The sequence below is a fragment of the Homalodisca vitripennis genome, chromosome 1 (genome assembly GCF_021130785.1).
Source record: "Homalodisca vitripennis isolate AUS2020 chromosome 1, UT_GWSS_2.1, whole genome shotgun sequence".
NCBI lineage: Eukaryota > Metazoa > Arthropoda > Insecta > Hemiptera > Cicadellidae > Homalodisca > Homalodisca vitripennis.
In genome coordinates this window covers 30,137,525-30,209,613 of record NC_060207.1, presented here as the reverse complement: position 1 = coordinate 30,209,613, position 72,089 = coordinate 30,137,525, and the positions used below count along the sequence as shown (strand labels likewise).

Below are 72,089 nucleotides of genomic sequence, written 5' to 3'. Positions count from 1 at the left end.
CTGTCATTAATTAGTGTTCAATGAGAGACAAACCTTTAAATTCTATGGTTAAAAAATTTGTGATCTAGTTTTAGGATTCTGTAAAGTCGGCCTTTTTACAGCACTCTTGGGGTCCTTAATAATTAAATATAGTATTCAATGTATTCTAGAAAAGACTGAATAAAAAATAAAAAAGAAGACCGTTCATCAATATACTATTAAAAAAGAAAAGACCCTGCATCGATATACAATAAATAAAGTACCCTTCATTCTATCTGATATTTAACCTCTTCAGTTGGACTAAATGTCAAAATGTGTAAGAAAATGTATGATGAAAGCAGAGGTAAAGTTGAGTTTCATTAAGTACTAAGAGACAAGAAGAATTTAATAAGATACTTTTAAATTCGGATGGCCTTAATAAAAATAATAGATGTTATAATTTTAAACTCTGTACATTATCATATTAAAAATATTATTTTTTACAAACAATTGACCAAAACTTGATTTAAAATTAATTAGAATTAGGTACGATTTGGCAAAAAAAATGTATCAGAAATGAGATTTTCTTAAAATAAAATTATTTCCATCAGGTTTATTTCTTAGCTACAATCAGACATTTTTTTGAGCAATGGTTTTCAGAAGTCGTGTTCAATGTTAGTGACAAATTCATTTTTGAAGTTCAATTAAATATTACACTCAACTAAAAATTAAGAGAGGCACAAAATATAATCCAATTACTTTATGTATATTATATTAATTTGTTACAATACACGAGAAAACTTCCAGTCTTGGGATCCCACGACAATTAAAGATAATGTAGGATATGAACAGTTATATGTCTATTTATTCTTTAGTATGCGTTAAATATTATTATCATTTCAATTAACAGTTGTTACCTGGCGTTGACTGAGAGGGCACATAACTGAGCCATTCCAAAGCCAGTGGGATTGTGGGTAGCATCACATCATGGTGGACATAGAGATCTCCTCCCTCCTCATTGTACACTGAAACATAACCTTATTATGACTTAGCACACAAAAAGGTTAGTAATATTTACTTGTCTGTAAATGCCAAGAATTCATAAAGTTTACTGTGTGCACTAATTTAAGTGGAGTAAAGAAAAATCATAAAACCTACTAACCTTTTTTCATTTTTTAGTAATAACAGTGTTTTCTTTGTTTGTTACGAAATGATTCATTGTACTTCAAAGTTAACATAATTAATAATGATGTTCATTGACTATTAAAAATCCCAGTTTACACTAATTGAGAGATTTTAATAATCTCCAGGTATCTGTATGATTATATTGACTAGTTTGAAGTCTTACTTTCCTATACTTTACATTTCCTATATTTTATTTTGGTAATGATAATGGTTTTCTATGATCAATACCATAGTGGCATATACATGAACTTTTATGAGGAATTGCCATAAATACATTAATTATATCCGTGTCTACGAGGCAAGTTTTTAAATAATTACCGTTTTGATAAATAAAAAATCAAATATAATTTTAGTAACAATTTTATTTCTTTATCTCTATTTGTATATTATCATCATAGAAGATTGCCACCTCATGTAACACTATAATTTAGATGTTATTGTCGTCGTAGCGGTGCCAACCTTCCAAGATTTTTCTCCTGATGAAAAAAATAATAATCACTGGCCACTAAATTAGAGCTGTTTGGGGATTACCAAATTGTTCCTAGCAAACTTGCTGTGAAGATATCTTGAGTTTTGCCAAATGTAGATGAACATTCAATATGTTTCTCAACAAAAATGTTATAGAGAATACTTCTTGAAACTTGAGAAACTCTACTGACAATGAATAAATTATGAAAGACTATCATTCACTTTCTGCACGAGGACCGTTTTTGAGGACCGTCCACTCCTTTTCTCATCATAAACATTCATTCTTTAGGCCACCTTTTAAAGTTCTTACCCATTTGAATACCATTCCATCACTCATTATACTTTGTCTATACACTTAACAGTTCGGACAGTGATTTTTAACTGCTTTCACGCCTTTAGTGCCATGAAAAATAATAACAGCACATACTTCACAGTCAGTGGAATTCTCAATTAATGGGAACATTTGAAATAGGCATTAACAGATGTAAAAACAATAGATTTTTTTCATTATTGCGTCTGTGGCTTACTAAAAGTTGTAGGTAGACAGCGTGCAAGTGCAGAACAGTGACCGCATTGCTACAGCAGTGGAATTTCATAACGGTACTTCAAAAACACCCCTTGTATTAAAGGTAAAGCTCACTCACCCCTAATTCTCCAACTTCCCAATATCTCATGACTTAAATAAAAGCACTTTAATGAAGATCAAACACCCATAGGGGTTGAGATAAGGTTGCAATAAAAGTACATTACAAAGGCTGGAAGTAGATGCTTTTTGACCAAAGTAGGTTTTTGAGGCTCATATAGTGTACATTTTCTTGATCACGGAAACAAGGCAAACTCAACTCTGCCACCAGAAATATAATTCATTCGAACCAGAAACTGGTGCAAAAACTGATGTCAGTTGAAATTTTGCTTAACCTCCGATTCTCTTAACCATGAAAACTGAAATAATATGTACTTGATACATGCCTACTTTCATTTGAAAAAATATCATAGGGCACTATCATAAATATTTTCACCAAGAAACTGACTTAGGTTGTGAAAGTTGTATGTGAAGCCACGAGTTGTAAATAAGAGAAAAAACTTGTTTAGAAATATGAGTAAACATTGAGCTACAAGTTATCTCATAATAATAGACAGGCCCTTCTAGTTTAGGCAATATTTCAAATTGTTTTACTATTGCTGGCAATTTTTTTAATGAGAATTAATATATTACAAGTAATGTGCCACAAACAAGAATACAAATTCTCTTTGAAATGTAAAAACTATTTAATAAGAAAGTTATTGATCTTCTAATACAAAACTACTATATATCTTACCATACACTTCCAGGATACTTATATCCCCATAAACATGACCAACTGCAATCAGATTGTCTGTTGGTTTTATTTCATCATCTTCTTTATCAGAATCATCTTCATCCTCATCCTCTTCCTCTTCAGCTTGTGATTCCGTCTCAGACTCATCAGACTCTTCATCCAACGACATCATATTTCCAATTCCAATTAGGGATTGTACCTCTGTTATAAACACCAGTAATAATGAATCTAAATACTGTAGTACTTTATACAAAAAAACAGTTATTTTTAAACACATAATACTAATTATCAATTAATATTTAAACATGATAAATAATAATGAAACAAAAAGTTATATTATATTTAGCTACACAATGAATGTATAAAACCTCACCATCTTCTTTATCATAATCTTCCATGTTGAACTGATCACCAGCGTCAGAGACTCCAGGTTCACCTTCATCTTGTGTACTAGTTCTAATGCTTTCAGCAGTTGTTCTGTGTAAATAAAATATAAGAAAAAATCAACAGCCAACATACAACAATTAAAATAACTTCAGTGTAAAACTGCAGTTAACATAAACAACATTCAAAAGTTTAGCTAATTTAAGGTGTAATATAATAAATACTAATCAATTTAGAGTAAGTTGTTACTAGACCTTAAATTGTCAGAACAATACATATTGAATAAAAATCTACTCTCTCTTCTCCTTTCAATAGACCTACTCTCAAAAATTGTATTTTAATATTACATTATCATAAAATCGGTACTATATTATGTGACACACTATTAACATGTATTATTGAAAGTGAATATTAGTTTTATTCTGCCAAGAAAACTTTCCGCAATCAGCACTCTCAAATTTTATTATGTTTTATTATTACTATATAATTATTTACTTGTATTATTGGATTACCAATATTAAATATATAACAGAGATAGCTTTGTTAATAACAATTCTGTGGCCATTTTATAGAGCATAGCAAATTATTTCATTCAGAAATACCAATATGCAACTCACATAAACATAAAATAATGTTTACATTTAATTCAGACTTAGCAGCCTAAAAATACAGCTGCATTTGCAAACTTAAACAAAACATTACAAAATTAGACTTTATTTTAAAACTATAAGCAATTTTACAAGTCAGACTTAATCATTCATAAACCAAAATATAACACTCATATAAATATAAAATCTTTTTAAAAAATAATTCAGTCTTGGAAGTTTATAAATTAAAATTCACTTATTAATTATTATAATGTGAATGTATGTTATCATTTTTTTCAAACATCCCGAAAACAAGACATTGGTAGTGATGGGTTTCAGACAAATAAGATAATATTGAATTTTCAAGGTTATAAGTAGTGTAGAAATGCATATCCAGTGATAAAAATATCATCTGAGAAGTTAAAAGAATGTGTTTGAGTTGAATCTTTCCATAAAGTAGATAATATTTTGTACTACTGAGTAAATTGTGCCAAACCTAAACATGCATAGAGTTGGTGTAACTGGAAGGTATAAACCAAGCTGTCTTGACAGAACAACTGTACACAAAGCTTGATTACCCTGTGAGTAGTGTATACTACAATGCAATTGCATAAGGAAAAAACATAGTTATGAGTGTATAAAGTCAAAAAATAAAGGAAATGGTACTTACAAGACTCTATCCTTTGCTTTATTGACAAGGCCTTTGAGTTCTTTCTTTGTTAATTTAACCTAAAACACACATAATATGCAATAAACTACATGATAATTGTATAACATAATAATTAAAGAATTGAATTGAAATCAATCATAATTTATTTCCAAATGTGGTACATGCAAACAGTGTAAAGAATAAAATTCAAATTCCTTAACACTTTTAGGTAAAGTCCGGTCTGTGTGACCGGCAGGGGATATTTACAGTGATGAGTTGGGAGCACTGCGGCGGCCGATCCCTCTCACCCCCCCAGTACCTTCCCGCCTCACCCCCACCATGACGATAGACCGGTTTCCAGCCAGTTCGGCTTCAGCGCTTGACAGTAATAAACAATAGTGGAAAAGTTTTGCGGTCTCAGAGACCGATACTTTACGTACTTGTTTTTTTGTTCCCGGTCTCTCGTACCGTTCTTTACTGTAGTGTTCCTAAATAAATTTTTATATGTGTTTATTGTATTTGAATAAACTTATATTTTGTTGTTGATTTATTGATTTTTATGAACAATGGACGAACAAAGCATAACAACACAACCATCAACGTCAAGTGGACGCCCGCAAAGGTCCGTAGTGAACACTAATCGTGGAAGTGCCAATCGTTATTGTGATAAAGATCAATCCACAAACAATGCCGTTAGTACACAAGACCCGAACTATGTCAATCGTATAAGGAGTATGGTTTTTGAAGAATCTTCAGACAGTGACTTGGACTATGATGATGTCGATGATTCGGATGCGGATCCAGATTATGTTCTGCCTAATGATGACAACCTCGACAGCAGCGAAGAGGACTGTTCAGAAGTAAGTGATGATGAACTTGAACGTTTTAGGCCTGGACCATCAGCGTAAGTTGCCTGCTTACGTTTTTGGTAGATTACGGGAAAATGAGGTAGGTCCTCCTTATTTTTGGTCCACTGCAGAGCCACCTCGGAACGTAAGAACTCCAGCCCGAAATATTATCAGAGGAGGTCTACCTGGCCTTACTGCTCATGCTAGACTGTGTACTGAACCTAAACCAAAAGCTGTATGGAACTTATTATTCGATAGTAGCATAGTTGGCCAGATTGTATCTTTTACAAACTAAAAACTGGCCTCAGTTAGAGGTTCCCCCGGACCTACAACAGAACAGTCTAACTACCGGGACACAAACGTCATAGAGATGAATGCCTATTTAGGGTTGTTGCTTTTGTACAGCATTACTAAAGCTAGTCATGAAAAAATGGAATCTCTGTTCTCAAAAGACGTAACAAATAGACCTATTTTCACTGCCACATTGTCTTTGATACGCTATAAAGTTTTGACATCCTGTCTGCGTTTTGACGACGCTAACACAAGGGAGGAGCGCAAAGCTGCAGACAAGTCTGCTGCAATAGCACAGCTTTTTCCACCCTTCTTTCAAACGTTCAGAGATCATAGACCCTCTCAGAACATGTCACAATTGACGAGATGTTGGTTCCATTTAGGGGACGCTGTGGTTTCAAGGTTTATATGCCGAAAAAACCGAAGAAGTACGGAATGAAAATAATGTGTTTGTGTGATGCTAAGACATCATACCTTTACAATGCATACATTTACACAGGGGTAGGATCAGATGGTATAGGACTGACAGACCACCAATAAGACTTCCTGTTGAAACCTACACAGAGCGTTGTTCGATTATGCAAGCCAATTGAACGTACTAACAGAAACGTTACTGATGATACTTCAGTTCAATTGAAACCGTTGACGAACTGAACAAAATAGGACTGACTTATGTACCATGAAAAAAAACAAACTGATCATTCCCGAGGAGTTCCTTCCAGACAGCACAAGACCTGCGGGTTCTTCTGATCATGCCTTCAACAGAAACACTACTCTCATTTCTTTTGTCCCCAAAAAAAACAAAGCAGTTGTGTTGATATCCTCTATGCACCACACTGCAGAAATTGGTTCGAAAAATGGCAAACCAGAAATTGTTTCTTTCTACAATGAAACCAAGTGTGGTGTGGACTTAATGGATATGAAGTGTGCCATATACAGTTCCAATAGAAGAACTAGAAGATGGCCTCTTGCAGTTTTTTTTTCGAATGTTGGGTGTGTGCAGCGTAAACTCCTACATTATGTTTTTGAGCTACCGAAACAACCCTATGATTAACAGATTTGAATCAGGCAGTTGGCCTCATACCGCATTTGCAATCACGCCTCACAGTCCCCACGCTTCCACGGGACTTGAAAGAAACCATAAAAAAGATCCTCCCACAGGAAAACGAGGAAGCAGTCATGCAAGATGATGTAGTTCCCAACGACAAACTTCCAAAATGGAAAACCTGCAGCACCTGTCTGTATAAAAAAAAAAGACTGGATACCAATGCATCAAACCGGTGTGCCTCGAGTGTAGCCGAAAGGTTTGCCTTGCCTGTGCACCAGAATGCGTCTAAAGAAGACTCGTGAGAGACAGCTCCAATTTCCCCTTGTTATTCAATATACCAAGTATAGTCATTATTCATAATGTGTTTATTATTGAAGTTTTCCTTTCTCTAAATACTCTACTTATGAATTATATTAGTCTTATACTGAATAAATACATGTTATAAAAATTTTGGAGTCTTTATTATATGAAAACCAAAGTACAATATAGGTTACAGAAGTGTAAAACTACTATTTATGTAAAAATATACAATAAAAACATTAGCGGTCTCTGAGACCGGAACTTTACCTTAACGTAAAAAATTTTGCCTTTACCTATAAGTGTTAAAAAACTAAATTAAGTAGTAATTATAAGTTTAGTTAATAACATACATGTATGGAATCAATTTATATAACCATTTGTACATTCGTTAATATTTGCTGTTTAATTATTTTAAAAAGTATTAATAAAAAATATTAGTGACCTAAGAAATAAGCCTACATGGGCCTATAGAAAACCTGTGCACAGGCTTGAGCTGCTTCCATGAAATTGTGGACAGATTGTAATTTGTGGTTGTCATTATTAAATATAAAATCACGCCATAAAATCACGCCACACACACGCACGTACACACACAAACACTTCATTAATTATTGTACTAATGACAATTAATTAAGAGTAATAAAATCTAGAATGGTGTATTTCCAAAATCAATAAAAAAGAAATGAGAGAGTATCAACTTATATACAGTGATTGCTTGCATAGGATTAAAGTGAATACAGTAAAATGAAATAAATAAATTATACTGAGAACTACATAAACCATTCATAATTGTTGGTAGTGAGAGGTTAGATAAGAAGGGACAGCCAATGTTAGAAGTTAGTACCTTCTATATTCAGCTGTAATAATTGATTCAGCCTCATCAATACTGATAAGAGGCAACCTTTCATTTGAGCGTTTCTTACACGTAAATATAGATGGTGAAACAAAAATGTGATTATTAGGAAAATATTGACAAAGATTTCTAAATAGAAGATAGGATATGAAGAAAGAGTTAGTAAATTACATGGATTTACTAATTTGCATTGATACAACTCCAATATTCTGTGCGTATTGAGGACACAATAAGAGAATGTGAAGTTGTTGAGAAGATTGTTGAAAAGTTGTTATAAATGGGTGATTGTTTTTATAAAGATTTTACGGATTGACAGAATAGCGGATTCTTGATATAAGGTGCCAGTAGTATATCTCCTACATTTTTTTTTTAATCTGCTTTTAAGATTGCATTCTGAACCACCTGCAGTGGCTGCAAAAGTGTTTTGTATGCTCCATCCCAGGCTATTATTCCAAATGAAAACAATGACTGGGCGTAGGCAAAATAGGCAAGTTTAATTTCTTTTTCGTTTAAAATTTCACTTAATTGCTTGACTCCAATTATGTATTTCCTTGTCCTTCTCTTCACATATCTAATATGACAAGACCATTTTAAACGCTTGTAAACAATGACACCCAAATATTTATAAGACGAGACATCTTCAATACCTTCATAAGAACAAACAACTTTGCTGTTGTGAAAGTATTGAAAATGTTTGTTTGAAGATTATATTTTTATTTAAATAAGTTTTTAAATATTTCATGATTAATGGTTTTATACTGTTTGATTTATTTTATTTGTATTAATCCCTTATGAATTTTGTTTATGTTGTGAATAATAATAAATATTTGAAATGAATGCCCCTTCTTTTCTTTCCATGTACAGCTTCTATTAAACCTAACAACTATGTGCCTTCAACTAATCTCCTTTAAAATACAACAAAACCAACATTAACCTAGACCTACATATCAGAAAAACTATAATATTTATAGCTTGTCCATATAGCAGTGAACAACTGCTTTTATGAAATGGAGACCAGGTGCACTTTCCTGCAGTACAAAAAATTAAAAAGATGGTCTGCTAGACAGTTTGCGGTAATTGTGAAGTTAACGGCCAACCCGACAAAATAAGAGTTTCACATTATTAACCTATTACTATTGTTCTCCTCTACAAAACAATATAAGGTTTAAGTGGGTGGAAATGTCAAATAATGAAGTTATAAAACATTAAAAGAGGGATTACTTTTTTACACTAAGTAATATTTCATTGTTCTACGGGCGTCACGTGGTATTGTTATGATCGTAATTCAACCTCCTATTCCTATCTTTGGATGGTGCATACGTAAAACAACAATAACGCTGATGTCAGGGGAAGTTTACCCAAATAAAAAATGTTTTTCTTAATTTAGACCTTCTAAAAGTTCATAACAGCCTGATACAAATGCCTCCGGCCATCACCACGAGTTAATGAGCCGTGACTGAGTAATACAAGTAGACCCCATAGTTGTATAGTCTGAACGGACCAGTAGATGGTACACATAACTAAAATGTTCTGATCATAGAAGACTCAGATAAGTTATTAGGAGCAGATAACGGTACTTTGGGATTATACCGACCACACCATTATGAAGAACACAAAAATATAAATTTATAGAAACAATCATGATAGGACGAAAAAACAACTCTTTAAATACAAAATTACAACGATTATCAGATTCCGTTATATGCCCCCAACGCTTAAACTTTTTTCAATGAACTTAGAACATTATAAAACGATGTAGTTGAGTAACAGAACTAACATTCCATCTATCAACAAGCATTTCCAGGTATTGTGATCGGTATTGTTGTCGCTGTTATCTTATCTTTCTCGAGAATCCCGATTACGGCAGGCCGCGCGGCATCACATGATTATTTAAGTTTTTTTACACGTTACATAATTGCCTTTCCATTACAATTCAATTTATATTTCTGATCAGCCCCTATAAAATTTGATATTTTACTGATAAGTACTATCTCGATGATGTTTTTCTTTCGTTGACATCAGCGCGGACGGTGCCGAAGCCCGCGCTGATGACTGGAGGCACTCGCATTTTGGGTGGCGGAGTGTGATCAAGAATAAAAACAAGTTTTGTGTGTTTTTTTCAATAAAGAGTTTAGTTTTTGTTTGGTAATGTTTGTTTTTTTTTTATTTTTGTGTTTGGAGAAATGTAGGGGTGAAACACGGAAGTACAACAAAGCGACGCACCAGCTGAACGAGCGACGAGACTCTGCAATCACGTTATCTACTAGACCGCTCGACTTTGACCTCTGTCTGAGGATGGGGAGGGGTTTGCGATAAGACAATTCCTGTTCTATATTGACGAAATATTGTTCTACGCTAATCTAGTAATCAGTAGAAGCAAAATGTCAAATAACGATTCATGTCTGGGTGTGGTCGGTATAATCCCGAAGTACCCAGATAACTCTAAATATTATAGATGACACACAAATCATACAAGCAGAGTACATAAATGGGTAATTCTAAGCAATATATGGGTCAACCTCGATTTTTCTCATATTACAATATAATGTTCCAATAGTCAATTAGAAAAGGAAATGACTAGAATTTCTTGCCGGAAAGCAGTTATAGGGAGCAGGCAACCGCCAGACGGTCATATATTGTTTAGAGTTACCTATTAGTGATCAGGAGCACTGACGTGATCTGGGCTTCAAATTTGGAACAACTAGAGTTAATTTTTTTTTCTAAAAGAGCAAGCAGCGCGAAGCGCTGCGCAGCAGGCAGGCATCGTGCGTGATCCTTTTTTTTACTAAAAATTTCTGATAAATTGTTATTGCATATTACAATATAATGTAGGTAATGTATGTAAAACAATTTTAAACACATAATTACATGCTGGAAAGCAAAGTAAACCAATATAATCCGCCCAATACAAAATCTCCGTAAAAATCTGGTAAAGGAATCTGTGTCATACCTTTGGCCTGAATCAATTCAGTATATACGAAGATCACGCACGATGCTTGCCCGCTGCCTGCTCTTTTAGAAAAAATTTAACTCGAGTAGTTCCAAATTTGAAGCCTAGATCACGTCAGTGCCCCTGATCACTAATAGGTAATTCTCGCGGTTGCCTGCTCCCTATAACTGCTTTCCAGCAAGAAATTCTAGTCATTTCCTTTTCTAATTGACTATTGGAACATTATATTGTAATATGAGTTGCCTGCTCCCTATAACTGCTTTCCGGCAAGAAATTCTAGTCATTTCCTTTTCTAATTGACTATTGGAACATTATATTGTAATATGAGAAAAATCGAGGTTGACCCATATATTGCTTAGAATTACCCATAAATGTAACCACAAATTTAAATTTACATTTCAATTATTTAAAAATAAAGTTATTTGTGATTTCCAGCCCTAAAACCATATATTTTTTTTCAGGAGAATGGGCAGAAGAATAATGTGAAACTCGTGATTTGCAGAGTCTGCCATTAACCCCATAGATACTGAACTTTCCAATCCTCAAACTTAACTAGACCGCTCGCAAAGAATTGACTGGTGCAATTGTTTGAAAAATTGCACCAGTCAATGGATTGTGTTTTTGGAATTTAACTATAATATTTAAAAACCCATAATCAGTTAAACTTTGACTGCTACAAGTCTTAAGTTTAAATCATGTCTTTAATTTTAATAAATTGTAAAATCGAATTATTTACTTGAGACAAACAATCCCAACATTCAATAAAAACAAACAAATAACGATTGTAGGTCGCTTATTATACTCTATCCAAAAGTACTCCAATATGCCACATATGCACCCATGCCACTTCTAGGGTTAAAAAGTGAAATGACTGGCACTACTTAATGTCAAGTACTTTCATCCTTTAGTTAAACAGACCTCACAATTAATCGTTATGTCAGTGAGCTAACTAATCACCTTCTTAATGAATTAGAAAAACAATAGAATTGTTAATTATTAATAGTACAGGAACAGCAAGTTAGTCATGTGCAAGAATAATCATAGACTAAATAATCATGCAACATAACGATACAAGTATTTTAGCTTACAACTTCCGGCTTGGCTTTCGCAATTCCACGTTTTATCCATTTAGCACAGGGTATAAAATTTTTATCCATTGTAACGTTTTTTCAAAAGATAAACAATCTAACATAACCTACTGCACGTCAAGTAAGAGTACACCATCAGCATGCCTGGCAGCAGACGACAACACAACCACGTGTTTTGTTACTCGAACAATGTCCAACAAAATACTGCATTATCGTTTTTTCATATGAATAAACGACAGGCTTTGGGATAATCTACGCTACTTCAAAGTAGTGTGCTAATTTTATTGTAATGATAATTTTTTTAACCTACTGTAAATAAAAATTAATTTGGTGTTGCGAAGAAGGAAACTGACTATAGTATAATGTATGACTATAATAGTCATATTACGATCATTCGACAGCTTGTCTTTAAGTTGGCAATATGTTGATTTTTCAGTTAGTTATCCATTGTAATTCATAAGATTGGATACTGAAACTTACGTGTAGTGAACCACCTGGTTTCTGAAAATGTCAAAAATATAATTATACTAATTCTGAAACACAATAAGCTCTCAATTTACAAATAGAAACATCTGAAAACCTCTGGGCTTTATCAGCGCCATACTTTTGGAAACTTTCAGATGCCATCCCTACTCTAGTTGTCAACTGCTATTTTTCTGACTCAGATGTCGGGTACGAAATTTACATACCAGTGGTTACAGATTTACTGTGAATCTTAACTCTGATTCAACAAACTTACTAGCCTTTTCGGTGTTGTTTGTGCATAATATGCCAATTTCTTTCTAGGGGTTTCTACAAGACAAACCCATAAGTATCTCAGGCTCATGAGCCTAATGTAACACCTGCTTAATCTCTGTATCATGATGGGGTAACATCGGTCGATCTAAGCTTGAAGAAAATGTCAATTCAATACAATATTCAACGGGTTTTTAACAAATTTTAAATCTCTCTGTCCCAAAAAGTCCAGCAAATAGGTACTTTAATACAACTGCCTATTAATAACCGTCATCGTAAAATTAAAATGAATAATTTTTATGATTGAACTGGGAATGCCAATGGCTTGGTTCATCATAATCTATGCTCATAATGCATAAAATGGATAAAATGTTGATATCTGAAAACTATTTCACAAACATAAATTACTTTAAATTTCTAATTTTGTTTTGTTTATAGAACTAATTATCACGATAATATCTCTCACGGTAGAATTTCTGTGCTTATTAAGAAGACTATAAGACATCACGAGCTTCCAAAATTGTAGCAAAATATTATTCGAGCTATTTCTTCTATGCCTTCCTAGATTTAACATTTATTTCAGAACTTTGGTTTAATCAGTTTTTAACTCTACATTCTCTATTCATAGCAAGAGGCGATTACAATCATAGGCGCATCTAGGATGACCTAATAGGGAGGGGGGGTTGTCACTACAAATTTTCTGTACCTCCCAGTTAAAATGGGGCACTAGAATACCCCTTCCACAACACCAGGAATATGTTAAATGTTAATAATATTAAACATTTTAAGTTTGACAGCCATCTGAGAGCATATTATTATTATTACATGCTTTACAAAAACAGCTATAACATATCCGAAAACTTACCCTTTTGGAGACCGCCCGATAACACAAAAGAATTTCGAGAAAATGAAGCTGTATTACTGGGAATAACAGAGGCTCGGGGAAATGGCTATTTCTTAAGAAATACGAAACTCATCTTCTACCTTTTACTTAGAATTTATACATTCTAATATGGGCTTCCAAAACACATATATTTGATTGTAAAATATGGGCATGTATTTGTATTGCTTAAATAATATGTATTTTAAATAAATAAATAAATATATATGTGTATATATATATATACACACACATTAAATTGTGCAAATGGCAATAGCCTTATTTAATTTCAATAAACATTGAATCACAAAAAGTACTTGCTCCGCCGGGAGTCGAACCCGGATCTCTCACTTGCAGGGTGAATACGCTAAAATGACACCACAGAGCGCTTACTTAACAATAATTGAATCGGGAAAAGTATATTTATATATATTTTAATTTAAAATCATATTGGGATATAAATTGACATGTGAAAATATGAAACGCTAATCATTCAATTACCAGGATGTATTATAAACAACTTTTTGATAATTTCTTATGAGTTCTATTAGTGACATTATTTACTCAAAAATATAGAATTATTCAAATGTTGGACATTCCTTTACTATTTTATATCATATCGGTAATGAGTTGTGATGTAACGTTGATATTAAAAGTGTAATGGATATATGATTGTACATTAAAGGGATAGAGTGTCCGTCTCTCTTCCTTTTACTCCATGATCTGTGTTGTTGGTCACCCTGTTTTTATTTATTCTATTGATGTCACACGGTTGATGGTGGTTGGTGGTTATTGGTTATGTGTTTGTTGTCTTTGCTTAGGTCTCGCACGTTTATTGAATGTTTACGTAGTGTTTGTTAAAGGTTATGTTATTCTTATAGCTGTGTTAAAGCTTTGTTTTTAGTGATATGTGTATGAAATAGCGAGTATTTTTTCAGATTATACTTTATTTATTGTGAAATTAAAATGTTCCGTCGACAAGCACGTTTACGTCGAGAATACTTATACAGGAAATCCATTGAAGATAGGCACAGAAAAATTCAAGAAAAAAAGGAACGAATAAAACGCAGCCTAGAGCAAGGAACGACTATCGAAACAACGTTGAGGAAAGAAGCAGTCAATATTGTCCATAAGTTAGATTGGGAGGACAGTGGACCTAAATTAGCTGTTGCACTTGGCTCTGAAGAAGGAGGTGGAGGTTCTCAAGAAGATGATGAATATAGATGGGCTGGGGTTGAAGACCCAAAAATCATGATTACAACTTCTCGTGACCCTTCTTCGAGATTAAAAATGTTTGTAAAGGAATTGCGCCTAATCTTTCCAAACTCACAGAGAATGAATAGGGGTAACTATGAAATGAAACAACTTATAAATGCGTGTCGGGCCAATGATGTGACTGACTTTATTGTTGTTCATGAACATCGAGGTGTTCCAAACTCCTTAGTAGTTTGTCACCTACCTTATGGCCCTACAGCTTACTTTACAATGGCTGACGTTACCATGCGACATGATATACCAGATATAGGCACGATGTCTGAACAATATCCTCACTTGATTTTCCACAACTTTACAACCAAACTTGGTGTGAGAACATCTAATATTTTAAAGTATTTGTTTCCTGTTCCCAAAGAAGAAAGTAAAAGAGTGATAACTTTTGCAAATCATGATGACTACATATCCTTCAGACATCATACGTACAAAAAGGTAAACTTAATTTACAACTTTTTATTTTGTTGGTGATAGGTTTTAGCATATAATTTCAGAGAAATTTTTTGTAAAGTAATAAGACTGGATCTGTAAAAAAGGAATGTATTGATCCAATCAGCATGTCTGCATACTGTTTAATCCTTGCAGGTCATTAAATCTTCTGTAGTGGCATAGTATTTGGGTACCACCACTCGAATGATCGTAATTATCAAATCATCAATATTCATTAGTAAACAATCCTCGCTACAACTACGTTTACCAAATTACGTTATATTTTAATTATGTTGTATTTCAAATTACAGTATAAAAAGTAATAACGTTATGGTGAATAAAAAATAATCTAGGATATGTGTTTATAAAATATAACAAACAAAACAATTTAAATGTGATGTGAACTTATATTTGGGTACTATCTTGAGAGATGTTTTTCCTTTTTTGCCAGCAATGCAGGTGGTGCCGCCACCAAAGCTTGCACTGATGGCCAAAATCATTTCCAATTGGTACTGTACCAATCTTAGATCATGTCCTAAATCTTACAATGTGATCTGAGTTGGGAAAATATCAATTAGAAATACCCCTGGCCACCAGCGGAAGTTTTGGTGTGCCACCCCACATTTTTGGTGAAACAAGAAAAATATCTTTCGAGATAGTAACCAAATTCAAGCTCAGATCAAGTGAGCATGTGTTAAGGTTATTTGTAACTTTTTATGTTTATAATACATACGAATATATAGCCTAATAACAAATATATATAATATATCTATATATGAAATATGCGCTTTATATTATATTAAATAATACAAAGTTTATTTATACTAAGTTTGGAGAATTACAATTACTTAACAGAGTAAACAAACATGTCTGACAGCATTTACAATTTTCTAATTGATGATTCGATATTATCTATCACTCGAGTGTTAGATGATTATTATACTGCAGCTTAATATTTTAAGCCTACTGGTAGTATTATTTTGTATAATTATTTGAGCCTTTCTAAACACTAAATGTAACACTTACAAAATTGTCAGTTGGTTTTCCTGAAAATAGACATTTTAACACGTATGTTTTAGGAAAAAATTTATCATAATCGACAACTTTCATATAAGGGAGGTCATGGTACCCCTTTCAAAGGAGAATTGCTCAACATGTCCATGAGCCCAATGAGTCCTCTTAATGGCCTCCTCCATACTTGTACATTTGTACAATATTGTTTTTATGGAACTAGTACAAGTATTTATATCCCTAATTGACATGTCTTTTTGTGGGGTTTCTAAGCTCCCCAAAGTAAGTTTGGAAGTTAAAACATTTTTGGTTGATTTGGTCAAAAACAGACATTGAAACAAGTTTTTTAAGAACACCTGTTAATCAAGTTACTGAATTAGCAGGTCAGCCAGCGAAAATCTTCATATTTGGCGATTTCAATTTACCCTATTATGATATGGCTACAGCACCATCTGGTATTCCCCGTCAGGCCGGAGAACATCTCCATGACATGGCATCACATCACTCACTTTGCCAGATTAATCACGTAAGAAACCATAGGGGTGTGACCCTTGACTTGATTTTTTCCTCCGAACAAGACTTACTCTCTGCCGAATCATGCTATTGGTTGATTCCACCAGACATCCATCATCCTCTTCTTATTACAACTCTCTCGGGAATTTCTGTGACTGAAAAAGCTAATTGCTACGTGGTTCATAATTTGTGGAAGTGTGACCTTCCAGCTGCATTTCTGGCCCTACAGCATATTGATTTCAACTTCACGCAAGAGTCATTTTCTATTAAAGATAAGTTTGATCGCTTAGAGGTCATTTTGCAAGATGTTGCAAAACACCAACAACAATTGAATTGTCTTTTGGTGATTGTTGTTGTTGCTGTGTTGGGATTGTTGTTTTTGGAGGGCGAGTCCTTTGAGAAAGTTTGGTTTCTCTCCCTTCCCCAGATAGTTTTCAGGGGGTTTAAAACGACTCATTATACAGAAGAAGATTGCCCATAAACTATATAAAAGTACCCTCAGTCGTATCCACTATTACAAATTCTCAAACCTAAGGGACACTTGTAAAACTTTGTCTTGTGAATGTTATAAACGTTATTTGTCTAGAGTTGAATCGAATGTATCGTCTAATCCCTGTGTGTTTTGGGGCCTGGTCAAGGCTTAGAGAAGATCATCTGAAATTCCGCCAATCATGCATTTGGATGAAAGAGAAGCGAAGACGTCTTCAAGTATATGTCAACTATTTTCTGATTTCTTCTGCTTCGTCTTCTCTCCACCTTCTCTTATTGGTCCATTTCACAACTTTGCCAGTTACGACTGCCTAAGCAGCTTCAGAGTAACCGAGGAGGAAGTTATATTCAGGCTTGAACGATTGGATGCTGCAAAGGGAGTTGCCCTGACAATATTCCTCCAATGTACTTAAATACTGCCGTTCTCTCCTTGCAAAGCCTCTGTCAGCTCTTTTCAATGAATCTATTGAAAAAGGTATTTTTCCCAGGACTCTGAAGAAGGGCTTTATTATTCCTCTTCACAAGGCCAACGATCCCTGCAATATAAGAAATTACAGGCCCGTAACTATTCTACCTGCTATTGGTAAATTGTTTGAGAGCTTCATCATCGATAAGCTTAATCCTCTCATATCAAAATTAGTCCATCCATCTCAGCATGGCTTCATTAGTGAGAAATCCACCGTAACTAATCTTCTGATTTTTCAAGAATATGTTCTAATCGCCTTCCACAAGAGCAAACAAGTCGACACAGTGTATATTGACATGGCGAAGGCATTCAACAAGGTCAATCACTCCATTCTTACGTCAAAGTTAAGGGGTTACAGTGTATCTGACCCGTTACTATCATGGATCTCTAGTTACTTGTGTGACCATTCGCTTATCGTCAAAGTTGGCTCCTATTCTTCTTCTAAATTTTCTCCAACTTCTGGGGTCCCACAACATTCTTTACTGGGTCCTTGTCTCTTCAACGTTTTTGTGAACGATCTTCTTGAGGTGGTGAGTGTGAACGCCCTGCAATTTGCTGACAACCTGAAAATATTTACAGAGATATCATCGCCTGGTGACTTTCTGAAGATTCAAGAAGGTTTATCTTCTGTTGAGAAATGGTATACTCGAAAAAATATGTCTGTAAATCCAAGCAAAGGCTCTGCTTTTACCTTCCATAGAATCAAATCGGCTTTTCATCCATATTGAAACATTCTTGTTCCAAGATCTAACAGCATAAAGGACTTGGGCGTTCGATTTGACAAGGATCTGGAATTTTCCCTTCATATAGATCATGTCTGCAACCAAGCAAACTGAATGCTTGGATTCATCTCTAGATTTTCTAGAGGCATACACAGTCCGGCTGCTCTTCGCTCTCTGTACTGCTCCCTTGTAAGACCCATCGCAGAATACACAAGTCCAGTGTGGTCCCTGTACACTATCGGTTCCCAGATGAGATTAGAGGCTTTACAGCGCCGATTCATTCGGCTGGTTGGGGTCCCGACTTGGATATGGCTACCTGGATGTTCCCGTTGACAACATCGCCAGAAATCTTCACCTACCATCTCTCGCCTGGCGACGTGAAGTGGCTGATGTTCTGCTTCTTAAGTTATAAGTTTTTAAATTTAATTCCAAGTGAAATTAAAATTAATAGATCTATATTTATTTTTAAAAAGAAGCTGAAGGTTTGGTTATTGAGTAGAAGTGTTAAAGATATTGAAAATTTATATTTAGTTGTTCAGTAAAAATATTTTGTTCTTATTTTATAAATTTTGTAAATGTATGTTTTTATATTGAAGGTGAGTTGGATTTCTCTAATTAATGTGTGTTAATTTGATGGTTAAGAGTAATTTTAGTTTGTTTATTATTATTTGTTTGTATTTTCATATTGTTATTATAGAACTTGGGTTTGCTGCTTATTATTAAAAAAATTAAATTAAGAAGCTGATGATGGCTCCCACCCAAGTGCAAGATTATTTTCTTTTTGGGTTGGTATATTTTTTCTCTGTAATCTGTATATTGTTGTATACTGTATTTACATGTATTTAAAAAAAGAGAAAAAATAAACGCATTTATTATTATTATTCTTTGGAAGAATGTTAATGGCCAGGTGCAGTGCCCAGATCTCCTTGCCGAGATTGACTTTAGAGTTCCCTCAGCTAAAACTAGCTGATTACAATAGTCCTTTGGCAAGATTTGCTCGAATGGGTAATCGAATTGCATGTGAATGCGATATTTTCTGGGACAGTATCCATTGCCATGCTTTGACTGTGTTTTCCTCTTAGTGCATCAATTTCTAGTAGGCCTATTATGTTAACTCTACCTAATTTGCACAATATTTTATTTCAATATTTCATGTCAGTTCCTTGGTTAGAATACATGGTTATGTTTCTGTTATGTTTTATGCTATGTTACTTTTAGATATTTATTTTTGTTAATCACTTATATTTTTATGTGCAAGTTAAAATTTGTTGTCCTAGTTGGGTTGCATTGTTGTTACCATAATTTTTTTTATATTTATATACTGTAGTAACTTAATAGCAACTGCGACTCTTCTTCAAGCTTGCAAATTTGTATCATTTATAAGTTAGCGTATTTATTAATTAATATTTATAGAGGTATTGTCGTTTTGCTAACTTGTATTATTCATGTACTTCTTGTAATCAATTGTAATAATGGCTGCTTGCATTGGAAATAAATAAATAAATAAGAACATTGATAACAAATGGACAACTGTTATAAAAGGAGGGATCATACAGTAGTCCATTTTTAAGGTATTGGTGAAGTTAACGGCCGGAGTTGCCAATTATAGTTTCAACGTATTCTGCTTGCCCTCCTGAACAAAAGTGTATGTATATATATATATATACATTAAATTTGTATAAATGGCAATAGCCTTATTTAATTTCAATGAACATTGGTTTCAGAGGGTAGAAACACAAATAACTAATTTTAACATTAGAAATGGAAATTTCATTTTGTGGTTATATTTGTGTACTATGCTTCTTGTTATCTATGTTTTTCAGCCTAATCTGTGTCTAATAGCTTATCGTAGTGTTCTGTATTCAGAATAGCTTAATACAAACCAACAACCATCCTGTGAAGTAGTCTTCACTGCCTCGTAGTTAACCATGGCGCCTATTACTTAACTACTGCAACAGGGTTAATTCTAAATACCATCATGTAGTTTAACACGATTCACGTTATCAACCCTTTGAGATCAGGATTAAATTCATATGATTGGCCTCTCATATCGCTTCACCAAAATAAAAGCCTTAGCTTGGCAGGCCACAACTAGTGAACCTCGCTGTTTTGATGTTCAGCTCTTCAGGCCACTACCTGTTGCACACTGTATTGAGCAGTTTTGGCCACTTATCCAGTTTTGGCTGGTAAGTGCTGCAATCTCTCTCCACATTAGAGACCTCCCAATCGTAAAGGGTTAATCTATTTGTAATCTTCTACCTGTACAAAACATTACATTTTACAAGATGAAAATGACAAATAATGAAATTTAAGAACATGAAAAGTGGGTTATTTCCAAGATGGTAAAAATGTATGGTTATGTGAAATTACAATATTTGTTTGCTCTGTTAGGTTACGTTTTCTAGCTCGCAATAATAGCCTCGTAATCAAACCCTCTAGATTTTGATCTTTTATGTACTACCTCGAGGGATGTTTTTCTTTTGTTGCCAATTAGGAAAGCTGCTAGAGTAATTTCAGAAACTTCTATTAGACCTATTGTCTTTTTGCTAAATTTTTTGAAACTATACAAATCTGTATTTCAGACATAGTTTGATACAAAATATAAAATGGTGAGGTAAATTTGTTTATCTAAAGTGTGTTGATTTTACATAGAATAACCCGTTATTTACTGCACACACAAAATTGTGTCATTTTTCTTTAGTTTACTACTAGGGAAGTTATAAGTTTATTACCGTCAAACTTAGGAATATAGTTAACCCTTTCAATCTTACCCTAAATTATATATATGAGCATCGTGAAAAATAGTTCTAGGATTCTTATTAGATCCTTTACAGTGTATTCCTGGAATTTTTGGTGGATTACAATGAAGCAGCTATGGTAGGAAGGGCTGATTTGATGCAAATGTTGAGCTCCGGTTCACCTTCCTCTTATGTGCAGCATCTGAAATCTGATGCAGATTTTACTCCTGAAATCTGGAGTCATGTTCGTCTGAAGGGATCCAAAAAATAGTCAGCGATGAAGAACGAAGTGTTTCAAACGAAAACGAACCCCCCCCCCCCCGCATTGTTTCTGCATCAGAGAAAACTTGTCAGCAATTAATTACTTGTATATAATAACATACAAGTCTTTAAGAAATTGTTGTGTCTTTACTTAGTTTTCCATAAATATTAAGTGCAATCTATTTATTGTACATCTGTACCTCAAAATTGATTATATTGTGTCAATAGGTGAATCAAAACCAACCTGTCAGACAGGTCAACAGTGTGTTGATTTTAGAGGTGAGAGTAGACTGCAATAAGTAACATAACTTTAAAGTTGTCCTTACAGAGAGATTTTAAATATCTGGGAAACAATTTTATAGGAGCTTAGCCAATTTGTTTACTCTTAGAGTGTTTGGGTCTAAAAATGTCAGTGAAAAGTTTGAGGATATTTTTAATCACATTAATATTGTTTATACTTACTTGATGGGCAGTTCATGGTAATGGTCCAACTACTTACGGAAAAGAAAATAATTTCAGACTTTGTGACACATTCAAAAATCCATAAGATATTTCAGAATTCATAGAAAATCATGGAATTAATTTTATCTGGAAGTATACCAACTATCCAGGCAGAGCTTCCACACTTGAAGATACTAATTTCTGTAATAAATATAGTTGCTGTTTTAAGTGCTGAATGTGAAAGGCTTTCTCTATGATAAATAACTCTCATTAGATTCTCATTACGTGTTGACAACATTATAAATCAGTAATATTGTCAATTTATTTTGTGATGCCAGTCTTAGATGTTAACAGTTCAGAACAGTAACTACAAATATTCTTATATTTGTATAATATTTTATTGTAAATGTATGAATGTGAATATGTTTTATTGTCGTTCAGGCTTACAAAAGCATTGAGAAAGTCATTTATATTGAGCAGTTGCCACGTCACTAACCTAGTTAAATAAATAATATAAGGATATTTAAAGTTACAACAAATAAGTCAATAAATAAAAAACAGTTAAAAAAATGTATTGCTTAATAAAATCTTAACAAACAATCTCTATGAAAACTATAGACCAAATAACAATAGAAACAATATAAGTTGTACATACACAAACAAATATAAATTTATCTATTAATAAAATTAGACAAACACTGACTATAAAATGTTAATAAATAATTAAGTACCGTTGCACAGTATAAAAATAAGTTCTTAGTTTAAAAATTGATCACAGACATTTTAAAAAAATGCATTTAAAGAATAAAAGGGATTGTTGAGTAACCACTTATAAAATTTGTGTTTAAATATCTTCACTGAATGTTCATTTATAAGGTGAATAACCTTATTGTACACTTTAACAGACAATCCAACGTGACTAGATAAAGATTTGCTCAGTCTGTGATACCCAATTACTGCCTTATTCTTATTACGAGTATTGTGCTCATGAATTTCATTTGGAAATTTTAACAAGTCATGATTCTTCAAAATGAAAGTAATCAAATATATATATATATATATAAAAATTGATGATTGTTTGCACTTCTAATTGAGTGAACAAAGGCCTACAGTTAGCTTTTGTTTCTGATTTTGTTTTTTTTTTTAAGAATCTAAATTTCATCGATCCTAGAACAGTTACCAAATAAAATTAAACCATATCGAAAATGTAGTTAGCTACAATAAGATATATGTCGTATTTTAAATTATATAAAAACATTGTATTTTAAGTAGATATTGTAAATTGCATGTGTTGACATTTGTAACTCAAACTTGGTATCATATTACTTTATTGCAAGTTTTTTTAACATAGGCTATTTTGTGTTAAAGAACTTTATTCTTAGTATTAAATACAAATAGACTAAAAGTAAGTTTTTTTTGCACAAATCTGTAATGGAATGTACGTGTAAACAAATTAAAATTTAAGTAATTGCTTTCTAATTCATAATCTGATGTGCTCATGATAAATGGATACCTGAAATTATTTCAAATAGACCATTAAACCATAGTTTTATTTCAAAATCTTAAAAAAATTTCTCCCGGATCCCTTTTTACCTTGGGGGTGTTCCATTCACCCCAGATCCCCCGCAGTGAGCACTTCAGAATATATTCCATGAATTTAATTAAAACCTATGTGAGAAATTTAATATGGAATCCACAGTGCTTGTTAGCATTTTTAGTGATGGCTTAAATTGGAATAAAATCTTATTTGTAAACAATGTAAATGTAAACAAGTGTAAAATGTAAACATTATAGTAACAAACTAGCTATTAGTCACTCAAAGCTTCTTTTATACCAAGCCTAGTCCTGAGTTGCTTGGATTCTTCAAATACATTAAGAATTCTAAGACCGTCTACTCTCACCTCTAAAAGCAACAAACACACTGTTGCCCTGTCAAACGGCTTAGTTTTAAACAACTATTGACAAAATACAATTGATTTCAGTGATAGGATTTTCATGTTTAATAGGCTCTAAGTAGGATAGTGAAAGAGACTCTCCTTTCACAATAGTCACACAAGCTATTATAGACCTAGATTCATAGTCCAAGTCTGATTGGTTATCGCCTGGAGCTGAGGAGGATGATAGTATTTCACTTTAGTACAATATATTATTACAAATAAAATAGTTTTCCATTTGTCATTACAGTACATTTAAAATTACATTATCACTTATTGTATTCCTTATATGATACATGTTATTTTCATTTCTAATAATTGGTTGTAATTACACTAGTATTTTGTTCAATTTTCAGGTGCAAGGCAATATTGAACTCAATGAAGTCGGGCCAAGATTTCAACTGAAGCTCTACGATTTAAAGCTAGGGACATTGGATACTGCTGATACAGCTGAATCAGAATGGTGTCTCAGGCCTTACATGAACACATCGTACAAACGCAGATTTCTATCCCCAGATGATGGTTGGAATCAAGATGACACGACTGTCTCATCATAGTTTGTAATGTAAAATAAACTCATAAAATGAAAAGGACGTATTTTTCCCCTGGTGTAATACCACTTTATACATCATATACTGAGTGTTTTATAAACTCTCTTTTAGTTTAGGGATTTTTCTTTGGCTTAAGGCAAACAAGAAAGTGTAATATGAAGCTGTGTTAGAGATATTTAGTTACTGCCTGTCTTTCTCTGTGTATTTTTTATTTTATTTTTATTTCAGAAATCAGTAAAGATAAGAAATTGGAAATTTGGCACACCTATTTTTTTGCAGTCTCATGTCATTAGGGGTATTCAAACTGGATTATCATATCATGTTTTAAGATGGTTGAAGGTTGAATTCAAACTGGATTATCATGTCATGTTTAAGATGGTTGAACTTTTCAAAGCTTAATAACGTAAAAACTAACAAGATTTTGAAAATATTTAAGACTAATAAAATGTGTTAAATTTAATTGCAACATTTTGACAACAAAAGTGAAAAAAAATCGGTTAGAAAATAAAGTAGATGTAAGTTTTTAACTGTCGTAATGCACATCAGTTTCATGGTTTAAATTTTACAGTTGCTTGAACCGGGATCTTTAACTAGTAATTAAAAGTAATTTTTGGGTGTTTAGGTTATTTCAACTGACATTTAATTTGAAATTATTTCATTAAATATTTTCTGTGCAATGGAGTAACTATGGGGTATGATGAGGGGGAGATAGAGTTCTAAAAATTGAAACAATATTCATATTATAGAAATCCAACTTCTTAAGTACAGCAGTTAAATGTTTCACTTTAGATTAGGCCTATATATTTTATTCATTTCTATATATTTCATATATTATGGTGTGGTGTACTATTGAATCAGATTCATTCCCCCTCCCAAAGCCAAATCCTAATCACGCTATTCTTTTATGTGTGATCATCATCATATTTCAACTTATTGATGGTTAAGTATATGATCTTTAATCATACTATATTTGTTAAATGTTAACTCTCCTACTGGCCAGTAAGTTTAACTCATTTTGAGGCACTCTCAAATGGGACTTCATCCTGATGTGAATATGATATCTAGGTGTTCTCAATGAACTAAACTATCCCAAATAGGTATTTAAATTTCCAATAAAATATTTAGTATTATATTTTTGATTCAAATCTTAAATTCTATTTGAAAAAATTGTTTAACTTGCAAAACAAATTTATCAACACGAGTATAATTAAATTGTTTTTAAACTTACATTTTTAAAGTTCATTTGTTATTTTTTGCTAAGCCTTATAAATTTGCATTTACCTAATAAAGCCTCAAAATTTGAGATTACAATAATATAACAATTGTGGTAAAATCAATATTTTATATTAACCCATTAAAACAATTTTTGGTAAGTTTGTTATTTTTTTTGTAATGTTAGTATATTATGTACATCTTAAAGATTTTGACGCCTTGTTTCATATTTCTAACTGGATGATAAATTCTGTCTTTATGCCATTTTAGTTTTTTTTTTTTTTTAAGTGGATTTTAGTACAGAACCAGAGATCAGTTATATATGGTTTTGCATGGAAATTGCTCAAATAATTTTCCAGTATAATATTTAAATTGTAAATACTATGGCAAAAATATAATAAGTACACCTTTGCATAAAATATGTGCATTTTATAAAAGCTTAGAAAAAACCATGCAAGTCGGCCAAAATTGACTCGTCAGTTCAGAAGTTACATTGCAGTGGTTACGAGAAAATTGGGATTTATGCTTGAATTGGATAAAATAATGGTAAAAAGTGCTTGAATTTCTGGTTCTTTTCTGTTAATTCACTACCATTAGTTTTATGGTCTGGAATTCCGTTACTACCAATGATGTTTGTACTTAAATTAGATTAAATTTTGGTTTTTTTAGGCAATTGTGTTAGTTAATAATAGTAAATACCTGGAATGAAGTGATTTAAATAGCATCTAAAAACATTTTAAACACTCTGTTTTATTTATAATTCTAAAGGATAACCAATGTACAATTGTTATTGTTGTAAAAAGTACTGATCACTGCGGTCGCATGAAGATTGAAATATGTTCCAACATTTTCTCAAACAAATTTTCATGTGCGTATTTATTGCGCCACATGTACTCACACAAATAACTTTAACATTGGACGGTAAGTACCCCATTGTTTCTTATTTCGTGATTTGACTTTACCCCACAAACATTCAACTGTGTTAGTATGTGCTAAAGTCTCGGGATCAACAAAATTAATAGAATGGTTAACTGTTAAGTGTTCATAGGTGTCTCCCAGTCCATGGTACGAACGCCATTCATCGGTAATAATTTATTGTTGTACCCGGAGCAACATTTTCAATAATTATAGGCAGCAATGTACGAGCAGTTCTGTTCGGAACAGGCACAAGGAAGCATTCTTTTGTCTCCCGACAAATTCCTCCTAAAACCCATTGATTAGGTACAAACCTACCTGTATTGTACTTTATCTTAGCAAAGCAACTCTCATCAATTTCAACGGTAGTATTGGGCCCACCAATAACTGCATTATTGCTCATTAGTGTGTATTCACACCAATAACTGCATTATTGCTCATTAGTGTGTATTCACATACCTCGCGCATATACATATTCCAATCAACAGTTGTATTATGGTTCATGTCAAGTTCGTCGTCACAAAATTTCACTGAGGTGTACTCCTTGCTCCAACAGTAGATGAACAAAATAATTGTTCTGTACTCCAAACGAGAGCCTGATAAAAAGGTATCAGCGCGCACTGGTTTGTATTCCCTACACGTACGTTTAGAACACGACCAACGATCTTGACTGTCACTTAACTGCAATAACATTTCATGGTTATTAGCACACAGTCTCGGGTTATGCAAAATACCTCTTACTTGTAAAAACTGCACAGCGCGTTGTTTGGTATCGACTTCACTAGCAATTCGCAACATGTTCATAGCTACTGCTACCACAACAATGACTGTAGACTGGCCGCCCGCCGCGCCACGCTGCTCCTATCGCCAAGAGATAAGATAATAAATCCAGGAATCCTAGACAGGTTTTGTATCGAATATTTTTTTTCAATGGCAGTGAATTAACGGAACCCGAGAAAAATGAATGGTTTTGTATCGAATAGTTTATATTTCAACTATTGGATTGGTAGTGAATTAACGGAAAAGAACCGAATTTCTGTATACACTGGGAATATTTTTGTAAAGTAAACGTAGGGATCCATAGTAAGGATATATCATGACAACTAAAATTTGACTTGACATTCCCATGTTTATTTATGTTCATGCACCCGAACACGTTTATTCGTAGGCAACAGCTGATCATCAGTACCCAAATTACCGATCGCCAAATGCGCTTTTTGTACTTTGTAAAACAGTGTAGTTAGATAATGCAATAAACAAATATTGAATTTTCGTAAGTAATATTGTGTTTACAGTTTTCTATATTAATGGGCGTTCTTCACCGCGAATCTGTTTTGCGGTTTACTAATCAGCATTACTCAAATTACCGATAGATAAACCGTGTCATTGAGTACTTAATGCATTTAAAACAGATGGATTAAATAATAATATTATTGTTGGTTTATAAAGATCATTTTGCTTACAGTTTATATATTTGGGCGGCTGAAATGCAAAGTGGTCTAAGTCATACAAACCTGTTTCTGAGATAATTGATGTTTTAGATTTTTTGCAATAATTTTGTAATGACTGACTTTAGTTAAACAATTATTTTTTAGTTACTTTTGTACAATAATCTTTTATTTTTTAAAGCATATAACGTTTTTTAGCGTGTTTTTCCTTAACGCTATAGCCAAAAAACTGACTTAGACCACTTTACCTTAAGTAAGTTTTAATACCAATTTTAATTAATTAGATGGGTAAAAGTGGTCTAAGTCAGGACTTAGACCACTTTACAGTAAAACGTGACTTAGATCACTTTGGCTTACGTTAGTTGATACTTTTAGCTATCTGGGAAAATGAAAAATAAAAAAAAAACTGGTAATAATAAAAAGTAGCTTACTTTATTACAGTTCAACTTGTATAAAAAGACATGATAGGCCTACATCAGATAAATGTTTTTTTTAATCAATGTTTACGTCTTGCTCTGGTTCAGCCACCTCTTCCAGAAGTCCAATGTCCTCAACATCATCACCTGTGATCAAGTTATAGTAGAACTCATGATGAACGGGTGGAATATAGTCCAAAAGGTCTAACATATCCCTTTTCTTCTCTTTAGTCACAGGACGGGGAGCATTGTACAAGTGACTTTGTTCAATCAACCCAACAGGTATTTGGTCATTGTTTCGATTTTTCTTTGTCTTTTGTTTCGACCAAGCGAGAGACACTGATTCAAACTGTACATCTTTCTGTAGAGTTTCCTTGTAGAAAAGGACAAAAGGTTCTTCTCTGATAAATCTGATCCACTGGGTTTTCAGCCAGTTGAATTTTCCTTTATCAACGTTCACTGACCGTTTAGTTACAGCATCAACTAACTCCGTGGTGGAATAGAAGTCCTCTCTGTCCATTTTTGTTAAGTGAAACGGATTCTTACTTCGGCATTTCAGGATGGCCTCATTCCACTCATTTGGGGAATAAATTACCTGTAGCTTTTTCTGCGCATAGGACTCGATTGAAGCAAAGTCCGTGTCATTTGGTAAAATGAATGGCCACTTACCACGTATTTCAAATCAATTACATCGATAGACGTTTCCATCTGTGTCAACTTTTGCATAGCAAGAGCAAAGTTCCAATTTCTGTTTTGTCCAGTACATGTATCGCTGTACATAACAATATGTTTGCAATCTTTAGCCCTTGATAGCAAGTGCTTGGTTACGCAGGAACTAATCTCTTGGGAACCACGGGAAGCTTGGGTTTCGTCCCATGTGTACATAAACCCTAACCCATTTTTTTAGTTCGTGACACCCTAAATTGTACAAATACATGTTTCGCTTATAATAAGCTATACCAGTAGTAAGTCTAGGAAATGGTAAAGCTTTTTCTAGGTCAAATGTGAACGCATAATAGTTTGGATCATCTTTTGATTGCTTTGCGTCTTCGTCCTTTGCTGACCTAGCAGCTTCTGCTTTTCTTAAATGTAGTTCATGCATTGCTTTCAAATGTTGTTTTTCCTGCTCATTTTGTAATACGTTCAATTTATTTTTAAACACATCGCATTTTCCGCAAGTATCTTTTAGAGGGGAATGAAATGTAAGTTGAACTCAGTGTTAAATGTGCGACGATACACCGCCTCACTGACAGGATCGCCTTTCCCATTACAGTATTCTAAATACGACTTGTAGATAGCAGTGATGGTCAAGTGTGATGGTAAATACTTTCTGTTAGGGTTTTGAGTCCTAGTATAATGCGATTGGTACGCAGGAAAAGAGAATATATGTTCCCTAACAACATTCATACGATCAACAGCAATTTTGTTGGCTGGAACATGACAGCCAAGTTCGTCCAATCCAGGTCCTTTCCCATCTTTTAGCTTCTTCAAGGATCGCGTCAATCGACCGTGGCTGATCTGAAAGGTGTCAACAAAATACTGTCTACAAACATTGATGTTGTTGCCATCCACATTATGAATGTAAAAATGGTTGGACGAGCTCTTGTTTGGGCGGGAACCATCCCTTGGCCGACGACATTTTGGGATTTCTTGCTTAACCAAGCCACACAAATAGGCATTTTGCAATTTGAAAGATCCCAACTTCCAAAAAACTGAAAAAGCATGTTTCCTTGTTTCTTCATCAATGTTATTGTCACATTTCTTTTTGCACAAGCACGGAGTATTTCTAAATAATTTTGCTACAACTGTTTTACCTTTCTCTGTTTTATAGGACGAACCAGAATTCCTTTGCTTCTTTCTAATTTGTCGCTTGCTTTCTCTTCTTTGACGTTTTCGTGTCCTTTTGGGTGGCTCTTCTTGAACAGCAACTGGAATCATTTCATCATGTCCTTCGCCATCACCATCACCAGCAGAATTTTCAGGGTTTCCAGAGTGCCGAGAGTCATCTGTAACAAAAAACACATATTCGTTTATACAGATTGAACTATAGCTGTACGCTCTAAAAAAAAGTACCTAGTAATGTGTAGATCTAGGCCCAGCCCGGTACAAGTTTTGAGGTTAGGTTCATAATTATTTATTTTCTTACCTGAACTAAATTCATCAGAAGGTTGGAAGTCATCTGATTCTGAGTACTGAAGAACGCTAGGCTCACTAGGTGTATCACCGTGAACTTTATAAACACAACAATAATTGGCAAAAGAAAGCAACTGTTTCAAGCCTCAGCTGGTATGACAAGTGAATGAACAAATCGATTTCAGGCAAACTGGTCTAAGTCTGACTTAGACCACTCTGCCGGCCGAATATACAGCTGACATCAGTCAGGCACAGTAAGCTTCTGCGCTCTAGCGGATTTTAGGCGAACTACGACTTGGGTCTCTTTGCCATAAAATGAAATCAGCTGCTGGCAATCCAAATATGACCATAACTCAAAATGACAAAAAAAGTGACTTAGACCACTTTGCCTTTCAGCCGCCCATTTTTACATAATATGTTCGTGCATCGCTACGGATGACAGCTGATCAGTAGTACATAACTGACGATCGCTAAAATGTGTTTTCTGTAAAAAAAAACCTTACGAAAGGTAATCTTAATTGGATTTGACCATCACTAGTATGACGTTCACATTCAGCTGAACTACCTGCGGTTGTGTCTACATGGTATCGCCATTATATGTGTTTTACCTTGTAGACTTCCGTAATGGTAAAATTTAAATGTATAACCGAGTGGTAATAATATTTTCCTTACTTTCAGTAATACAAGAGGCCTTTAAATGTTTGTTTAAATTATTGCGAATCCTTCCTTTTTTAACATCGCTCCACTGTTTGCCGGCTACAGGAAATAATTTTTCGCTTAACTACCATATCAACTTAACGGATACTTGGAATTTTGGCATTACTTTATGGCATGTTGCTTCCTTCCACACTCAAGATATTTACCACTATTTAAGCGAGTTTATATCAAACTGTTCAAAGAATAAAATTTCAGCTCCGTGAAGCGAATAATACAAATTTTGTTATTGGCAACCTTATTCTGTGTTTATTATTATTATTATTATTGTGTTATGCTAGTATAAGCTGTGTACAATGTTTATGGAGAGATTGGCAAAAACTTTTAATGTTACTTGATTCTTTTAAAGATTTTAATATCTAATTTTAATATCTTTTAAAGATTTTTATCATCTTGTTACTATATGGCCTGTTGGAGGTCTAAGTATTCTTACTGTAGTACAGAACTATTATTGCTATTTAATGTGTTTTGGATGGTAATTAATTTTAAAAATTCATATGAAGCAATAAGTTACATTTAAAAGATGGCTTGGAATAGTACAATTCGTTGTCTACTACAATTTTACTGGTCTATAAGTATAGAAATAGTGCCAAAGATAATGCTGCCAGTCAACTGAATGTGCTGCATACCTTTCATTGATCATCTAGTTCCGTTCACGACCCATACATAGCAGTACTGCAGCTTTTAAGATACAGCAGCTTAATACATCTCGTGAAGAATAGTGGTACTGCAACATTTAGTTATAGACTTTGCTCTGAATTCGTGTAACAGAGGTGAGGGATTTGGCTGTCTTTCTTCCATTAGTCGAGAGCTTTCGCCATTTGATTGGCTTACATAGAAGCCTTTGTACAATTCTGACAGTGGCTGTGAAAACTGCTATGGGAGGGTTGACTATAAGATTTTCTTGGTTGCTATTAATTCTCATAGCCACTTTTTCAACTTTTATTTTATATTATTGATATAGTAAAATAATATTTATTTTTCTTGGAGGGTTGACCCAGATCCCTTATGGACGAGCAATAAAAAAAAGCTTTTATCACTTTCTTGTCCTAATAAACAAAAATACTATAGTTACAGCGTTGGTAAGTCGATATAATGTTTTAATCCGAAACAACCTAGTGTAGCCTTTTGAGTAGTCACACAGAGTGTTTATTTCTCACTTTATTTGGACTGATATGGGTTAAATTCATTTTAGACCAATATATAAAATGCAGAGTCTAGTTTTTGAGATCCCTTACAGACAATTTCCAGAATAGTATTGGAAACTTTTTATAGTGGGGCTCTGGTCCAAATGTATTAAGTATTTTAACAATTCTGGATAAACCATTTAATTCATGTAGTTCTATTTAAAATGGCAAAATATGTTGAACACTCCAGTGTTTTAGGTCGTTTTGTAGCATGACGGATAGAAATATTGCATAATGTATTTTGGTGTTTATTGCAGACTATAAGGAGGAATGTACCATCAGATTTTAGGTACACTTAATTTTGGTTTCAATTAGGCATCAAACAAAAGCGTTCACTCTGACTTTATTTTACTTTTGTTGAACTTGTTTGAAGGATAATGTTTAAACTGCTTGATCCATCACTACTTTACCCCCTTTGGCCATAGTTGATTGAAATCGGTCATTGGCTTTGAGATCAACCTTTAATATCAATGCTAAGCTTTGGAAGGTACTTTCTCCAAATAAAACACACAACAATGTTATTGATTCCTGGGTTTCTTCCCTATTGGTCATATTTGCTTAAAGGAAGGCATAAAATCACTGTCGTATTTTATTAAAATCGCTTTAATATCAAGGCCCATTATATAATTACTGTATGTTGCTTTCATTGATGAGCTGTACTCCCTTGGATCATTATTAATTGAAGTTGGAGGTTGACCTTGGAATGTAACTATTTAGTTCCTTTGTAAAGGTTACTTCAAGCAATCTCCCATAACAATTTAAATGAGTTGTTATTATCTTTGGAAATACATCCTTCGCTCCTAGCGAGTATATTATGAATACATATTATGACCATGCCAAATTTGTGTAAGATTCCTTCATAATAATAAGAAACCGTCGAGTCACTTAATTCATCACTTCTATCGTAGGTTTACACCCATTTGGCCATGTTTGGTTGAGATCGGCCTTGAATTTGGGGTGGACATTGAAAATCACAATATAATGTGTTGTAAAGCACTCTTTCTCACCAAAATTCCCAGAACAGTGTTGTTAGTAAATTTGTTTCGCCTACGGGCCCTTTCCCCTTATTTCCTAAACTGCGGATATCACAGTTAATGCAAAAGCCCTTAGATACTAATGTAACATTTTGGTAATATCCATCAATAATAATAGATCCAAGCTAGGCTTTTGATTCATTGTTTTCTCTCGTACGACTTAGTCACATTTAGACATATTTGATTGAAACCAGACCCTGACATTACGATCAACCTCTAAAACCTTTTAGGTGGGATATAGTGATCAAGAGTAAGCTCTGTTATGCACGGTACGCAGTTTAACTAACTAGGCCTTTTTCCAATTAGCTATTGTGCATTTTAAAGGGTATTGTGCATATACCACAAAAAAAAAGGAAATGCTACGGAGGATAAAAACATGATGTTTGTGTATAAACCTTGCTATTTCATGTTCTATGGGGTCTTTCATATAACGGCAATCATGCTAAGATTAAAAATGATAAATTATTGAAGTTCTATAAAGCAAGAATAACCGTAAAAGGTGATATTGAAAGAGAAATTCTTACCGTAATAGGCCTTTCATTCTTCCTGTACCTATACGACCGGTTTCCCTATATAAATAAACAGTGAAAAATTTTCTTCCGCAGAAAAATAACATGTGTTTTAAAATTATTGATCATAGGATTCAGTAGCGTTAGTCAGTAAAGCTATTGTTTATAAAACAATTGATATAGTGGCTTGTGTGGTTAAAAACTATGAGAAAGAAGGTGGGGGAATTATGCCACGGTACAAACTTTAGTTCCGGAAATGTGTTGATGGTGAATATTCAGTACCCTAAATTAGGTATTCGTTTTTTAAATATTTATTATTGGATATTATTGAATCTTAATTCGAAATCAGTAACTTGTGTTACACAGGAGCCAATGAAGAAATTGCACAATTGTAAAAGAATATATCTGGGAGACTCCATTATATATAACTGTGTAATCTATAGATATCTGACCACCCTATCATAATTCTATTTGCATTAAAGATGAAGACTCAACATAGCGAGACACTGTTTATGCAATTGATTGAATGGTTATGATTAAACATTGATAAATAAATTTGAGTACAAAAAAGCCACATATATTCCCGATTTACATGTGTAAATCAGTAAATTATAAAAATGGAAAACAAACATTATATGTTAATGAAATTAACCATTATGGACTAGAATCACATCAAGTCCTTTTCAACTACTAACTAAAACGATGTAACAGGAGCTGATATATCATTTTCCTTATTTTTCATTTTTACTCTTTGTCATCCTCTGGAAAGTGAAAAAAGCAGTAGTGCGACTGTCGCAAGAGTCACACTTCACTTGTATGTTACTTGTCAGTCTATGGATTAACTAGTAAGCCTACGCCACATCCTAGTACTGGCTGACTGACGTAAATATGATATGTCAGGCCTTGTAACAATTAACTTAACCTCATCATCTGTCACTTGCGGGTTGTGGCTGCTTTGGATCGGTGTTTCTAGTCGTCGTCAGTAACGATTCCTAGGTATAATACCCAAAAGTTTTATCAGTACAAACGTACATATATTTAAGCATGATTTTGTGAGTTAATACAAAATTGAGTTTGTAATAAATGAAAAATATTCCAGTTAATATAATTTTATTTATTTAGTTTAGTGTGAATTTATATTTAATTGTAGACTAAGCTTAACTGTAATCTTGCTTACAATTTTATAACAGGGAATCACGCCAGAAAAATTTAAATCCAATATCACTTCATTGTGGGGATATATCATACAGTAATATAACAATCTTCAGAGACACCTTGAAATTCGACTACTTACAATACAGTTGGATTTGACACAACACACAGGTATGCAAACCACACTTGCACATTGATCTAAATCTAGACATTTGATTTTAGAGGTTGGTTGGGACCTAATAATTGTGGCAGAGTTTTAGGAGCAAGAAAAAGTTCTTGTTCGATATATATAAAATCAGTTTAATAAGAAAAGTTAAGACTCAATAATGAGTGTAAGAGGTTGGTCTGCCGCTCTAAAAAAAAATAGTAGTAAGCTACTACAGTGGACTGCTCTCTGTAATAGGCTTAGTATGAAGTGTCTTTCATTTGATCTACCTTATACTGATTTCTCAGAGAGCGGTGTAATTAGTCTTATGGACCAGGGATGTGATTTGTTAGTTTCAAGTCATAGTAATTAAAAGTTTTCATGTTGTTTTTCATTTGTTTAATCACCAATGTGTTTAATACACAGCGATGTTGGCTGCAGCAGCAGCTTAGGAAAGGTTTTGGAAAATTTTCGAAGGGTAGGGTACGATAAGCGGGCCCGGTTTTTTATATCGAAGAATGTAATCATCGATACCTAATATTCGCATCTCAAATCCTAGACTATCAATCGATATAAAAGTATCTATAGTTCTCAATAACAATCATATGTTTTAAATTAAAATATGGATTTAATATTTACAGTGATGAAACAAATTATTATAAGCAAAATTAGGAAAACTGAAGACGACCATATTTGCTCCTCTCACAGTTACAGTTGTTTCTTTCTCACAAATTTCACATAATGGATTTTTCGGGTCCGAGTCCAACATGTTGAAGCCACGTAATGATGTTGTGTAGTTTTCTAAAATTGACTGCCATTTTTAATAATCAAATGTTACTTATATGTAAAATTGAAATATTACCTTACGTGTATTATTTGAAAGTGTTTACAGCTGTAGATATAGATTATTTAAGTTATTTGTTCAAAATAATTAATCAGTATCGATTGATTATATCGGTGGTTATGATTAAGTCATATCGTTTGCCAATTTCGATATAAAAAACCGGCTCCACTTATCGTACCCTACCCTTTTCTAAAACTCTAACAAATTTCCAAAAGCACATTGTTGCACTAGATGAGACAAGTGTTAATGAATAGGTTATGCCATTTGTTTTGACAAATCATTAAATAAAGTAATTACAAAAATTACAGATGATGTTTTCATAAAATTCTAGATGTTAATAACAATAAGGTATGTAATGCAATGCTATTATCATTCAGTGAGATAATTTCCTATGTTGATGATAGATCCTAGACTTTTTAAGGAACAGGCCGTCTCTTCTTTTCTAATTTAGTTTTCAGTATTTACAGTATTTTGATACAAGGTGTCCCAAAAAGACTTCCCACATTTTACAAGTTAATAAAACAACAAAACATATTATAGATAAAATCTGTTTATTGAAAAATACAAAACAGTTTTACAAACAGTTTTTATTTAGGCCTACAATGTTTTGAAAATGATGACTGCTAAGTGGCATTGATTATTGTTGATTAAAGGTGATTTCTAAAGGCTGTCATCACTTAGTGTCATGGATTGTGGAATAGCTGCCATCTCCTCCTAAATAGCTGTCTTCAGGTATTCTAGATTTCAGGGCCTATGTCTATACACCTTAGATTTTAAGTAACCCCACAGGAAAAAATAATTAGTTGCGAGCATATGATGGGGGAACATGCCCGCCAATCAACATCACTGCGGAACGAAACAAGTTTTTCAGGCAAAAGGGCTCTTAGTGCTTCCATTGATATGCGAGCAATGTGTGGCGCAGAAACGTCTTGTTGAAACCACACATCAAGATTGTCTATTCCTAAGTTTTGCAATTTAGGACTTAAAAGTGTTCAAGCATGATAACATCCTGTCTAAGCCATAGTGGCAATTAAAAACGGAGGATATTAGTGAAATAATATTACCACCTCACCACTCTTCCTCGTCTAGTGATAATGCTACAGCCGATCAAGATACAGGATGATGTTTTGAGTCACCCTGTAAATATTAAATCTTTCAGTTCAGCCCTTGTTGGCCCTTGAGTTTGTGATCCTTCTTAGAATATTTCACATAGTTATCATGCTAATCCGGAAATTTTCATAAGTCATAATATAATATTTATAGAATTATTGCAGGATAGTTAACAGCAAGAATATTTAATTCATTTTTAGGGGCAACAGTTTACTCTCGAATATACCTAATCTGTATGTAGGTAACCATCTGTAATGGTTTCATTATAATTCAGTTAAAATTGGAATTTAATGTTACATGATATATGTCTTTTAATATTATAAATAAATTATACATCCAATAATGATTCTTTAATTTATCCAACTAATATTAACACACAGTTGCTAGAATAAAGTTTTTGCAATATGTTGCAATAGACCTATGTTAAAATTGCACTACAATTCAGTCATATATATGTATATATATATATATATATATATATATATATATATATATATATATATATACATTAAACTGTATAAATGGCAATAGCCTTATTTAATTTCAATAAACATTGAATCACAAAAAGTACTTGCTCCGCCGGGAGTCGAACCCGGATCTCTCACTTGCCGGTCAATATATATATAAATTTTAAATTGACACCACTAGTAAATTACACATTCTTCAGTATTAATTTTTATTTTTGTAAAGCCTATTGCAATCTATGATAATTTTATGATTATAATATGATGATAATAAATAATCTGTGAAGTTGTCTGACGGTGGAGTCTTTGATTTCAAAAGGCCTCTCAAAAATAAAAAATTACTTTAAAATGTGTGATAATTTACTAGTGGTATCAAATTTAAATCTTTCCAATGCTCCAAGAATCTCCACTAATTTTAACATTGTCTTTGTATTATATCTTTCAACATGTAATAAGAAATTACATACATATTTTAGTTTTAAAATCCAAGCAGCATAAAAAAAGTGACACAGATATGATTTGAGGTTCTTTTCTTAGAAGTCCAATAACAGATCCACTCAGTCCCTATACAGGTCAACTGATCATGTGCACTGCAATATTAACTTCTGAGCATCGAACTAAAATTTGCATGTCCTAACCAGTTCATGCATAAACACAGTAAATCAGAGTTGGTGGAAATTCCAAGGGTCTAGCATCTCGGCTTATCTTATTGTCTTTCTTATCTGATACTGTACATATAGAAATTCATTATTTTTTCAAAATATACAATATAAAAGTAATTTAATATATCATTGTGAAAATTTAAATTCAAAACTCAATTTTTATATACAAAACTATTAGTTTTTAAATGATTTACGCACATTAATTAAGTATAATTTTAAACGTTATGTTGGTCAGCGTTCTATGAGAAAATTTTTATTGCATCTCTTAAGTGCATTGTTAGAGCGTTCATGTTGTTGTTTGCAGAAAAAAGAATTAACAAAAACCTGTAATACAATATTGGTGCTGTCTAATTGCTAAATAAATCTTAAAAGCCGAAATATTAGATAGTTGCTTGCAGTTCAAAGAGTTGTTTCCTCAAAATATACATTATATACCAAATTTACTATTATTGTTTATTGTTAGTTTATTTACTCAATTTATTTTATTTTTGTTATAATAGAAATTTTCTAAGAAATAACATACATGAAAAAATTTCTTTTTTAATTTTATTTGTTTACAGTTATTACTGATAGCCTGATAGTTTTTACTGGTACTATAGTAGTGTAAAAGTTATTTAATTACAGACGATGGTGATCAAGAACATCTGCTGCCTTGGAGCAGGGTATGTCGGAGGGCCTACGTGTAGTGTAATCGCACTTAAGTGTCCAGACATCACTGTTACTGTTGTTGATTTGAGTAAAGAGAGAATATCGCAGTGGAACTCTGACAAACTCCCTATATATGAGGTAAATACATGAGTTTAAAAGCTTAATTTGAAGCTTGATAGCTTTATTGATTGTTTCTAATGAATTAGTATGTAGAATTAATTTTTAAACTGCATTCTTCTATGTTTAAGTTAGTGAAACGTTACTAAATCAACAATAATTCATAACTTTTCAAGTTGCACAGAGTCCGTTTTGCATTTAACATGAAATAATAAATTCATTAGGGATCATACGGTTAAAATTTCAGACAAAACCCGAGGAGCAAGTGAATATTCCATTCACTAAAAGTGTTCTGCTGAATACATTCTCATTGACATCACTGACTGCACTGAATCAGCAAGAAGTAGTGCAATGTTGTCACCGTTTACTCCAGTGCGATTACGTTGGTCGCCATGTGCTCCACTCGGAAGTTAAAAATGATGGAGTCAAGTAGAATTTCAAATCACTCAAAGTCAAAGTCAGTTTGTTGAGGAATTCTTCAAATTGTATTTAATTTAATTTTGAATTGTTTAAAAGTCAATTAAAAGATTGACTTAACACTTGAGTTCACTCAGGAAAAATTAAAAAATTGTTTGTTGACAATTGAAAATCAAAATGCAATTTATATAAACTTGAAAATTGTAAATACCAAATGCCAAATTTGAAAACACAATTCATGATATCATACAATGGTAAGCTAAACAATGATATATATATATATTTTTGATGACTTTTGTGATGTGTCTGACGAAGATACCCTTGCTATCGAAAGGCCTCACAAAAATAAAAGTATTAAATATTGGTTTTATGTTTTAATGTAATTAAGTAAACAGTAACCAATATAAGCTCCATCTACAACATTCAGATTTGAGGTCATATACGTTATCCAATACATAAAGAAACGACTAAGTAGAAGTAATGATTCAAAATCAAGCTCAAAGCTAATCTACACACACACACAAACAAACAAACAAAAGTTAACTCAGTACATCACCATAATACTGTTGTTGCTGGTAGAACATATGTATGTGAAGGATAAAAAAACTATTGTTCTGTTTTTATGTTTATTTTTGTTGGGCTTACACTCATATTAGCTCTCATTGTTGGTGATCTAATGTTTTATTTCAGCCTGGGTTAGACGAGGTGGTACAGAAATGCCGTGGAGTAAACCTATTCTTCTCATGCGATGTGGAAACGGCAGTGAAAACAGCTGACCTAATATTTATATCTGTCAATACACCAACAAAGACATTTGGCAATGGAAAGGTAAGGTTTTTCTATCCGTATGTATATGTTTATAACCTAGATTATACAGAATGGTCACAGTGTGACTAAGCTTCTTATTTGTATGTATTTCTTATTACAAGTAAGCTAAATTAACATACTGATTGACATTGAGGTAATTAATTAACACCTTCACTGCGGCACTAGTCATTTACGGACTTTAGGATAGCCAGACTAAACTTATCAGCTTTTTTTGCCCTCCAATCCAATCCAATAACGTCCCATTTGAACTTTTCCAAAAGTTCTGTTGTTCTTTGAGCTGTATGAGGGCGGGCGTTGTCATGGACAAACACAACACCAGATGTCAGAAGACCACGACACTTGTTTTGAATCGCTCGTCGTAGCCGTTTTAAGATTTCACAGTAAGCTGCAGCTGTAATGGTCGTACCACGCTCCATAAATTCAACGAGCAAGATGCCCTTTGCATCCCAAAAAACTGTAGCCATCAATTTTCTCGCTGAAAAAGATTGGCGAGCTTTCTTTGGCTTGCTTGGCGAAGCGGTATGACCCCATTGCATTGACTGTTGTTTTGTTTCGGCATTCACATAGGCTACCCAAGTCTCATCTCCTGTAACGATCCTGTTCAAAAATGTTTTCCTTCAACGTCATACCGAGTAAGAAAGGCTATGGCAGAACTCATTCTTTTCATTTTGTGATCATCGGTGAGCACTTTTGGAATCCAACGATAGCCTAGTTTTTCTGTCACTATCTCATGCACAAGACTTCGAGAAATTTCAGGAAAATGATCCGAAAGTTCCAAGATTGTGAAGTGATGGTTCTCGCGAATTTTCTCATCCACTTTGTTTACCAAGTCATCACTGACGAGAGATGGCCTACCACTCCGGTCTTCATCGTGAACGTTCGTTCTTCCATTTAAAAAAAAAACGAACCCATTGACGGACTACACCTTCGCTCATAATGTTTGGGCCATACACCGCATTCAATGTACTATGAATTTCAGCTGCTGTGTAACTTTTCGACCACAGAAATCTTATTACACCACGCACCTCACACTTGGCGGGATATTTTATCACGGCGTTCATGTTTTTACGTTGTAACAAAAGAACGCGCGATCACACGATAGACCCCCTTGCACAGCTAGAAGCGTACTGAACGGCTGCGCACGCCGATGTGAGAATGGCGGCGCTACCCCCACTATTTATCGCGCCATGCCCAAACGGCGGTTACTTTATGGACGACCCTCGAACATTAAAATTAAATTTGAGTAACATTTTTTTTAATACAGCAAATTATAAAATGACATATTTTATTAGCTCAGTTTATATTATACGAACATACAAACAGCTACATGTCACTCTGGGTGTCTGCCAAATTAAATTGTAATTAGAGCTTGTAACAACAATAAACATCACAGTATAGAACAATAATAATAATAACAATACTAACATAAGAAAATCCACCAACAAAAACAATATTATAACAAAACAGCAAAAATACAACAGATGTAACTCATCACTCCTAATCCAAACTTCACTCAAAATAATCAATTTTAAGTTGTTTTGAGTTTGGTTATTTTCAGTAAGCAGAGTATTAAAGTTTTTTCTAAGGCTTCTTATGTTTGGAAAATTATATTTAGTCATGTCTCTTTATTGATACCAAAGAAAGCCCCAAGAGATAAATTATAATTTCGTTTATTTGTGTCTACCATTCTAAACAGATTGTATTGTTAATGTATATAATAGGCTATCATTCAGTAGTAGCAATGTTCCAGGTTACTTATCATAAGGCATGCAATAAGCCTAAAAATAATTTACCAGTTCAAACTACTAAAAAAGAGACAACAAGGCATCCAGGTCTATTTAAGTTTTTCAATGCCATTATAGGTTACAGTCTTTTTGCTCTTCTCCCCCTCATTTTTGTAACAAAAAATTCACCATCTCTGCTCCAGGCTAACTTATAGTATACATCCATACATTTGTTCTTTAGTTTTGATAGGAACTTTTTATTTTCTGGTGACAAATGATCACTGATCAAAACTCTTTGATCAGGGAAGGTATTATTTACTTGCTTGGCATTTAGGTTTCTCTTTTCCCTGTATTTGGTAATCCAAGCGTCCTTTAAAAATTTACTTCAGAACTGAACTATTATGGATGGAGTTCGCTGCTTGCTGTACAAAGGTTAATAATGCGGTGGGAGCCGAGATATGGGTCTTCTAGCTCTACACCTATCGTTTTGCTGACATTATTGAGAATGAATAGCTGCGTTATTACAAAGCTTGTTCTTGCCCTGCCATCCAATCCAAACAAATCTACTCCAATTTAGTGGTGGGATCTTGAAAAATGAGGAAGAGATATTTCATTGATTGAAATGTTACAATAACACCAACAAATCATAAGTTAAGTAAATTAAACTATATTCACATGTGCTGATTGTCATAGAATATTTCTTTTTAGCATTATTTTTTGTGCTTTGACGTAAAAGCTATGACTTTCTGTTAACATGATTTCAACATGTAGCAGAAAGAACAACATGTAGTGAAGAAATAAAATTTGAATTTTAGTAATCCACCATATTCTCTAACATGTATTGAACACTTCCAAAAACAATAATTTTTTATTTATGCCAATTGGAAATAAGAGGTAAAAACAAAAAATTTGAAATTGAACTTATCAAGCATGTACTGTTAAGTATTAAAATTGTTCTTTAGAAACAATGTTAGTTATGATAATCAATTAGCAAACCATATGTAATTAGTGTTATAACGGTGTATTAACATTAACAATATGAAAATATTTTAATCACTTTATTTGGTTCACTTTATGGAAGTGGAGCTACTTGAATATTTTGTAAAACACCATCTTCAAAGTTTTATTTCTCAAGTTTTCTTTTGTTTTTACTGTGAAATCATTCAATTGTGTATAATAACAGGGTCGAGCAGCTGACCTAAAGTATGTGGAAGGAGCTGCAAGACTCATTGCTGGGGTCGCAACAGGACACAAGATTGTGGTAGAGAAGAGTACAGTACCTGTCAGAGCTGCAGAGAGTATCATGAATATTCTCAAAGCAAATCAGAGGCCAGGAGTCTCGTACCAGGTATTATATCCAGTATTTTTTTATCAAGTACAAATTTAGAAGTGAAACATAAAATAATAATAATAATATTCATTTGAAACTTCTTTCAAGAATACATTAATGTTCAGTTTGGATATATATCTGAATATTATGTATAGTATGTATTTATAATCTAATTTTGTATGAAATTTATCTAATTAACCCTTTAAGGAGTATGGACGTTATATGACATCTTCTTTTGATAGGCTAAAATGAGTAATGGATTAAATCCAAAAAATTACCAAAAGGAGTTAAAAAATTAAAATCTTTAAAATGTCTTAAAAAATGTTTATTTACATTTGGAAGCTTAATAAAAATGGACTACATATTCTACAAGTCAATAATATTTCAGTACTTTTTCAAAATCAAATCTCTTATTTCCTTACTACGGCAGACTCAATCAATTGTCTGCCATTTGGACAACAGTAACAATCTAGATGGTTGCTCAACAAATATGTCACTCTCACAAGATAAATACGGCCACAGTATGCAGTATACAAGGAATGGCTAGAATAATGTGGTGGCATAATCTGACAGCAAAGCGATGCGCACGTGACGCGACCTTGAGTCAGTGGCTTCTATCAGGTGGCTATTGAGAACTGGTGGTAAAATCAGATTACAAGTGAATGCGAGCACAAACATGGAAGTTAAGTATGTTGCCGATAGATGGAACCACTTTACAGACAAATATACTTAAATGCAATCAGTAATAGCAATGCATTTACGATAATACAAAAATACAGAGGCTAAACGTCATATGACGTCCGTACTCATTATTTAGAGTTTACACGCACTCCTTAAAGGGTTAACAACTGAACTAAATATTGGCAAACACACTAGTTAAGTGCTTACCTCGTATAATAGGTTCAACCGTTGTTTAATTGAAAATTAAAAACTACCATTACTTTTTAGATTGAACAAAAAATTAAGTTATATGAAATGTTATGTCTTACACATGCATGAAAAAAATGCTACAAATCATTCAGATAATTACTGCATTTTGTTTTTCCCCACCATTTAACATCAGTTGTGTTGGCTTGCTCCCTTCTTCCACTTCCACAGATCCCAGGTACTGTTCACTCTCATCACAAACCTTGTTCTCTTTCAATAAGAATAAAATAACAGCAGATTCAAATTATTATGTGTATAATATATATATACACACACACACACACACACACACACACACACACAATATACACATATATAAAGAATATACTGGTATGTATTTACAGCTTTAGGCCAGGCAACCTACTAATTCATTCTCTTTAAAGGCTTAAAATCTGTCAAACATCAGATTTTTAAATCCCAAATTTTTTCAACTGTCAATTTTGGTTTTTGTGGTTGCAATACAAATAGATTCAACAGACTTCCCTTTTTTCTAATCAAATCTACCAACTTTAAATTGCATGAACAATTCCTTTATTTGACACCCTCAAACTCATAACGAAAGATTTTCGATGTCATATGAAGATTTGCCAAGCATCTGGAAAAACATAATGCAAATCTTAAACCAACACCTACCGACCTAGTAGAATGTGGCAGCAGTATATGCAGTGAGACAGGTTACAGCAAGTTTATTGTGCTGGGTGAATGTTTAGCATTTATCTAACAGGCAAAACAATATCTTTGCAGCTGACCCAACAGTGTATCTGGTTTTACCAGTCAAAGACAAAGACATCAAGTATCAAGTATTGGCTACAAGAGTTGTGTTTGACTTTGTAATCAGTGATATAGGTATCTTATTACACTTGATATTAGTATATGTTACTGAAGTACTTCAATGGTATGGGGTTGTGCTGGATCATCAGTGAAAGAAATAAGAAACCAATGCATACATGTGACTGACAAACTTAATGACTGACAAAATATGCAATAGACAGCAAGTCAGATGGTCTTGCCAAACTTTAACATGGCCTTTAATGCATAGATATTCTCTTACATAAAATACTATTTCCAAGATATAAATATGTTAAACAGAATTGTTTGTGTGTAATAAGTAGAATTGAAACTGTACCTACACAATAATTCTCAACAGCCACCAATGAAAATGTTAAAAGGCAGATAACAATGAGCTGAACACATGTGATGAAATTGTAAATGCAAAACAATAATTGGTGATTATTCCACCTTGTTTTAGAATTTACTATGTACACAAAAGACTGTAATATGTACCTAAACTGTGTGTGGAATCTTTAGCACAAACTTTTAAAACATGTCTACAACAATGCAGAATTTTGTTTTCCTATATTTTCCTAAAATTTCTTGAAAACTATTTAATATTTAAATGCTCTTTATTTATATTACTACTGTTATAATTTAAATAATAAAGAGATAGTAAAATTGTGTGAAACAGTCCCTTTTGTATAAAAATTTTTAAGTAAAAATAAATAAACATTATTTATTCATTACTAAATATTCATCACTTATTCATTATATGTATATATACAGGGTGATTCAAAACTAAACGGCAATCTCTCGGGAGCTTATTCTATAGCTAAAAACAAGTAAAAAAGTTCATATAACCATATGCCTGGAAACGCTTCGTTAGTGAGTTACGCCTAGCGAAAGATTTCGCCCGGATTTCAGAACCCTTGGTGAAGTCAGGCCGTATAAAAATGGTAAAGGTAGTTACAAAGATACAAATACGATTGTTTTTTATGTTTTTATATCTGACAAATTTATTAAAATTCGTCCCAGAGCTGTAAATGCAATACTTTCAGAGATATCTTACGTAAAACACAAGAATTGGTGCAAAGAAATAACACATTTTTGTGTTTAACGTAAGATTACTTCCATAAATGTTAAATAAAGGTCATTTTTTTCTTAAACAGATTTGTAGAACATTTAATTCTGAAAAGATTCATGTGAATTACTTAGGAAAAAAATTAATAATAGGTATTGAAATTTAGCTTTATTTAAAAATAAAACAGACGCACAAAAATGCATATTCTTATCTGCATAAAATATTAACTAAAATGTTTAGGTTGTGAGTAACAGCTGATCATTTATTCAACACTTTTTATCGTCATATTTTCTTTGCAAAGGTTGGCAATATCAGCTGATCAACAATTAAGTTCATGAAGTAATATTTGAATAACCTTTATGGAGGTTTTTATATGTGCTGATAGGAGACATGAATATTAATTTATTGGATAAGAACAATTTAGTCATAGATGAGTACAGAACAGTATTATCGGAGAACGGAATGGAATCTTTTATTAACGAACCAACTCGCATAACTGAGCGGTCTCAAACATGTATTGACCACATTTATATACGCATACATAATAGAAAAAATATTGAAATTGCAACAGAAGTTATAGAAAACGGCATAACAGATCATTGTATGACAGGTGTTTGTTTACTTAGCAGTGCACCAGCTGCAGATAAGTCCAAGATCAATGACACTCCCACCTATCGCATCAACAATGATGAGCTACTTAGATTATTAGATAATGCTGATTGGAGCAATGTTTTTGATACGAGAGATGCCAATGTGGCCTACAACCATTTTCATGAAACCTTTAATACTATAATTGAACAAAGTAAATATTCTGTTGTTTATAAGAAACAAATCAAGAGATTAAAACCTTGGATTAGTACAGAAATATGTAAAAAGATCAACACTAGAAATCGTCTCTGGAAAAAATTTAAAAACAATCCAAATAATGAACAATACTGCAACACTTATAAAGAATTTAGAAATAATTTACAAATAGAAATAAGAGATCTTAAGGATAGATATTATAAAAATTTGTTTGAAGAAAATCAGGGAAATTCCAAGGGGACTTGGAGGGTTTTTAAACGAAATTACTGGCCAGAAGACTAAATATCCATCTCCCATTATATTGGAACTGCCCAACCTAAAGATAAGTGATCCGCAGGAGGTTGCAAATGAATTTAATAACTACTTTCTCTCAGTGGCGAAAAATATGTGTAATGATATTAAAAAGCCCGATAATTTCAGTAAAAGTCCTTTGAAGAATAGTTTTGAGCAAACAAGAATGACTCATTCCATGTTTTTGACGCCTGTAACTGAAAATGACCTTTCAAAAATCATTCAATCATTAAAGAGTAACACTGCACCTGGCATTGATGGAATGAGTTCTAAATTGTTGAAAGAAACTTATAAAAAATATGTACATGTGCTAGTTTACATTATTAACCTAACTTTTGAAACAGGAGTATTTCCAGATAAACTGAAAGAAGCGGTCGTAATTCCAATCCATAAGAAAGATTCAAGGTCAATGTGCAGCAATTATAGACCAATATCCCTTCTATCCACAATGTCTAAAGTATATGAGAAAGCAATTAAAGAGAGGCTTATTTCGTATTTAGACCTAATCCAGTTCTTTAGCAAAAATCAATATGGTTTTAGGAAAGGAATCAGTACTGAAGTAGCAATCGTTGACTTTATGGAAAAAGTTTCACATGGTATAAATAATAATGAAAAGGTTACAGGGTTGTTTTTAGATATTGCAAAGGCATTCGATACAGTTAATCACGATATTTTAATGAAAAAGTTACATGATTGTGGTATAAGAGGAATCGTCTATAAATTATTTGAAAGCTATCTGAAAAATAGAAGGCAGAGTGTTAGGGTAAATGGCCATTTAAGTGGTTTTGGAATTATACATTGTGGTGTTCCTCAGGGTTCGGTGCTCGGTGCAATATTGTTTCTAATATATATAAATGATCTCTGCAATGGTAAATTCAAAGGGCAAATTATATCTTTTGCCGATGATACAGCCCTAACCTACATTTCTAATGACATTAATATAATAGAGTATCAAATTAAATCTGATTTAGACTGTCTTGGATGGTGGTTCATTGAAAATCATATGATACTGAGTGCTGAAAAAACTAAATACGTCAACTTTGGCCTAAGAGGAAACGAAGAATTTATCAATGGAATTACTTATAAGTGCCCTGATTGCTTAACTGAGGCTAATGAGTGTGCATTGTACTGTAAAGAAATATGTGGAAGTCAGTCAATAAAATATCTTGGAATTATTCTTGACTCTGATCTCAGTTGGAAAACCCACATTATGACCCTCAAAAATAAAATAAATAACATATTGAGAATATTTTATTTTGTTAAAAATCTGTGCAATGGGGCTACTTTGAGAATGTTGTATTTTTCTTTAGTGCATAGCAGACTACAATATGGATTAATAAGCTGGGGTGGGACTTATGTCACAAACTTAAAACCATTGATAGTATTGCAAAAAAAGTTTTTAAGGATAGTATGTAAAAAACCACCTGACCACCCATCATCTCCTTTATTCTGTCATCAAAGAATTTTCAATTTGAGGCAGTTATATGTTTTCAAAGTATTGAAATTGTTTTTTGTTAAAAGCCGAAACTGTAATTCAATGGTTGTATATAAACAGAAATTACGAAGCTCAAATGATCTCTATGTTCCGAAGCCGAAAACGACCTTTTTCACTAAAACATTTTGCTTTCTTGCTCCAAAGTTTTATAATAAGTTACCTAACAATATTAAAGAAGTAAATAGTTTGAATTTATTTCATAAACTAGTCAAAAACTGGGTTTTGGAAATAGAGAGTATTGAGTCTCTCTTGTTCAATATTGTCACTTAGTCATGATGTATGTGAGATTTTATTTAAAGCCCTATCATGATTGTTTATAATTATATTGTATTGTATATTGATTGACTAATTGTATGTACTATGAAATAAGAAAACTTCGTCTTACCGTAGACTAAATTCTCACAGCACAACCACTGCACTTATCAAACATCCAAATTTTAACTAATCACAACACACTATAACACTCAAAACACATCACATAATCATATAATGTATCACATAATTTTAGGTTATTATGCATTATCTACTCAGGACAGGTTGTGAACAGTTTGAGGTTGACGGTTCCAAAATAATTATCTTATCTATCAGCTGCTGATTTCTCAGTATGGTCAGGGAAAGATGGGGAGGGAACAAATCTTATTGAAGTTACGTAGAAGAACTATAATTTATGTTCACACAAAGCTTTTATTTTGTACTTTCGAAATTAAACATTGTTCCTTTTCTATTCCTGTTTATTATTCTCTACAAATAGATCTTTAATTCTGTAACCAATTTAGCCTATAACAAGATGTAATTTTAAGCTTGTGGTGTACCAACTGTATCTGAGTTTAGATTATTTAATAAATTTTGTTTCTTTGATTATTTTGTAATAACTTTCTGCTACCGCTTTTACAATGTAAATTGAATGTGTAATTCTCCAATCAGGCTAAGCCTTGGAGATTTCTGTTTCTCTTTCATACAAAACTATTGGTTAATGTACATAGTGTATCTATTTTATTTGTTATTTGTCTAATTTTAAACTATAGTCTTAAGTTTGTAATCAAGGACAGACTGGTATTATGAATGAATTGTGTATACATATATATGTAAAATGTAAAAGAAAGAAAGAGAAATAAAGAAATTAATTATTATTATATTGTGGCGTGTGAAGATTGTATTTTGTGAGATCCTGTGATTATTTGGAAATATACAAGTGTATAAAATATTTTATTAAATATTTTTTATAAAAGTGTATGTAGTTATCTTAGTAAATAATGGCAGATAATGTAAATGGTATGTATTTGTTTGAAGAGTATACGGACATGATACTGATTTACGGCAAAGTTAACAAGAATGGTTTAGCTGCAGTTCAGGAATATCGTGATACTTTTCCACATCGAAGAACACCTGATCGCAAAACATTTGAAGCTGTGGAGAGACGACTTAGAGAAACTGGTAGCTTTAAACCGAAGCGAATAGATACTGGTCGTCAACGTAGCGCAAGGAACTATAATAATGAACAAGCAATAATAAATGCTGTAGAATTATCACCAACCACAAGCACTAGACGATTATCACGTCAGTTAAATATTTGCCAGTCAAGCGTATATGGCGGACACTTCATGAAGCACAGTTGTACCCATTCCATATAACACGTGTTCAAGACTTATTACCGCAAGATCTTAATAAACGGAAGATGTTCTACCGCTGGTTAAGAAGAAATTGTTTACGACATCAGTATTTTTTTCGGCGTATTCTCGTTACTGATGAATCCTGTTTTACTAGAAATGGAATTGTAAATTTTCGTAATACCCATACTTGGGCGTACGACAACCCACATGAAACTGCGACGAGGCATTTTCAACATACATTTTCAGTCAATGTATGGCTTGGTGTTCTGGGTGATAATTTGATTGGTCCATTTTTCCTCCCTAATCGACTTAATGGAGTAGCGTACTTAAATTTTTTAAGAACAAACCTGCCTACCCTCTTGGAAGATATTCCTGTTCAAAACAGAATAAATGCATGGTTTATGCACGACGGAGCACCTCCACATTTTTCTAATGATGTGAAAAACTATTTAAATGATACATACGGTAGACAATGGATTGGTCGAAATGGACCAGTAAAATGGCCACCACGTTCTCCTGACCTCACGCCAGCAGACTTTTTCTTATGGGGTTGGATGAAGTCAATTGTTTATTCAAAACGGATTAACACCATATAGGAGTTACGTAATCGCATTACAGAGGCGGCAGAAACTATCAAGAATGCTCCAAACGTTATGAAACGCGCTAGAAAAGAGTGGATTCGTCGTGCGAAAACGTGCATTGCTAACAACGGAGGACACTTTGAGCAACTATTACAGGTGATTATTACAGTTTTATAAAGGTAAATACATTTTATGTTAATGTTCAGTCTAGAATAAATGATCAGCTGTTACTCACAACCTAAACATTAGTTAATATTTTATGCAGATAAGAATATGCATTTTTGTGCGTCTGTTTTATTTTTAAATAAAGCTAAATTTCAATACCTATTATTAATTTTTTTCCTAAGTAATTCACATGAATCTTTTCAGAATTAAATGTTCTACAAATCTGTTTAAGAAAAAAATGACCTTTATTTAACATTTATGGAAGTAATCTTACGTTAAACACAAAAATGTGTTATTTCTTTGCACCAATTCTTGTGTTTTACGTAAGATATCTCTGAAAGTATTGCATTTACAGCTCTGGGACGAATTTTAATAAATTTGTCAGATATAAAAACATAAAAAACAATCGTATTTGTATCTTTGTAACTACCTTTACCATTTTTATACGGCCTGACTTCACCAAGGGTTCTGAAATCCGGGCGAAATCTTTCGCTAGGCGTAACTCGCTAACGAAGCGTTTCCGGGCATATGGTTATATGAACTTTTTTACTTGTTTTTAGCTATAGAATAAGCTCCCGAGAGATTGCCGTTTAGTTTTGAATCACCCTGTATATATATATATATATATATATATAAAATAATAATATATAAAAAAAAGAAATAAAATATATAAAAGATATATATTCCTTTTTTAGATATATATAAAATATAATATATATATTATGCAATTGTTTTATTTCTCAAAAGTAAATTGAACTGAAACTTTTTATGTAAAAATGTATTCTAAAACAACAAAAAAGAGCAATAAGAATTATACTAAAATTGAAATATAATGAAACAATAAAAGAACATTTTTTAAACTTAGCATTTTTAAACTGTATATGGACAACATATCTTTGATTCAATTCTTATTCCCAAAAATAATCTATTCAAGATACAAATTGCCTATCCCACCTCTATAATACTAGAAATACAAGAAACATAATCACAACTACCACAATTTGAAAATTTACGAAAAACCAGGCTAAAATTTCTAAAACAATTACATCAGAATATTAGTGATGAAGCAAATTTGAATATATTTAAAAAGACTTAAATATTTTCTAATAGATAAAACTTTATAGTCTTTTGCATAATATTTGTCCAACACCTCATAGAAACAAACTATAAAGTAGAAATATTTTAGAATTTACTAAATTTGTATAGTACTGTGTATAGTGCTAAATAGTTTTAGATTAATGTAAAAATTTAGTTTCTGATATGTGAATAGTATAGTTCTATGTACAATGCTATTTGATTGTAGATGAACTGTACATTCATGAATAAAAGAGAATTTGGATTTAATGGAATATATTTAGTATTGTACTAAATATTTTTGTAGTTGCAGGAAAGGGTGACTCATGTAATGCTAAGGTTTATTTTAGATTCTCTCCAATCCTGAGTTCTTAGCCGAGGGAACTGCCATAGATGACCTTTTAAATGCTGACAGAGTTTTGATCGGTGGAGAAGAAGATTCTGTTGAAGGAAGAGCAGCAATTGAAGAACTCTGTTGGGTGTATGAGCATTGGATTCCTAGAAAAAATATTCTCACCACTAATACTTGGTCATCAGAACTTTCTAAACTAGTGAGTATTGTTGATTTTATTATAAAACGTTTCCACATAAAACTTATTAACCTACATTATACAGTGTGGCTCTCACCATATATCTGGTTCTGTACTAACATTTTAACCTTCTTTCTGGCCAGCGAAAAATTTTGAGTTCCTCTAGGTTTGCTGTGTAATGGCAAGCAACTCATATTGAGTCACTGTGTTTTCTCCACTTCTATGACTTATTTACCCTAACAAATATGATATATACAAGTTCTCAATGAACTGAACCATCCTATAAAAATTTGAAATTGAAACTTCCGATTAAGTTATTGAATTTGCAAAAACGATTTTACAAACATGAATATGTAATAATTTGTACCAAACTATGTTATATTTGTAAGTTCCAAAGATTCTTTTAATAATTTTTTAAAATTTGCATTTACCTAATAGAACATAAATAATTAATAGTATTAATAATATTCTCTTTGTTTTATAATGAGTGGTGAGTGCTGAAACCTATTGAATAGCTTTTTTAAAAGTAATTTTTAGGTAAAGTAGTAAATTTTAAATTGGCCTATGATTTTTTTCTAAACATTGACTGTGCAAGTAAGATAAATGATGCGTAGTGGGCCTCTATACTAAAGTGATAGAAGGGAAAAATCCTAGAAATTTTTACTAGAAGACGTGTGCTAATTATTCTTGACTACACAAAGGTATGTATTTAAAAAAGTGTTATTCCTTAAAAAAATGTAAAGACTGAGAAAAATGTAAAATAGTTCATTTCTGAGTATAACATAACTGTAAATGCCTACTTAATAACATTTTATTTACATATCTCTGTTAACTATATAAGTATAAGAGTTAAATTTCCCAAATGTTTATCTATGTATTAGTTAGATTCATTAAAAATAAATTTTAAATTATTTTTCATTTCTTCTTTAAACATTTTAAATTACTTTGCAAATAATGCAGATATTAAAAAATAATTCCGATCTGGAGAGGCAAACAACAAATATAGCCGCTGAGCTGTCATTGAAAGTAGCACGGCCATCTGTACTAGTCATACAAGTTGCGAGGACAAGCTACGGCTAAACTAACGCAAGCTGTCTGCAACCTTGGTGTGGCCAGTGCTGCTGGCCTTTTGAGCACAAAGGATTAATATAACAATGACTGCAGTGTGTAATGAATTTGTACCATCTTTTGTACGAGTTGCATAAGATCTGCTTTTATATACTCTGAAAACTGTCCAAACATATATAGGAACCTTAATCCAAAGGTTTATCATATTTAAAACAGAAACCGTAATAAACACTTTAAAAATCGAAGATGATGAAAAATAATGTATGTGTCAAATTGTATAAATATTAATTAAACGGTATAAAATAAATATTTGAAACCACGTACAAAATGTACTCGTAAGTATTTTATCATTTGAGTTTTTATGGATGGTTCATAATAGTTTTATTTGGATAAAAAAAATAATGCCTAACATTTATGTGTTGCTGAAAATATGAATTTATTATATAATATTTTGGCCATTTTATAGGCAGCCAATGCATTCCTAGCACAGAGAATTTCAAGTATCAACTCGTTATCTGCAGTTTGTGAAGCAACTGGTGCCGACGTGTCAGAAGTTGCTCGAGCTGTGGGCACTGACACCCGCATAGGATCTAAGTTTCTCCAGGCTTCTGTTGGTATGCAAACCAGTTTATGTCCAAGTCACAATGAAATAAATACTATTTAATCAGAATAATACAATTTATTTATTTTTTGAGAATGATACATTATAACTATATTTAAATCTTGTAAGGTGTAAAGATAATGAGTTGAATTAAAAATTTGTATTTACTTTTGTATGATTTTTAATGCCGAATATAGTTAAACTTAGTCTTAATAAATATTTTTTTTATAAACACTCATATTTTTATAACTTAATTAAAGTCATGTATTATTCTAAAATATAATAAAAAAATAAAATATGAGTATCAGTGTATGTGTGATAACACAATCCAATCAAAACAAACTTTTCAGGATTTGGGGGAAGCTGTTTTCAAAAAGACATACTCAACCTAGTGTACATTTGTGAGTGTTTGAATCTGCCAGAAGTTGCAGCATATTGGCAACAGGTAAGAGTATACTGTATCTTAGTGTTTATGTTTTAGTTCTGTTCTTTATAAGTGATACTAGAGTATACCCATCTTACGTCTATACATGGTGAATAAATAGTATGGATACTCCATGTCAACTAACTTTTTAAAATGTTCAAGCCCAGTCCCATTTCAGGATATAACACCTGAAAATCCCAAACTTAGATTTTAACTTATTGTAATCATTTACCGTTATAATTATGAAATAGAACTACTTTTACGAAACACTTTTTTTATTTAAAAATTACTTGGACACCCACCGTGGCATCAGTACTAACGGTGTGGGCACGTGTCACTCTGATCAAATATTTTCGTTGACACTATAGATATAATAAATGCAGATATTGTAGTAATAACGTTCTAAACTAAAACCAACTAATGAAATAACATCATTTTTGTAGATGAAATGTTACTTTTTACATTAAAAGTACCACCATGGCATCATCAAGACTAATCTTGTTCATATGTCGTAAATTCAAACTCACTCATCTTCCAAAAATAATAGTAAAACTTGTGGGAAAATAGCAAGAATCTAAATCAGCTAACAGTAATAGAAACATATAAGATACTGGTAGAAATCAAGTAAACTAATCAGAACAGCTGACTAAAAATCAAATGAAACTCAAGTTGTAAATATTAAATTAATCAATACTTTGAAGACTGATTTCTGAAAAACAAGGTCTTAGAAATCCAAATAAGCATTTAGTATAACAATGATTATACGTTTTTATTAAATAGTAAAAAATTTGGCATCTTAAAAATATTCCTGTACTTGAAGGTCATAGGTTTTACGTTGTCAATACTAGTGGTTTTACATGTGCAAGACACCACCGTCACTACTGACCGCGTTTGAAACTGATAAAGATCATACCTGTAAAAACCAAACTTGGTTTACATCTGTAGGGTACAAAACTGCACTTTTTGTTAAGTATCACAGGATTGTCCCAGCCCTCAAACAAAATACCAAATCTTGGGCCCGATTTAAAAATGTTAGATGTAAACCCCTGTCAAGTGGTAAAGAAAATGAACAGTAAAAAATTAGAGGTCTGAAGTCAGTACAGAGTGGCAGCTAACTAAAATTTCAAACATGTTTACATCCAAAATTTGAAGGTTTGCTTCAAATATTTAAAAGTGTAAAACATATTTTTAAATTTGGTTACTTGCAATTTTTATTTAATTGATCAAAGTAATAGAAATAAGTTGGATGTTAAAAAAGTTGGTGACAAAAAGCAGGTGTTCGCAATTAAACAATTTCTTTTTCCTTACAATGTTGTAATTTTATTATACAGTTTATTCTTAGCTATACATTGTTGAGCAGAGAGATAATTGGTAATATTGATGCATTTCTAGCTGTTGAAATTATGCTATATTAAACAATTTGGTCTTAATGTTGTGATTTTTGACAAGTCTTTGTTTACCAGGTGATAGATCTAAATGAATACCAGAAATCTCGGTTCACCAACAAAGTGATAATGTCTCTTTTCAACACAGTGACTGACAAGCAAATCACTTTGTTGGGTTTTGCATTCAAGAAAGACACTGGAGACACAAGAGAGTCCCCAGCTATTCATGTTGCCAAAATTCTGTTAGATGAAGGTGCTAAGCTGCATATTTATGATCCAAAGGTAACATATAATATACATATATTAATACGATCAATAGTAATACTATTTTACCGTAGTATTATTATAATTCTAGTTTTTGTTGTTGTTTACAAATGATAGATCTAGGATCCTTCACTTAATTCTGAAAGGACCTTTCCACTTTCTGTTTAGCCCTCAAATCTGAGGCTTTTGCAAAAACCTGCAGTATTTGTGAGTTCCTATTCTTTTATATAATTTGGGCTCAAGAAGAATGCCCGTAGGCAACGTTTCTTTCTTGTATGAATAGCATAAAAAAAAAACTTGCTATTCAGTCTTCCATGCTTTGCTGATTCATCTGCTTCTTGACGATAGTGCTTTGCTGATAGTGTCTACATTCAAAGTTTAGCTAAACTCATCTTCATTAGATTTTTCCAAAGAGAGCATTGTCCTGTTAGCATTCCAAGTAACAGTTGTATCCTCCCTATTTAGTGTTATTTAGTGCAAGACTATTTGCTGTCTGCAGTCATAAAGATATTGATGGGACATAAGAGAGCTGTTCAGAAAGTAAAAGACGTTTTGAAATAAAAAATTAACAAAGTTAAAATAACAATTTTTACTATTTACATTTTGAAGGTAACCCTTACGCTATTTTTCCACATGACCATCATGTAAATTGATATTTATCATAACAAGTTTTTCAATACTCTCTCTGTAGAAATCTGCCACCTGCGAGTTAACCACTGGTTTATACCGGTCAGTGTCAAATCGTTGCGTAGCGAGCCATGTCTTCATTGCTGGGAACAGGTGGTAGTCACTAAGCACCAAATCCATGTTGTACGGTGGATGATGGAAAACTTCCCATCCAAAATCATTGAAGACCTTTTGGGTACGATTAACCATGTGGACGAGTGTTGTGGTGAAACAAAACTTTCTTAATTTCCCCGACGCTTGTTTTATCTCGGGCGTCTTAAGTTTTTAGTGTTTAGCAATACCTTTCTAAGTTGACAGTTGGCTACGTTCAGAAGATCAATGAGAATCACTTCCTGAGCATCCCAAATCACATTAGCCATGATTTTTCTTGCTGACAGGTTTTGCAGACACTTCCTTGGTTTCTTGGGCGAATGCGTGTCCCCATTCTATCGAGTGCCGTTTATATCTTACAGTTGAAGTGCTTTACCCAAGTTTCTTCACTGGTGATTGATCGTGAACACTGGATTGTCTAGTTTTAAAATGAATGCACCATTGCCTCACTCAGCTATCACTTATTATTCCTTGACCGGACACATCCAAATTTGGCAATAAATTTCAGTTGGTTTTTGATTTCTCACCAAAAAAACCTTAACACAGATTATACTTCTCAATTGGCAGGATTTTCAATTGCAGCACTCATTTCAATGATCCACTATATACAAAGTACGATAGGCACGATGCACATCTACTATGGCTGGTTGCATGCTGAGTGTAGGAACACTCTGATGCCAAGATAGTGGCACTAATTTTATTCTATTTAACCCTTTGAATGCTGAATATAAATTTATATACTTCACCCTAGCATACTAATACAATAAGACAAATTTTAATTTGTTTAAAGTCCATTTGAATTTAGGTTTCTGAAATTTATTGTAGAACAAAAACAAATATAAAACCAGATTTTTATATTTTTGTATTATGTTTTTTAATGTCACAGACAAATTGATCAAAGTTTTCAACATTTGTATTAGCCATTTTTATAATTAGTTTATTATAAAACTAAAATGAATTCACTTCAAACAGATATAATCACTATTTTAAAGAAATAAAAGTACTAACAGTTACAACATTATACAGGAACAAAGCTTACAAGGCGGTTTCAAAACTTTCACTGGCAATCTTCCCATAAAATTTATATTGTTTTAATAAATGTAATACACTGTTTTTATCTTGAGACATTTATATCTTGAATATTGTCTGAAAATTGTTACAGGTTTAGTTTAATTCTGTCATTAAACTTCTAACTGGCATCAAAGAAGATTCTGTTAATTTGCAGCACTCGCTCATTACATAGTAGTTTGTATCTGGGTGATTCTCAACATGATTTAAATGCCGCTAAAAATGGGAAGAAAGGCTGAACATTGTAAAGCCTTTATTACTTCTCTATGTCAACTGTGATGTTAGATTTAAACTATGAAAGTAATGAGTGATTTCCTTAGTAGTACGAGGGCTATCCAGAAAGTAGATTACGTTTCACTCTGTAGCCACTTGAGGTGGGTGTATTGTGGCAATTTTTATTTCAGGGCGTTTCTCCGTTCAATGGCTTTCCAGCCATGCTAGTGAGATGTTACTGTCACTCCTTGTTGTTTACAATAGCAGTTTAAAATTGACACAATTGAAAATACCTTGAGTGGTAAAGTGCGGTTGGTAATATAGTTTGTGTTGGCTAAGCACATTAAAAAAAATTCCCAGCAGGGACCAGTTCTGGCTGGTTTATAACTTTCAGTTGAACTTGTAGTAGTACTGGGCACAGCAAAATCGATGTATCACTTAATTCTGGGCAACCTTACGGATGTCCAGGAGTGGCACATCACTAACTAACCGCACCTAATCACTAACCGCACAGCAAATGTTGAGATTCTGGGGTACAAGGGTAATTCGATAGGTCTAGTTTAGTGCGTGAGATGATTTTTGGAGTAGTTGGGTGTGGTTCGTTCCCTAAATGTCAAAGGTTCTTGCTAGCTTCAACATAATAGTGTGCCACCCCTTGTCTGCTTTGACTGGAGAGGCTGGTTCAGAGTTGGTCTCCCCTTCTTATGAGGGGACATGACTTGAGATTAGTGCCCTAAATTCTTCATCATGGATTTTGATAAGAAGCGGCCCCTACCCCCAACCTTACCCATCCAGAATATCCTATCACTCCCAGAAGCAGCAAAAAGGTCCTTAAAAGACTAGGTGCAATTTATAAGCTTCTTGTCCTAAGAGGGGGGGAAAGGCAAAACAAAAGACACAATAAACTAATTGAGATTTATCGCTAACTCTCTGAAATTTATGGAAAGAATGTGACTACTGAAAGTGGAGTGCGTGGTTTAAAAATGGCCAAACTAATGTGCATGATGACGAGTGAAGTGGGCAGTCAGACATCGCAACCTATGAAATTATCTCTGAAGTAGAAGATTTTAAAGACCGCTGATTCAGAACTCTCACTTAGTTTACCTCAAATTTTAAGGGGTTTGTTACATAAATTGTTATGAAAAAGTTAGATTACCATACATTTTGTTCCTGTTTTTTGCAGGGGTTCATTTGCATCCAGTATGGCCTAATATTTTATTCATACTGTGTATATGTTTGCGCTTTTATGTAGACTTATTGAAATCATGCAATTGAAGGAGTAATGATAGTTTTCATTTGGTTTCTAGGTCGAGTATAACCAAATTATGGAGGACTTGACACATCCCTGTGTGACAGATGAACCTGAGAGGGTGAAGAAACAAATCACAATACACACAGATGCATACTCTGCGACCAAGGGAACTCATGCCATTGTACTGTGTACCGAGTGGGACGAATTTGTAGTATGTTTATTACACATTGATTTTCTGTATATTGGTTAATTGAAATAAAAGGCAAAGAAACGTTAACTCAACCAAAATCTGATTTGTTGTTATTAGAATGTTTTATGGATGACAGAAACCTAAGTTAGTCTTATTGCTCTATTTAAACTATTTTACAATTCACCAAAGATCTGGAGTCAGTTTCCCTTTAAGGTCAATTTGATTTTGAGATGAAATTGCATATTTAGTTTGTTTGCCCCCAAAAAAGTATTTCTTTCACTTCAGGTGATCTGATTATGTTAATTTACTTTTTATGGAACCAGGTGAGAAGACTATTTTTTTTCTTCTTTAATATGAATAAACATAAAGAGAAATAAGAATGAAATAGAGATATTTTCATTTGCCTACAATTTTATGTACAAAATAAAATGATAGTTCAAACATGTTAGACAAAATTATAAATACAAATTTGCAAAAGGAAAATCAATTTCATAATCATGTGATAAAAAATGTTCTAAATATAAATATGATAACATATTTTATCGAATGTATAAATGATCAAGGATGATTTAGAATTTTTAAATACACGAGCCATATTTGTGTATAGGTTTGCAAGAACTAAATAATAAAAATATTTATTTCAGGCTTTGGATTATGAAAGGATCTACAATAGTATGATGAAGCCTGCATATGTATTTGATGGACGCAAAATTTTGGACCATGAATTTTTAATGAAGATTGGATTCCAAGTTCATACAATTGGCAAGAGAATGGCGAGAGGAGCGCTGAAGAGGACGTGGGGGAGCAGCCAGTACCATCAGTTATGAACTTCTCATAACTCTAGGATCTTCACGACTCATGACAACTGCTAGTTGAATCCTCAAAGTGCGAGATAGAATATCTATGATGAATGTAAAATGTTTTTTCTATATATTAATTAATATTTTGAATAATTGACTTTATGTAAGATCCCATATAGGGGCTGTTGAGGTGATAAATATGAAATCTATTTTAATCTTTAATCTGGTAAATTGTAAGTGGAATACCCATGCACTTCACACCTCACTTCACCAGATTAAGGGTGAAGTAAAATTATTTAACCCTTTGGGTAAGATTTATACTCTTCATTTGTAAGTAAAATATTCTAATATGTGATAGTGATGTTAAGATAACGTTTGTATGACATTATTTTCAGTAGTAAAAAAAGTGTTAGTTTGATTGAATAAAAAAAGAAACAAAAACAAAATGTTCACACACAGTTAAAATAAAATGCAATTCTTAGTCGGTTCCATTATTTTCAATTTTTTGAACAAGAACTGTAAATGTACAGTTCCCTGATTCATTTTGGGAGCATTTCAACACTATTATTTAGAGTTCTTTTGTTGCACATTTTCATACATCACTGGTGTGTTATTATCATGCCTATTGTCCTGTCAAAATAGTTTTACATTTCTTGAGTATAAATACTGACTAGTTATATTGGCTATTCAACTCACCAAGTATGGGTTTTTAATACAAATGCAAATAATGTAGTGATCATACATAATTTTATTACTGTCATAATTGGTGGGGGAGGGGGATTTATAAACAATGGAAGGCAATTTTGTTTCCTACAAATGAAAATTTTAACCTTGCGGAATAAAACCTTCCAATATTTTAAACCCTAAAGTAATAATTTTTGTAATAAAATAGTGGAATCTAATCTTTGTATGTTTTATTTGGAATAACATTTATTGAAAACTTAAATCTTGAGTTAAACACTAGCTTAAACATAATTCTGTTAGTTGTCGTTGGTAAAATACCTCTCAACATATATCTGTGATTACCAACTGTAGAGTTAAGGTAAATCCTTAACGTCCTCAAGTCTGCTCTGATCTGCCATGGATTAACCTAGAATGTTTTTTTTTCTTTTTGCTTCTGCTATTTAGACTTTAGTAATCACAAATGTACTTAATTAGAAGCTGATCATTCTAGTGTTCATGACATTTCTGTTGGGACTAACATTGCAGGAATAAAAATCTCCTTTACAAATAATAATAACTTTGTTTTTCAACCTGAAACCGTACTTCCTATTGTACTGCCACTCTTTAATTATTTGTGATGATTAGTTTTATGAGTTTTATTTTCAGTAGAGTTCTGTTGATTCAGTAATTACTTATCCAACATTAAAGATGTAGCCTCGAAAAGTGTTTGATGTAAATATACAATAATAAACCTCGTAACAATTTTTGATAGATTTTATTTTGTACAATGTACATTTCGAATTCTAGTTGAATTCATCATCAGGTACAAGTACAAAATAAAATCTATCAAAAAGTGTTAAAAGGTTTATTATTGTATATTTATCCAACATTATTGTTGAGTAAGACAATTTTTTTAACACTTTAACCCCCACAGTTTACAGTAACAAGGTGTGGCATTACTCTCAATATTGTACTCTGTGCTGTGAGGAGGTTAAAGTATTAAACCTAGCAGAGCGATAAAGCGAGTAATATTAACAGAGCGGTAAAGTAAGTTCATTGTCTGAGGAATAATGAATGCAATATTTGATGTTTTACCTACTTTACTAAAAATGTTGACAGTGATAAATAAAAGTTTATCAAGAAACAATTTCAAAAATACATTCCTCAGTTGAACCAAGGGCAAATCAACAGGACTTTATTGCAATATTCTACTAACATTAGAACTAAGTTATACACACTCATCAGTAAGATGTATTTAGTTATATGCATTTAATATGTACAGCAAAGGAAGATAAAGTTTTTTATTTTCTCTTGTTATGCAATTCGTCTCAGATTTTGTGTCTGTTCTTTTAAAAAGAATTGTCGTTTTAAGAAGTATTTACATTACTCTTTTATTTCGGTTCCTTTTCACTGTGTATTTTATCAATGTAAAATATAAACTGTATTCGTAAATATAATTTTATATACAATTGGGGATTTTGGAAATTATAAGAAATATAGCCTAGTTTTAATGGGAAAAATAGCCCGCTTATGATTAACAATATTATATATGTGTAAGATTAAAATTATTATTAAGTTAATTGTTCTTAATGCTCTAAAAAATATATTTAGTTGAACTTGTTAAATTTTGTTGTTAGCACTCATAACTTAAATTCTTTTTCTATGAAATGTGTTAAAAAATGTACCTGTTCTTTAAAAATGATCACATAATTTTGTTTGAGTCCAATGTACAGGAGTTCTGGGAATAAAGTCCAATCCAATGACTGAATTTTCCTAGCATTAAGAGAAACTGGAATATTTTCTGATTACTTAAGTACTTAAGATGTTATACTTCTGTCTCAACAGAACCAAAGGTAATCTCAATTCTTTGCTTAAAGTTTGTTATTGATGATGGAAGGATTTAAAGGATAATAGGATTTTGGACATTTGCCAATGTTTTGTTACATATGATGATGGAAAATGTCTGAAATCCTATAATATTCTCAATTTTGGTTAAAAATTAGTGAAATCAAATTTTACGTTATTTAAAAGGGAACTTTCACATTTACACTTAAGCTAGCTGAATTCTCTTACAGTTTTCAAAATGCCTGTAATGTGGGTAAAAATGAAGGAAATAACGTACATTTTCAAATTTACATAAAATATTGTTCTTACTTAATTATTTAGTTAAAGTTAAGGGATAAATTTATTTCACTTAACTGTTCTATCATCTTAATGTAAATTTGAATAACATTAAACAGTATTGTTTTTATTGATTAGGTCTGCATTTGAACAAGAAATTAAAAAGAATTTAATATTAAATTAAATAATTATAGTTAGTTATTAAATAAACATTATATTTTTATTTTTATCCCAGAAGTATTTGAAGCTAATGTACCAAAGCAATTTTAGGATCTAAGAATATGATATGACTGTACGCAATAAAATGACATAGATAATAAGTCAAAGTAGAGTCTCGGTAATTTGAGTCTAGAAGAGCTAATAATATTAATAATATTAAAAATTCCAAATACTATTAGTCTTCAGTTTAATTAACTTCTTTTTGTACAGTGTTCAAGTATATAAAGACATATCATATCATTATGTTTTTAAACAATTGAGTATTGTGTTCCCTATAGTGGGAATTGTGTCTCACTATCAGAACAGTGAATTTATAAAAAAAATCATCGCTGAATTAATTTATAGTAAACTTGTGTTAATTAGCACGTCTTTTGTATGCTATGTATGTGTGTTATTAATACAGGTAATTTGTATAAAAACATAACATTTATATTAATATTTTCAGTAAAAATTGACAATAAATGTTATGTATTGTGTCTTTTGTTTATAATTTAGTATCATATGATTTTTTACCTAATTCGAACATTATGGCCCTTGGAATTAGCTTGAGTTACTGTGACCCTACTACATTAGGAAAAGAATCTGTAATAATAAAACTATTAAATAATGTTAGTACAGCATTTGTTACGATTGTTATTTGGCTGTCTAATTTGTGTAAACTGTGGGAATGTAGTGCGATATAATTCATTACTAACAATAAAAAGTAAAACGCTCTTACATTTTTTGTATTTGAAAAATTAGTTTAATTTTAAATAATTGTGACCGGTGATAAAAGTTTTTAAATAAGTTTTAGAGTTAAAAACTACATAAGTGTGCTGTAATAGTTTCACTATAGTGTAACAATTTTCATAGTTGTAAGACTAAATTTGTAAACAAACATTATTCTCTGTATTAAAAGATCCCAATACGAATGGGAATTCTCCACCATTGAAATAATACAAAGTGAATATTTTTGTTTTTGTAATTAGCTAAACCGGAAGTATAAAAAGTTATACAAAAAAGTAAATTCAGTTCTGTATTGTGATCTCTTCATCTACTTCTTAAAAAATTGGGCCAGTGGTCTGTTAAGAAGAAAGGGGCGGTCCTGCCCCAGAATACATAATTTTTTTTATCAATTTGGTTATGATATGTTTCTTTAACGATACATCACTTTCGGAATAATAGTGAAAGTTGTTTGATACAGTCATATGGAATGGTTCTTTCTTTAAGCAATGTAATAAAGTAATTATGTCCAGAACTGCAGATGCTGAACTGTTATCCTTTGTAGTATGAAGAAGTTGGTTGAGTTAATAGTGGGACAGAATGTAAGTCAGAAAATTTCCTCGTCTCTTTATTAATTTCTTTCTTTATCTTTATTTTTATTCTTATTGCTTGTAATGTAACAGTTACACACACCAGCCCTATTTTAGTGTTGCATGTTCTAGTTATCTTACCTGGGTTTGTACTCGCCATTTGTAATTACATAGCATCAAATTATCCAGAAATAATTCTGACAGCAAGGAACACAAATTAGAAAGTATAAAACACAAGTTGTTGACTCTGCTATGGATTACATATTAAAACAGCATAATCTATTTTATTTGTAGTTTTAGACATGGAATTATTGTGATTGATTTTTAATTATAAGCATTTTACATTTACATTTTTTGTAGCATGTTGTGTTTATAGTTTGTGTTTCTCAGTTATATTAAATGGTGCTAATTTTTCACATTATATATTTAGTCTAATTATGTTGAATAAATAATTATATATTTATTTTAGTTTATATTTTACTTTACAAGTATTTTATGTTTTTATTACTGTTATGAGTTTTGTTGCCTTAGTGTAGAAACAACAAGGACTGTTTGGATACACACACAATCCTCCTGTTTGATGTTAACCCTCTGGAGACCAACTGACAACATATTCTGTCACAGATAGACTTTACCTCAATACCTTTGGTATAACTGTTAATTTACAGTGGTGTGCATTAAGAGCTAAAAATTGAGGAGCATCTTAAGGTGCCTTTTCTAGGCACAGTAAACTTGTGTTTATCTGGGACGATGGTAATAACTGATCCAAAATTAAGGCTGATAAAACCATCTTAAGATGTACACTATGTATGTACAGTGAATATTTTTCATCTGAGTAGTTAATGCAGTCAGCCCTTAACAATACAAACACCATTGTAATACACAAATCATGTATTTCATAATTCCATATACAACATAGTAAAAAGTTTTAAAACACTTGTCAATGGGTAGTAAAAAAGTCAATAAAAATATATAAAGTATTTCAAAATAAATATAACTTAAAGTAAAATAATATTTAGTATTAATTCCAATTGAACAACAATGAAAACTATAAATTTAGTGATACATTAAATACAAGTCTTTGTTAGTTGCTTCACTGATAAAGACCATTTCATAAACATTATGCAGTGATATTACAAAAAAGCATTAAGTTTTAAGAAATTTTATTTCTATATCACATATTAAAATGTCATATTATTGTACTCAATTCGTTTAAAAATTAATTTGTCTTGTTTTCTCATATCTATGATAGTTACCCACTAGACCAGTGTAAAAACATTCGCTAGCACTTGGCCAAATTCCATGTAGTGACACACATCATCAAACTCGATGTTGACTTTATAGAAATAAAGCTTCATGCAAACTTTCAAGTCTTGTGTCAGTGTGTTCTCAAGATATTGTGTGGATAGACAGCCAGAATAAAATTTTTTCAGCCTCTCGAGTGATAGACTTCACTAATGCTCAGCCAATAAATAAAAATAAACCACACACACACACACACACACACACACACACACATATTATCAGTATTCAAAATGTATCCAAACAGTCCTTTTGAAATGAAATGAGTAAAAATGCCTTTTATTATAGATATTATATGTTACGCAACTTTATTATTTTTTGTTTGTTGTATAAAAAATGAAGCATTTCCTATACTCAGTTCTAGAAGTGTTTGTCAAACTAAAACTTTTCAGCATTTTGTTCCATTAAAACAACGATAACTCTCTTTTAATAATATGTAATATAATCAGGTCTTGACCTCTATTAGGAGTTAAGTTCTCATTTGATGCATTCTCAATTATTTATTGGCGTAAAATAAGTTCTGAAATAAAAATTGTGATACTTCAGTTAAAAATAATTGTATTATTAATTGACTTCACAATTTTCTGGGTATTGCTTCCAGCCTAGTTACATGTTGTCATTGCAATTGTTATAAATAATATTGTTTATACAATGTAAGTGATCATAGTACTGTCAATTATTTGGAGAAATTAAGGGGACAATGAATACTCAAAGACATGAATGATTCAAGGTATTGTTAAATATTGGAAATGTTTACAAATAATGTGGTACTGATTAAAGTAAAATAACAATTAAATTTTTACAGTCAAGTGCATTGTTGGGCGCTTGACTCTATGGTCCGAATATTTCAATAGGTAATGCTCTACTTTATCAGCAACCTCTGATTTGTGCTGCCGTTGTACGGCGACTTTCAGAACTGCTTAATACTCTAGTGGCAACACTTGTTCTTTTTTACTGAATGTTTTTCTGCTCTGTGCTACTGTCTAGGAGTTATGTATGAAACTTTTTATATATTTAGAGTGATTTAGTAATATTTATTACAATTCATTCCAACAATCATGTATTTTTGGATAATTTATTGGATCTATTATTGTTTAAATCATGTTTATTCCTAATGCCATATTATATAGCAGAAGCTAAATAAGTTTATTCTTCTGTATTAATATCTTTTTCTCATCTCTATACTTAAGGAGTACAAATATTTTTATTTATGTAAAAAATATCAAAAATAAGCTTTTCTTGGATGAAGTGAATAAAACTTAGATGCTACTGCTTCTCTATTTGAAAGTTGTAACACTGTTGAAGTGGATAACAGTAATAGCATCTACCATGGAATAGTTGTTACTCTTTACAACAAACTGGTTAGTACTAGCTTTGTTTTAAGTGTGGATAAAACATACATGATTCCCCTGAGGGGTGGTTACTTCTTCAGATTTTTGGAGTTTCATAGGGAGCATACTTTTAATGTTAGAGGGACTAAAGTGTTTTGTGTGTAACAGCAGCATGAGTAACTAAAAACAGTCAAGATTTGAAAGTGAAAATGTCAACTTTGTAAAGAAATCTTTATCAGTCATCAGTGGAAATGCGAGGAAGAGAAAACACGCTTTCAATTACCTGTTTCGTATCTGGTGGCCTCATTGAAATTAAATAAACATCTCATTTTGAGTTGATCAGTAGAAAGGATTGTACTAGCGTGCATGCTTAAGTTACTTGTGAAGCTGATAAACTATTAACCAGTAAAGCACCAAATTGCCTGGAACTGTTAAAGACCTGAAAATGTTGGGTTAGAGTTTAGGGTTGTTCAGTCGATCTTGGAGTGCTTACACATTCCTTATTAGGCTTTATCTCATTGAAATAAAATTGCATTAGTCACTTAGTTTTCTTCATTAACTAAAAAATTTCCCTTCCCTAAAATGTTCGGCAACTAATAAACTTTCCAGCACCTTTGGAAACTCCAAAGTCACCACTTCCTTTAAAATATACAAAAAGAAGGGTTTGTTTCTCTTTGGTTTTACATCCATATTATTCTTAATAGTCATGTTGTTGTTGTGTGTGCTGATTTTTCCACTATTATAGGAAGTCTAAAGTGAGCATTACAAATGCTTTATCCATTGATATCTCGTCCTCTTTTCATAGCTTCTTTCTTTTTTGAAGACATTAATTTGGCGTGCATAACAGTTTTAACATATAACTCATTCCAAAAGCCATAAACTACATTTTAAAACATTTTAGAAGTAGTTGTGGGATGAAGAAACTTTAAAAGTACCAACTGAAATAGTAACTACCTCACAGATGCTACAATACATCAGAAAGGATTCCAGATAGGGCTAAATTTAATGAAGCAGTAACTACTTAAAGTTAACATCAGTTATTGATAATTATAATTAAAATGACTGTGTAATTTTATAGTATGGATTCTATAACTTTGTTGGTGCTTTTTATTCACTTCACACCTTTTCAAATATATAACAATTTTCAATTGTCAAGTACCGTACAAATTACTCAATTACCAGGTAATACTGGATTTTTATATATTTACCTGTCAGATTTGGAATCTCAGGGCATAATGGTTTTGTCATCCATTCTTATGACAAAAATATATTGTATTCTATAACATGATGAAGTAGATTACTTAACACTTATCAAAATGTTATTATATTACTTGGTTCAGTTTTTGTTTTATAAAAATAATTATCTTTATCTGAAATACTATATGATAAATGACACTGTGTGGGTACCAAGTATGATGGTGTTCTCACAGTCTTTATTTGGTCCTGTAAGGGTTGAATTGTCTCTCATTGAAGAAAAAGGAAAAGAATCTGTTTGATTATCTTATTCCATGTTGTTAAATATATTAAGAAAAAGTGAACTTGTTTGTTAATTTTTGTCACTTAATAAAAGTCCTTTTGTATGTTATTGTGAAAAATAAAATTCTTTCTGTCATGTTTGTAACTCAGTGTTTAATTTATTTTCCTAATATTTGTACACTAAATGTTGTACTTTTCATTGACACTTGGTGTGACAGCATAAAACGGAGATATGGGATTCTAAAAGCTAGCATTCATTTTGGATAAACGGGATCCAAACCAGCCTTAACTCACTGACTGCGGCAGGTTCTCACCGCTGCTAATGGTTGTCAGGATTATCTCGGTATAGAGCCACAGGAAGCATTTTATCACATTGTGTAATTTGACATGAATTTTGTCATGTGGTTTATCTTCAAAACGATTTGTAACACTATATTGTTTTTTGTTAGCACTTAATTTATCTCTAATACTACTTTATTGTATGAGTGATAACTAAAAGTGTATCCTTCTTTAATTTATAATTAATGCTTTGGCATAATTTTCATACTTAAAAGATTCAATGTATTAAACAAACATTCTGGTGATGTAGTTGGCCTGATAATCATCAAAAGTTGCTTTTTAAATATTTGATTACAAATTGGGACAAATTTATCCGAATCTGTTGAAAAGAACGTTCTTAAAATAAATGTATTAATAAAAAAAAATAAAAACTTTGGAAGTTGAATATTAATTTTTTTACCTGACAAAAAAAATTGATTGGCTAAGTTACAATACCAATTTAAATTAAAAATGTAATTGTTAAAATAAAATGCTACAAAATTGACAATTAGTGAAGTGCCAATTTTTAAGATGGGTCGTCAGAAAAAGTTGTTTCATTGGTTCACTCTTTAAGTGCTGAGTTTTCAAGTGTTGCTACAGGCTACTGTGGGTTTATTTGCTGTGCTCAGAACTGCTCCACAGTCAGCGTAAATGTAGCAGTTTTTCCTCACCATGATGAACTTTAGCAATACCTTCATTTACCAAACTGCCATCAGAATATCTTGAATCATTTGGTCAGGCATGGTTAATTGAGTCTACATCCTGATTACCATCATTCTCAAAAAAGGTATGCTGCTGAATGCTTAACTCACAATGTATCTGGACAAATCTAAAATTGGTAAAACATCCTTATCATTACTACAGCTAATTCCTGTTATATTTGTTGAACTATAATCAAAATAGAAAAAAAAACTTGCAGTAGCAACTTCAAAAAACTAGAAAACAATAACATTCTATTTCTACCATCCAGGTAAAACTACGCCAAGTACACCCATGATAGTTCTTTAGTTGACCGTCAGAGTTTAGTAGCAAACAGTACTAATGTGGATTTGTATAGTTCAAATAAACACTACTAGAGGCCAGTGTGTATCATTTTACGGCTGTCAGGCGTTGTGAGGTGAAGCAACTGTTTGGAATGTGTTAACACAGGCATGGCAGTCAAGGGGTTGATCAATTATTACTGACCACACAATTGGAGTAACATACTTGCTTATGGGTTCAATTTTAATCTTTGCCCCACCATTGGACCTCACCTGTATTAGAACCAAAAGGTCAAAAAATGGTTGTTTGTGGTATTCATATTATTCCTATCTTTTTCGTATTATAAAGTATTACAAAAGACCATTCACATTCTAGTTATTATAACAAAAACAATTCAGGTTATTCCAATGAGACTTAATACTCTTGTCATATATCTAAAGGCGCAGACTTTATAAGGAGAGGTGAGGTCCAAGCCCCCAAAAATCAAAATGAATATTTACATAAAAATGATAAAAAAATCAAAATTGTATGGTGATTGCAGTGTTAACTATTTCAGTGAATAATCCAAATCTCTGTAAATTATAATAACAAAAACTGTGTATTTAATAAAAATAAAACAGAATTTGATTTATTAGAATGTTGGATTACAATAATAAAAATATAACACAATTAAAATTAGAATAGTTAACAAGAGCCTCAGCTGTCCTCCTCCGTAGACTAATGGTTATAGTCTTGGCTCTCTAACCGAGAGATCACAGGTTAAAATCCCAGGGAGGTCCAATCATGTACTTTGTACTTTAATAAAAAACCAGTGTACTTCGAAGCCGGCATAGCTAACGCTGAGGCTTAAATGAGATAAAAAAAGAGATCAGCTGTTGAATTGAGGCTTGTATAATCATTGTTTGATGAGTATTTTGTATATATACTTTGTGTTGAGGTAATTTAAGAGAGAGGACTCTAAGTACCTGAAGACATGATTACGAACTGGCTACATGCAGATTTAATCTACAGCCTGGATTAATTCAAAACACGTACCCAAAGCTCTAGAAGGAAATACTGTCAACACAGTTCAAAGACTTATACGAATTAAAATGTTGTATACCTTATTTTACTTAACTAACATTGTATTTACATGTTTAACAAAAAACATACATTCATACAACAAACATACATTTTAGTTTCATTTCTAAATGAATTTGTCAATAAAGAATATTGACTCCAAATTGGGAAAATATGCTGGAAAGATTTTGTGTTCATGAAAACACTCATGCGCAAAGAAAAGGTGCATTAAAATTTGTAACCAAACAAAATGTGAGTGTTGTTGGAAGAACAACTGGACAATGGAATAAACACTGCATACAATATACAATAATGATGTGCATTTTGACAAAAGTAGAACCTCTTTTAGTATTTGAGGTCATAAGGATATTTTACAAAACTTCTTGACACTATTAAATGTTCAAAAGATGATCAGCCTCAACTGAACAAATGTGTGGTCCGTTCGGGTAATAAATGGATACCACATGATTTCAAAATAAATTATTGAGATATTAGGCCAATCCGTCTTGTGCTCTGTGAATAACTAAATCCAAATTCTGGATAACTTTGTTATCATGTTTTATGAGACATGTGACAT

The 72,089-nt window shown here is 32.4% G+C and overlaps 3 protein-coding genes across 6 annotated transcripts in view; 2 read left to right on the top strand and 1 right to left on the bottom strand.

Moving 5' to 3' along the window:
• Positions 1-12,107, bottom strand: part of LOC124359142 (periodic tryptophan protein 1 homolog) — a 17,009-nt gene extending 4,902 nt beyond the window's left edge. The window contains exons 1-5 of the mRNA XM_046811635.1: positions 11,929-12,107; positions 4,572-4,630; positions 3,304-3,407; positions 2,931-3,131; positions 876-983 (exon numbers count right to left, since the gene is read on the bottom strand). Of these exons, the coding sequence (XP_046667591.1) occupies positions 876-983; positions 2,931-3,131; positions 3,304-3,407; positions 4,572-4,630; positions 11,929-11,997 (541 nt within the window). The 5' untranslated portion in view covers positions 11,998-12,107. The remainder of the gene's footprint in view (positions 1-875; positions 984-2,930; positions 3,132-3,303; positions 3,408-4,571; positions 4,631-11,928) is intronic.
• Positions 12,108-14,310: 2,203 nt separating this feature from the next.
• On the top strand, positions 14,311-24,406 carry LOC124359135 (U3 small nucleolar ribonucleoprotein protein IMP4). The gene is made up of 2 exons (XM_046811622.1): positions 14,311-15,247; positions 24,173-24,406. The coding sequence occupies exons 1-2, from the start codon at positions 14,510-14,512 to the stop codon at positions 24,371-24,373; spliced, it is 939 nt and encodes a 312-aa protein (XP_046667578.1). The 5' UTR covers positions 14,311-14,509; the 3' UTR covers positions 24,374-24,406.
• A 10,370-nt stretch (positions 24,407-34,776) lies between these two features.
• Positions 34,777-69,299, top strand: LOC124359118 (UDP-glucose 6-dehydrogenase). Of its 4 annotated transcripts, none has more exons than XM_046811609.1 (11): positions 34,777-34,931; positions 36,730-36,808; positions 38,937-39,098; positions 40,185-40,322; positions 43,230-43,394; positions 52,529-52,729; positions 54,243-54,390; positions 54,728-54,822; positions 56,265-56,468; positions 59,816-59,971; positions 60,595-69,299. In XM_046811609.1, the coding sequence occupies exons 3-11, from the start codon at positions 38,940-38,942 to the stop codon at positions 60,775-60,777; spliced, it is 1,449 nt and encodes a 482-aa protein (XP_046667565.1). In that variant the 5' UTR covers positions 34,777-34,931; positions 36,730-36,808; positions 38,937-38,939; the 3' UTR covers positions 60,778-69,299. The 4 variants fall into 4 exon arrangements, with proteins under 4 accessions (XP_046667565.1, XP_046667546.1, XP_046667537.1 ...); XM_046811590.1 differs by lacking the exon at positions 36,730-36,808 and adding an exon at positions 35,126-35,258; XM_046811600.1 differs by lacking the exon at positions 34,777-34,931 and adding an exon at positions 34,941-35,258.
• The last annotated feature ends 2,790 nt before the right edge of the window (positions 69,300-72,089 follow it).

Coding starts and splice junctions, on each gene's coding strand:
- LOC124359118 (XM_046811581.1), top strand. CDS start 38,940: ATGGTGATCAAGAACATCTGCTGCCTTGGAGCAGGGTATGTCGGAGGG. Junction 39,099..40,184: donor ACAAACTCCCTATATATGAG/GTAAATACATGA, acceptor GTTTTATTTCAG/CCTGGGTTAGACGAGGTGGT. Junction 54,823..56,264: donor TTGCAGCATATTGGCAACAG/GTAAGAGTATAC, acceptor TTTGTTTACCAG/GTGATAGATCTAAATGAATA.
- LOC124359135 (XM_046811622.1), top strand. CDS start 14,510: ATGTTCCGTCGACAAGCACGTTTACGTCGAGAATACTTATACAGGAAA. Junction 15,248..24,172: donor GACATCATACGTACAAAAAG/GTAAACTTAATT, acceptor TTCAATTTTCAG/GTGCAAGGCAATATTGAACT.